General features: G+C 46.8%; 3 protein-coding genes and 1 long non-coding RNA gene across 4 annotated transcripts; 1 reads left to right on the top strand and 3 right to left on the bottom strand.

The window, feature by feature from the left end:
* The first annotated feature begins 2,341 nt into the window (after nt 1–2,341).
* On the top strand, nt 2,342–5,027 carry LOC124663159 (chorismate mutase 1, chloroplastic-like). Its single transcript, XM_047200889.1, has 6 exons — nt 2,342–2,499; nt 3,323–3,542; nt 3,625–3,711; nt 3,997–4,140; nt 4,357–4,449; nt 4,578–5,027. Exons 1-6 carry the CDS (start codon nt 2,342–2,344, stop codon nt 4,812–4,814), a joined length of 939 nt encoding a protein of 312 aa, XP_047056845.1. The 3' UTR covers nt 4,815–5,027.
* A 2,552-nt stretch (nt 5,028–7,579) lies between these two features.
* LOC124668691 (anthocyanin 3'-O-beta-glucosyltransferase-like) lies at nt 7,580–9,076 on the bottom strand. The gene has a single exon (XM_047205780.1). It carries the CDS (start codon nt 9,074–9,076, stop codon nt 7,580–7,582), a length of 1,497 nt encoding a protein of 498 aa, XP_047061736.1.
* A 7,342-nt stretch (nt 9,077–16,418) lies between these two features.
* Nucleotides 16,419–17,102, bottom strand: LOC124668492. Its single transcript, XR_006991717.1, has 2 exons — nt 16,944–17,102; nt 16,419–16,839 (listed from the first exon to the last, which is right to left on the bottom strand). It is a non-coding gene; the product is annotated as an uncharacterized LOC124668492 (long non-coding RNA).
* Nucleotides 17,103–22,451: 5,349 nt separating this feature from the next.
* Nucleotides 22,452–23,948, bottom strand: LOC124668491 (scopoletin glucosyltransferase-like). The gene has a single exon (XM_047205621.1). The coding sequence runs from the start codon at nt 23,946–23,948 to the stop codon at nt 22,452–22,454; it is 1,497 nt and encodes a 498-aa protein (XP_047061577.1).
* Nucleotides 23,949–57,227: the final 33,279 nt, after the last annotated feature.

The following is a 57,227-nucleotide window of genomic DNA, read 5'->3' as shown; positions in this document are numbered from 1 at the left end:
TTAGTTGAAAATAAAACTTGGCACTTAGTTCCATATAAAAAGGGCATAAATTTAATAGATTGTAAATGGGTGTATAGAATTAAAAGAAAAGCTGATGGAACCATTGATAGCTATAAAGCTAGACTAGTAGCAAAAGGTTTTAAACAACGCTATGACATAGATTATGAGGACACTTTTAGTACTGTTGTTAAAGCTGCTACCATAAGACTTGTTCTAGTTGTTTCAGTTTCAAAAGGTTGGAGCTTAAGGCAACTAGATGTGAAGAACGCGTTTCTCCATGGTGTTCTGGAAGAAGAAGTATACATGAGACAGCCACCTGGTTATGAAGATCCACATGCACCTTATCATGTGTGCAAATTGGATAAATCTCTATATGGACTCAAGCAAGCACCTAGAGCATGGTTTGCAAAGTTGAGCTCAAAACTCCAAGAACTTGATTTTTCACCTTCCAAAGCTGATACTTCACTGTTTATTTACAGTAAGTCAGGTATCACCATTTTTGCGCTAGTATATGTTGATGATATAATTGTCACTAGTTCATCAACCAAAGCTATTTCTGCATTGCTTCAAGATTTGAGGAAGGCTTTTGCACTTAAAGACTTAGGTGATCTGCATTACTTCTTGGGAATTGAAGTTAAAAAATTAAGAGATGGTATAACTTTAACTCAAGAAAAATATGCTATGGATTTGTTGACTAGAGTTGGTATGAAGGATTCCAAAACAACACCAACGCCCTTGTCATCCTCAGAAAAATTATCAGCTATGGAGGGAGATCCACTTGGTCCAGATGATAGTACAAGATACATGAGCATTGTTGGTGCTCTTCAATACTTAACTCTTACACGGCCAGACATTGCTTTTTCAGTAAGTAAGGTATGCCAGTATTTACATTCAGCTACCACTGCTCATTGGACTGCAGTGAAAAGAATACTCAGGTATATCAAAGGTATTGTAAGTCTTGGGTTAAGTTTTAAGAGATCCTTCTCTACATTAGTAAGTGCCTTCTCGTATGCCGATTGGGCAGGTCAGTGTTGATGATAGAAGATCAACATAAAGATTTGCGTATTTTTGGACCTAATCTAATTTCTTGGAGTGCTAGAAAACATGCAACAGTCTCAAGATCAAGTACTGAGGCTGCATACAAAGCATTAGCAAATGCTACTGCAGAGGTTATTTGGTTAGAATCATTATTGAAGGAACTTGGTGTTCATAGAGAGAAAGTTTCATGTTTATGGTGTGACAACATGGGAGCAACATATCTCTCGGCCAATCCTGTTTTTCATGCAAGAACAAAACATATAGAAATAGATTTTCATTTTGTAAGGGAGAGAGTAGCAAAGAAATTGCTCGAGATCAGATTCACCCCGTCTCAAGATCAGGTGGCAGATGGATTCACAAAAGCTCTACCAACACGGCAGTTTGAAGCTTTTAAATACAATCTCAACCTTAGGAAAGGTTGTGATCGAGGAGGGGTGTTAGAGATAGAATAGTTAGTTAAGATAGAACTAAGTTGTTTCTGTCTTTGTGTTCACGCCAAGCATCTGTTGATAAAGATCTTGTGCGGTTTCCCTCCTCTATCTCTTGTAACAACTCTGTAAATCTCTGCCGAGGTTGACCTATATAAACACGGAACCGAGCCGAATCCAAGACATCGTTAAACCAAGAACTTTCATACAAAGGGAGAGAAGAGTGGGAGTTCTAGACAATGGTTAGGGAGTAGTCCCTTTTTCTGTATTTTCTGAGGAAAATTTCTTAGTCTTCTATGTGCTATTATGGGATGACTAATCTTGTAAATATTGCTTTCTGTCTTCTATAAAATGTAAGATACGTGTTTACCATTGAACTCGTGCTTTTCAGTTCGTACGTTCATGGGCTCCGTTAGATGCTCTTAGCCCAAAATATTAGGCTGTCCTAAACTTTTTGGGGCAAAATATAGAGATGGGGCGCCGTTGAAGATGTGTTTTTTGTCCAAACGACCAACAAATGTGACAAGAAAACCACCCAATCACGTGCTGCAAAACAGATGGCCTTCACCAAACATGGGCGATGCGCAGCTATTGGCGACCAACCCCGCGCCATGTCAGCTCCGCCAAAACCCGAGGTGCCAACCCGACCCAACCCAACCTACCGCGCGCCGGAGGGGGCCGTCCCCTTCCTCACCTCACCTCCCGCCCTCCCTCTCCCCTTCCTACCGTCACCTTCTACCTACCACCTCCGCCCCCAACACCTCCTGCTCCTCTCCTCTCCTCTCCTTCCAGCCCGGCACGTCTTCTATTCTGAAATCCGAATCCGGAGATCCCAATTCCACTTTCTAGGTCGGTCATAGCGGGGGCGGCCAGCCATGGAGCTCAAGGCTGTATCCAGGACGGCGGCGCTGCCCGCGGCCCGGCCCGGCGCGCAGGGCCCCAGCGGCGTCGCCTTCGGGTCGGCCGGGAGGAAGGCGCCGCCGCGGCGGGCTCTGCTCGCCGCCACCAACAACTCCGTCACCCCCGTGGCCAGGTATGTGTGGCCTCCTCTGTTTTTTGTTGTCGCCTAGTTTGTGCTTTAGTTCATCGATTGGGATGTATTTCTTGGGCGGGGGTTGGTGATGTAGAGTTTGCCATATGTACTTCGAGGTGAGGTACTAATTGTATGCATGACTTTAGCTGTGGAATGTTCGAGCTTGATATGAAGTTGATGATTGAGTTGATCCCCTAGCTGCTTCGGAGTTCATCTGGTTTGACTCGAGATCTCCTAACAAGAGGGAGTTAATTATGCTCTGCCTTCTGACATTTGGCAGCCTCTTAACTTGATTTTTTGGTGGAAGACTGGATTGTAGCCTTTTGTTTTGTTTTGTTTTGTTTGAGATAGCTTATCACGTATACCACGCTATGGATTGTAGCCTTGTAAGGATTATTATATTTCTTCTCTTTTGTTGTTGTTGCAACCGGCACGGGAAGCGCTGCCTTTCCATTAAGAAGATTCTTGTTGACTTTTCAAACATGCTAAACCTGCAAATTGTTGCAGCCTCTTGCGGTACTCCCACCAAACTAGTATATCATGGAGCCTTAACCTGAGGTCTTCAGTGTTCACACTGAAACTCCAATAAATCTGGGTGAATTGCTTACTTTGACCAAATGTCTTAGTGGCTAAGGCTCACCTAACTCTGTTGAAACTTGCTACAAACGTATGTGCAACCCTGACCAGGGTGTTGACATTGACTTATAGCACTGCAAATGGATTAACCTGGTTAAGCTTCTATGGTGCTTCTGCACAATTTTTTCTTTTTCTTTGTTAGACCTTAAGGAACTGATTGCTTTTCTTACCCGTATACTTTTTCCAGGGCGGAGAAGCAGAGGGTAGATCAAAGTGAAATATTGACCTTGGACAGTATCAGAAACACTTTGATTAGACTAGAAGACAGCATCATTTTCGGTCTTCTGGAGAGAGCACAGTATTGTTACAATGCTGATACATATGATAGCGGTTCTTTCCATGTGGATGGATTCGGGGGCTCTTTGGTCGAATTCATGGTTACAGAAACTGAGAAGCTACATGCAAAGGTGGAGCACGGTTGCAATTAGAAATGTAACTGATCATGATATTCCAGAAAAAAAAAGGCATATGCTGATATTTTGTGTGTAGGTTGGGAGATACAAGAGCCCAGATGAGCACCCATTCTTCCCGGAAGATCTACCTGAGCCACTGTTGCCGCCTATCCAGTATCCAACGGTAATTCACATTTCAAGCTTTCTTGGATGTCAAATGCTTCACTTGTAGTCTTGTACTATGCTTCGGCTTTCCATTGTTAGCATTCATTTCAACTTCTTCGGATAATAGGAGCTCTGTAACTTCTATCAAGCTTGTTGATGTTTTTGACAATCCATCTGGAGCCGACATCTATTATATTGAATGTGGAATATAATCATCTACTGAAAGGATCACATCTCTAGTATGTCCTGTTCTTGTTGATACAATTTTGGATGGATTCTTATGTTGTCCTTCTCATTTGCATAGGTTCTGCATCCCATTGCTGATTCCATTAATATCAACAAAGAGATTTGGAAAATGTATTTTGATGAAGTTCTTCCAAGACTAGTGAAAGAAGGAAGTGACGGCAATTCTGGATCAAGTGCTCTTTGTGACACAACCTGCTTGCAGGTACTACACTAGATTAATACCTCAGTCAGATAATCATTGTAAATCACTTTTAATATGCCACAACTTTCATTCATTAAGAATAGGTCATGTCATTACCATGTTTTGCAAGATTTTTTGTTAGATGTCATTTTTTGTAGATTGGGTTGATGTAGTGGCTCCTGGCATTTCTGTGTATACACTTTTCTCATCCGTCTTTCCACCATTGTTCTTTTTCAGGCACTCTCTAAAAGAATCCACTATGGCAAGTTTGTGGCAGAGGCCAAGTTTCAAGAGTCCCCCGAAGATTACAGGCGTGCAATAATAGCTCAGGTCTGTGCTCTTATGCTTTGAGAGGGGTAACACTGTCATACATTTTTTGACGCTTACAGAGTTTCTGACAGACCATGACAATTTGATCCCATTGTGGGAACGACTAATTTGTGGGGTGGCCATTTCAGGACGGTGATCAGCTAATGCAGCTCCTCACCTATGAGACGGTTGAGCGTGCAATTGAACATAGGGTGGAAACCAAGGCCAAAATATTTGGGCAAGAGGTGAATATAGGAGCGGAAGCCAAGGGCTTGCCACCTGTCTACAAGATCAGACCCAGCTTGGTCGCTGGACTGTACAGCAACAGGATTATGCCGCTAACCAAGGACGTCCAGGTAGCATACCTGCTAAGGAGGTTGGACTGAGCGTTCACTACTTTGCACTGCCTACTCCGTTCGCTTTCCAGGCATCAATAACTAGGCACAAGACAGCCATAGGCATATTCATTTTGGGACTCGCTGGAAGAGCATATATTTATAATGTGTTAATTGTATCTCCATATTTTGTATCACAATAGCAAAAGGAATCATCATGTGGTGGTGTAATGGCATATGATTCAATTGCTTGGTGTTTGCACAGCTTAGAATCTCATGGCCTTAGGCAATATGTGCTGTTTCGCTAGCATGTTTCCAATATGTTGGTATCAAGCTGATACAGAGTACACCTGGCCTATGTAACAACACAATGTTAACATCTAATCAAGGCATTCAAAAATCAAAGAAGAGCAACAAAGGACATGGCATGATATGTCATGCCGAAACGAAATGTAGCCACAGGCAACATCTGCCACCATCAACACTCAGAGAAAGGTTTTCCAAAAGCAATGTCCAGACAATTAGGTGACGTGCAAAATGTGATGCTCTCTAGCCATGTGCACATTATGTGCCTCATATGAAGGAGGAATAGAATCTCTCTTCAAACTCTTTAACACAATGATATGTGTAGAATTGCGCCCTAGACTCAATTACACTGTAGACTCAATGTGCGACCACCAAACCCATCTCCTAGTCTTTCTTGCATCCACTCCGTCCTAGAGTTCTGGACCCGCCGACTATTCCTAACATGGCATTGACCCACATTTCTATGGATTTCATAGAAAGGTTGCCTAAGTCCAAAGGCAAACCGGTGATAATGGTAGTGGTGGACAAATTCACGTAATGTGCTATCTTATTCCTTTATCTCATCCTTACACAGTACTGGCAATTGCTCAAGTATTCATGCATGACATTGTAAAATTATATGGAGTTCCGTTGGTGATCATTTGTGACAAAGATATTTTTTTCAAGCAAAATTTTGGAAAAGATTATCCAAGTCACTGACTGTCGATCGCAGATACAACTCTTCTTATTACCCTCACTCCCTCAGGCCAAACAAATAGGGTGAATCAGTGTCTTCAACCCTATGTAAGGTGCATGGTCTTCACATATCCAAATAAATCGGTGAAGGGGTTCTCTTTACCTGAATGCAGTTACAATTCTATTTTTCACACTGTTGTGAAGATCCCCCTTTACAGGCATTATACATAGGGATTTGCTAGTTCTCAGACTAACTTCGTGCTCAGTCAAGTTTTACACAATTTGATTTGCATCTAGATTCGTGCTAGTCATGAGTTACGAAATGAGTTGCAACTAAAATTTATTGACATCATCTAACTGAGAACGAAATTAGTTCTCAACCGACTGAGAAATAGTCACACCCTTATACATACACCCGCCTCCTATATTTGAGTTGGCAATATCCGAGACTTTATGTAAGCAAAAAAAAAAAAAGCATGATGAAGCCTCCGAAACAAAATTAGGACAAGCATAACTAAGAATGAAGAAACATGCTGAGCAAAACAGAGTGAAATGATATGGTATACCTCAGAGTGCAACCTCATCGAATGGCAACTTTTGGTTTAATATACCCGCAATTTTTTTTTTGGTTTAATAGGTTTTCTCAAACTGCATAGCAAGTTTTATAAATGGCCCATTTAATGGTTTACAGAAAGTGGGCAATGCAGCTTGCAAAATTCAGTTAGCATATGAAGTTACTGCTCATCATTTTCTTTCATGTAAGCCAACTCAAGAACCCACCTAGGGCCTAAAGCAATTCCCATATCGGATCTACCTTTGGTTAGTCCTGATGGTATCATCAAGATAAGCCCATCACTGGTACTGGAAACCAGACAAATTCCTAGAAACAACTTACCTATGGTGCAGTGGCTCATTCAGTGGGAGAATGTAGCTCCAGAAGGGAGAACTGCTGACTTCATCAAGTTCACTATTCCAGATTTCCACGGCTCCACTACTGAAGCTTGGTTGAGGGGGCAATGCCAGGATCCTTACTGAAGAAATTCGAAGCAGAAACTAAATGCTTCAGATATTCAGCGGTTGTGATCATTTCTTTGACGGCTGTGAAACGATTTCGTTGCCGATACGTAGTGGGGATGTGGGATACTGGGATCTTGACTTCTAATAGGAGGAGACTCTCAGATCAAAAAAAAAAAAAAAAAAAAAAAAAAGGAGGAGACTCTCAAGTCTCACCGGGACGGGCTCTGCTAAATAGGGATCGAAGGAAGGACGACGTGACGCGAGCGAGGCGAGTCCTCCAACAAGTTGAACGCCGCCTACACCGCAGCCAAGGATCGGCATCCTTCAACATCCTTATGTGATGAGGACATGTGTATGTGAAGATAGCAAGGTGGAGCCTGTATGCGATATGTGCTACCCTCGCTTCGGTGTGATTCATCCAATCCAAGGAGGGTTCGCGTTGGGCTATAACACTAAACTTGAGCGTGACTTTTATCGCCCCAATCACTATTTTGATAGAAAACAATCTTGACAATTTATGACCCCTGACACTTAACCACGCATGCTTCTAAGTAGAACTGTAGTATGTGGTTTGCCGGTTTGAATGACTTATGTGTTATTTATGTCGCTGTGTGCATGGTTTATCAGGTCATCATTTTAGGGCAGTTAGTTTGAATTTGTGAACTTGGCTAACCATACATGTAGCTTATTGTGTATCAAATCTGCTGTCGAACTGAAGTCGGATAATACCAATAATTCGTGAAAAGGTAAATACTGTTTGCATGTGGGGAAATATATATGGTTGTACGATTATAGACGAGCCATCGGATCAGAATTTATCAGTTTGTGGAGATGTCTTCTCCAACCTTCACACGGCTTCGCCTAGCCATCAACTCATCCACGAGCCTTCCAACATCACTGTGGGAAGATCCGCCGTTCTCCACCGCTCTCCGCGCCTCCACACAGAGACCTTTAGCCCTCTTTTGTATCGTGTCGCCTTCCTCAGTGCCGCCCATCAGTCTCCCGATGGATTCAGCAATTACCTCACCGGCAATCACCTCGTGGACCTCCATAGCCGATGCGTAGTCCTTGGCGCCGACGCTGACTCCCACATTGAGCACCTCCACGACGAGCTTCTCGTTGTAGAACTGATCCGCGTAGCGTGGCCACGTGACCATCGGAACACCGGCGCTCACGGCCTCCAGAGTCGAGTTCCAACCGCAATGCGTGACAAACCCGCCGAGGGCCGGGTGGTTCAGTATGAGCATTTGCGGCGCCCAGCCTTGGATGATGAAGCCGCGGTCGCCGCGTGCTATCAGCTCGGCGAAGCCTTCAGGCATCCACTCTGAAGAGTTTGCTCCTGAGCGGGCAATCACCCACACGAAATTCTTGCCTGAGAGGCCGAGGCCGCGAGCAAGCTGGTGCAGCTCCGATGGTGCGAAACTGGTCATTGTGCCGAAGGAGACGTACACTACCGAGCCAGGCTGCTTGGTGTCCAGCCACCGGAGGCAGCTGTCTGCGTCCGGCGAGGTCGCGCTGGTTGTGCCTCTTACAGCCATGTCCTTGCCAGCGAGTGCGACCGGCCCGACGAGCCACGCGCGGCGTCCGAGCGTCCTCTGGTAGTGCTCGACGTAGTCTGGCTCCAGATCGCGGAAGCTATTAATCACCTCGCCGAAGCACTTCTGGTCCGCCGCGTCCAAGCTCTGGAACATTGCCCAGTGCTCCGGCCTCTTGGCCGGGTCCATCATTTGGCACCGCCTAAGCTCGACATGGTGCGGCAGGCCTGGCAGGGAAACCAGTGCATCGGGGTCGTCGGGGGCAGTCTCCGCCGGGTTGTTGCGCAGCATGCTGTCGCTGCAGGACCGCGCGAAGATGCTGCTGCCGAGGAACGCCAGGCGCGGGACACCGTGCTCCGCGGCGGCGTCCGTGGACCAATCGAAGAAACTGTCCGACACGACGGCGTCGTGGTGGGAGTCGGCCAAGAACCGATCGAAGGGCTCCCGGAGCTGTTTCACCGCTTGATAGAACTTGCCGCGGTCGCTCTGCGATTTAACGGCCATGGCGTTCTCGGCACCTGGCGGCAACCCGACCTCAGGGAAAGGCACGACGGAGATATCGATGGCGGGACAGCCGGTGCCACGGAGGAGAGCGTCGTTGGCACGATCGACGGCCGAGCGGATGATGGCAGCGTTGACGGGCGTGGTGAGTATGGTGCAGCTGACGCCGCGGGAGGCGAAGAGCGCGGCCATGTCGGCCATCGGAATGAGGTGGCCGGGGGCTAGGAACGGGAAGAAGAGGATGTGCAGCGGTGACTGCTGCTCATCTTTGGCAGCCATGGCTAGCTGCGGAGGAGGATCTGGAGCTGGAGAGTACAAACCGGATTCGCAACTTTCGAATTTATCAAGATAAAGAGAGCATATATAAGTCCGAAAGTTTGGGGCTCACGCTATCCTATCGAACCTTCCGGGAACACAGCAAGTGAAGTTGTTTCTGACTTTGTGATCTACGACTTGCCGTTCAAGATTTTTTGTTTTGTTTTGAAATGGCCGTTCAAGATTTTGATACCTTCACATATGTGCTACCATTGGTAAAGTCCCTGTCGGTTGATGTGCCAACAAATCATCGCAAAGATGACTGAGTGCGAAAATGATCATCCAATACATTTAGACCGTGTGTATCCATACGTCATCTTCACTGGTGTTCACCTCTGTTTGCGCGTGGCATAATCACTGAGTGAATAAGTCAACCTTATCTTGTAATGAAGAAGATCATCATTATTTCGTTTCTCGGTTTTATTCTTAAAACCAATGTTATCTCTCGGGTTGCATTATGTGCCTTTTATCTCTGATGTCTCAAAGTGCTTTCTCTCCTATATTCCATTTTTCCAGCCATCATCGGTAAAAGTGTATCTGAGTCCAATACTATTCTTGTACAAGTAGCATACAAAACAAAATATAGAATACTTGTTCATACTATATTCAAGCTAGTCATTTTCTTATGAAACCACACCAAATTGAAATGATGGTCTCTGGTTCCATTTTTTTCATTTGTAAAACATGTTCAAAAGGGTAGAGTGGGCCTTCAAAATATATGCTATTCAAATTACATCTTCATCATAACTGTGTTGGATAATTAGGCACAATTTTCATAATTAATTCTAAAATATTAAGCATGATGACAACAACTACTAACATGTAAAACTCAAACATACTAGATGCATTAATCGACATGAATAGTAGCCAAACAAACGGTACAACATTTATCGTTGAACATATTGAGATGTGTTGCACGTACCACTCTGGTGGAAGTTGTGTGAAGGTGTAGCAGTTATCGATGCAGCAGTAACGAAAAAGAGGATGTGCAGCGGTGACTGCTGCTCATCTTTGTCAGCCATGGCTAGCTGCTTGCCGACTGCCGACGCTGGTCAACTACGCCGCGGAGGAGGATCTGGAGCTGGAGAGTACAAACCAGATTCGCAACTTTCGGATTTATCAAGATAAAGAGAGCGCATATAATAAGTCCGAAAGTTTGCCTCAAGCTATCCTATCGAACCTTCAGGACGACAGCAGGTGAAGTTGTTTCTGACTTTGATCTCCCACTTGCCGTTCAAGATTTTGATACCTTCACAGCTTCACATACTTACAGAATTTCCGGCAGCGTCTCCCAAAGCGTTCACAAACGGCGTCGGATCGAGTGTTTATGGAATGTGTTTTGTTTGTCGCTCCCCAGTCGCATCTTCCAAACGCCGTCCCAAACTTTTCTTGTTTCTTTTTGTATTTTTATTTCAATAGAGAGAAGAAACATTCCACAAACTAATACATAATTCGGAACATGGTTTACACAAACTAAGACATAGTTTGGAACATGGTTTTCACAAACTAATACATAGTTTGAACCATGGTTAACATAAATTAAAACATTGGAAAATGAGGAAACCTAACTAGTGTTGGCATCGCAGATTTCGTGTGTTCGCTGTCAAGAAAGAACACCCCAGGCACTCCGAGTCACCCAAACTGGAAAATCCAGCTGGTGATGATAGCCTTGTTGGTCTTTTTGAGGAAGAACATCTAAAAACATGCGTGCCTATTTTCGCTGCGAAGAAATAACACTCAGTCGTCGTCCTCCTCGGCGATGTCGTTGTGGTAGTGCCGGCGGCAGCGCGTCTCGTTGACCACCTTGACGCTCATGTCGGCCTCGCCAAGGTAGGAGAACGTGAGCACGAAGCCGGCTTCGAGGTGGTGGTAGTGCGCGGACTTCTCCCAGCCGGGTGTGGAGGTACATCTTGCCACGCGCGTCGAAGATCACCTCCAAAATCCACCGGCAGCAGCTCCAGGCAGCCTCCCGTAGATGCAGCGAGGTCAGCTCGTTGCCGGCAACGAAGTCGGTGAACTTGTCCGGCAGCATCTGGATGCAGAGTGGGTCGCCCTTGAGGAGGACGACGAACTCGAACATCACTTCCCGCTCCTCCTCCTGCAGGTCCGACGATGAAGACGACGTCGAGCGTGCAGCTCTGCCGCGGCCACGACCACGACCACGACCTCGGCCTCCGCCTCTACCATAACGTCAACTCTTGAGATGGTGGCGGCTAGGGTTGGGGATAGAGGCGCTAGGGTTTGTGTGTGAGGGACGATGAGAGAGCGACCATTTTTATAGGCTGGAGGGAGGCGGGGGAGCGGTGACGCTCATTAACGCCGGCACGCAGGACTAGGTGCGACGAGACGCTTCGCTGCTGCGGGGGATTTTATAATTTGCCACACTTTTCTTTGCACTTCTATCATTTGCCATTTTATGTGTCACTGACAGGTGGTGGTCATGTGGCAAATAATAGACACTTTAGCTCCCCGTTGCGCCTCTGTAGGAACTGGACCGTCGATGTGCACCAATAACTTCCGTTGCGAGGTAGACGACGGTTAGATTAAACTTCAATGTGCCGCTGACGCTTCGGTCTTGCCACTACTCGCCTCGCTTTTTGTTGTGTTCGGCATGCCCGGAGCGTCCCCTGTGTAGCGGGGACGGGCTCGGGGTGCCGGACACCGTATTAGGCCGCGCCGGCCAAAAAGAGGCTTTGGGGTACGCGGCTGAAAACATTTTTTTGTCCGACGCGCCCCAAATCCCTTTGGGGGACGCTTTGGGGGACGCGGCTGGAGATGCTCTTAGTCTAATAAATAGACATTTAGCCTCAAACTTTATTCATAAATGACTGTACTTATATATTCTCAATGCATTCTAACGTAGTAAAATTATTTCTCTTTTATTACACGGAAATTAAATCCAATAACATTTAGCATATATTATCTTTATTTTCTACATGTGTTTAGCTCATTAAAGGTGAAAGAATTTGATTTCCGCATACAGTTATTATGTCAAAACATATCGAAACCATCAAGGATCTATAACTGAAATTGGACTAGGCAAATTAACAAACACCATACAGAATTCATAACCATCATTTAAAAAAATAACAAAGGGAAGGAGCGACTCGCATGTGATTTCCTCCCGCGGGTTGGCCTTCCATGTCCTGTACAGGGCAGGCTTGCCTACATACAGATTGTATACGTACCTGTACGCCGGCCGACGGAGCCGGAGAGAGCTAAAAGGTGCCAATCTGGATGTATAACAGATGTAGCGGTGACACTTTAGCTCAACCAAGCCCTCTGAGCTGACAGCAACAAGGTCTTTGAAGAACGAAGGAACGGTGTGCAAGGGAGAAAAAGAAAATAGAGGTGCAGTGAAATTGTGAGGTATGAGCGGCGAGAGATACAAGTGATAGGTTTGCAAGTTTACAACTGGACAGGGGCGTTGTGTGCGGAGCACAGGCCGCCGGCAACAACTCCTATTTTGAAATTAAAAACATTAAAAGCGCTACAGGTTGTGGAGTTGTCGGGAACGATCGAGAAGCTGCCAAAATATGTCCGCGGGAGAGTGAGCAGGGGCGAATCCATATGCTGACAACCGTCCAATGAGGTGAAGTGGATGGTTAAAAGGGACTCTGCCTTGCCTGGCGAGAGTGTAGAGTGGAAATGAAAATCAAATTCAAAACTAATGCATTATAGTAGTAGAGTTTACTTTTTTTTTTTGCGAGAAATCCACCGATCTATTAATAATCATCAACAGTAGTAGTACAAATAACCCAAAAAGTAAAGAAAATTACAAATTGGTACTTGGACCACCTAGCGACGACTACAAACACTAGCACGAGCCGAAGACGCGCCGCTGTTCTCGCCCCTCCATCGCTGGAGTCAGGCAAAGCTTGTCGTAGTAGAGCTTGCTGTAGTAGACAGACGGGAGTAAAGAGTTTTATGGCCAACGCTAAGCGTTCTAGCTGATCTTGGAGAAGGATCGGCCTCCTTAGCGGTCTAATTAGTGTGAAATATTGACCATTTGATTAATGTAATACATGCGTGAATCATTTTTAAAGAGCAACAATGGAACAAAAAGCTGCCGAATTGGCCTATTTCTTGAGCGTACCTATTGAAGTATTTTCAACTACAACAACGTATTTTTTGGGATCTTTAAAAACTTGTGAAAATATTATTACATTTTGAACATATCAATGTAGCCAACTACAAATACGTATTGCAACAAAATCTTATTTGTTTGCAGCAAAACAATGTTTGCAACAAAACAAATAACGCATTCCATATACATGCCCATCGAATACAACATTAAATAAACATATCTACAATATCGGAAAAACTGTTTGTAGCATACATCAAGAATTAGAAGGAAGAGGCAACCAAAACCCCAACGGGATTACGAACCGTTCCCCTCGCGTCGCCCCCTCTTCGCGACCGAGGGGGAGAAACCCTAGCGACCCCCGCCGCCGCTTCTCCCCTCCACCTCCCCCTCCTCGTCGCCCCCCTCCCCCCGAGATCGCTACGCCAGTGAAGGGGGCGGCGGGGATCTCGGGCTCTCGGCTCCCCGCGGTGAATAGGTGGAGGACCTTCGCGTTGGGCTCGCCGCTGCTGTGGCGGCTGCTTGGCGGTCTTCTCCGGCTCCGACGGCTGATCTCCGGAACGTCCTAGGTAAGGGAGGAGGTTGCTCGTCTCCTGCTCGGTGGGGGCTCCGGTATTCAGGGCGGTGGCCCTGGCTTGGTGGGCGACGTCGACTCTCTAGCGGGGTGGTGCTCGCATGGATGCTGGCCGCCATCCTCGGCTACGTGGGCAACAACTCAGCGGCAAGTCCTGGTCCGGTGTATCGACCTCTCCGGCGTCGTGCGTTAGACCTGAAGGCCGTTCTTCCTCTATCAGATCCGTGGCCCGCCTGGCGTCGGAACTTGGCTAGGTGGGTTGCAAGTGGGTTGGGGGGCTGGAGCCTCCGAAAGAAATCCTTGGCCAGTGGCCACGATGGCGGTGACGCCTGCGGGCATCACTCCCTCGCTGGAGGCGCTGTCGAGGATAGCCTCCCTCCGATCTTTCCCTGTAGTCCCGGGTGAAAACCGTATTCCCCGCAGAATGGGCGGCGACTACGCCTCCGGCGTGGTGTCCTTCTTGAAGGTGTCGTTTTGGGTAAGGGGCAGTGTGTGGTTGGTCAAATTCGGTTGGAAGTGGTGACTGATTTCTCTTGCGGCGCCTCCCTTCGGTTCTCTGGCGAGGGTGCCATTTCTCTGTGCTGCTGCTCCTTCGTGGCACCAGAAGCTTGCGTCTGACCTGGCGAGCCCTCGTGGTCGGCGGTGGAGTTGGTCTCGCGGTGCTCTTGACCATTCTTGGTGGTCAGGTGTGGTCTCTGCTCTTTGGTCGCAATGTCATTGTATTCCGTTCGAGCTCTAGGGTGAGCGACTCCGGCCGACGGTACAGCTTCGTTCGATCCAGGGCGAGGGAGCAGGGGTTTCCTTCGGCTTTGGAGACGGATCGTGGCCCTCTGGCCTTTGGAGTAAGAACTGGCTGGTTACCCCTCGACGGCGAGCTATCTTCGGGTGTCAACTTTCGCCACTTCTCGTGAGTGGTTTTGCCTTGGTGGATGAGGACTCCAACAATCCTAGTGTTAGTGTGTTGGTGTCTTGTAAGCTGATCTATCAGCATCTTGTAACCTTATCCGTTCGTGGCTTTATTAATTTAAAACTGCGTACTTGTGCCTTATGTTTAAAAAGAATTAGAAGGAAATGACACTCTTTACTGCGCATGCATAACAATCTAGCTTTTATACATCGAAAGATCCAAAGTAAACATCATATGATCTAAGATACCAACTAGAATTCTTGTTAAAAGATGAATGTGAAAAAGAAAGCGATCTCATGTTATATCCCCCCAAGAAGTTCACCCTCATCAAACTTCTTTTCTGAAATTATTGACAGTGGAACCATGCAAATCGCGTGGGCAAGTTGCAAGCTCATCCCCCCCCATCTCGCTCTCACCTCTCTACAGTACATGTCCTCCTCTTCCACCTCACCGGGCCACTCCTTCCTCCTCTCCGCCGGAATAGCCGGCCGGAGATGGAGAGGAGAGGGCGCCAGAGTAGATAGCTTTAGTAGGGTTTGCGGCGTTCTGCCGATTTTGGGCCTTCTTCCCTGTAGTTGGAGCAGAGCGCGTGATCTTCGGGCCAAGATCCCGCTCAGGCTGCTGCTCTTTTGCCTCCTCGTGGTGCTCCGGTGGGTGGAGCCGCTTGCGTCGGGCAGATCCACAGCCGATGTCTCCGAAAATAAGGCCTTCCCTAGGAGATCTCCTCTGAAGTTTGGGGGTGTTTCTGCGTCGCTTCTCTTGGCCGGCCATGGTGGAGAGGGAGAGAAGAGATGGGGAGGTGTGCGTCATGATGCTCTGCTTTTCCTGGTCGGCCGCGGCGGCGAGGAGGAAAAGCGGAGCAGGGCGACACCCTCGTCTTGGCTTTCTGCAGGTGGGTGCTGTACATGGCGCGTCGGAGTTCTCCCTCTTGCTCGATCTGGTCACTCTGGTGGTGATGGAGAAGGAGGGGTGGGTGATGCTCCATCGACGCGTCGGCCTCGTCTGGCTGCCGCAACTGCGATTCACAAGCGACGGCGTCTGTTGCCGCCGCTATCCGTGGCCTCTTGTGCCACCTGCTGCTCTGGTGCCGAGCTCACCATGAGCTCATCTTCTTCCGCTCCGCCAAGGCGCCGCTGTGTGCCAGCGCTCTTGTGGAAGTTATTCTCTAATCTCAGCTCGGGCTCCATAGTTGACACCACCCCAAGTGGCATGTTCCCCGGCGGTGGCGTCGATTCCCGGGCGGCGAGATCTCCTGATAGCGGTGGAGAAGACCAAGAACTTGATTGCTTTTTCATTTTTAGTCCTAGGGTCTTTTCTGTAAAAGTCATGGCCTTATCTGTTATCCCCCAATTTGTTAGGGGTCTCGATGTAAGTTGTAACCCACCGACCGCTAAATGAAGCAGCCTGGGACCTTCGGGTCCTCCTTTGTTCAAAAAAAAAAAGTAATATGGAGCAAAGGCTCCATTGATTGACACTGTTTACGGACCTAGATAGTATACGGGTAGTCTGTCACGTCTGCAGATTACTGATTCTTTTTCTCCACCAACTAACAGGTACGATCGTTCGTTTAATCAGAAGCGTGCTCGGCTGCTCGGTCACGAGACAACAAGACCTAAAACGTTTCGAACAGCTAGTACTCCACTTGTCCGGGGCATGAAGACTCCCGATCCGGGGATCTTCACCCTTTCTTCCAGGTTATCAAACATGTGGCCTCCACGGAGGATAAGTGCAACATTTCTACTGTACCTAAAGCCTTTCTTATTCTATATACTTCAGCAAAATTGCAAGTATGATGTATGTAGCTATGTACATATCAGAGGGTTCACAGGCAGATATGCACCACATATACATAAGGATCTTCTTTACATTCCCAGACATTAGAACCATTCACACTCAAGCGTAGGGAGGAAGTTGCAGCTTGCATGTTTAATATTTGCAATCATTCCTGGACTGCACAGTGCATATCACCCCAATCTGCAAGGTCAGATGCTACATGTAGCTTCTCTCCTTGCATGTTTCTGTGCACTCTTGCGATTCTGTGATAGCTCGGTCATCACTAAAATTTGCCCATTGCTATGTAGCTACCAGATCGTATCTATGTCATCCATCATTCTAAATCCTTGGTGGTGTGCATCAGGAATGGTCTACAAAACTCTTGTTACCTGATTGAAAATTAGATTAAGGTGGGAGTCTATTTTCCTGGCAAAAGGAACAGTTGAAGTGTATTTGAAAATAGTTGAACCCCACACTGTCAGTGCATCCTCACCGTTCAGCTATTTGTACTGCCATCGTCGTCATTTTCATCTCCAGAAGCTTCATATCGTGGCTGGTCGTACTTCTCACGGAGTTGCTTAACAGGAATAAAGTCCCGAGCTGTGTCCTCACCAAAAAATAGGAATTCGGTGTAGGGGTGTTCAAATCTTCCCTGTATTAGAAGACTCGAAACATCAACAATTCAATTTGAAAAAAAAAAAGATGAAACAACCGAGCAAACGAGGAACTCAAACCCACTTTCTCCGAGTGTTGGAATACAAGTCTTCGAATAAGACCCCAATCCAAAACCTTCCATGTGTAGGGAAACCTACCCAAGGTGGGATTCCCACCTCAAGTGGGACTCCCACCCTTCCATGAGGGGGGTGGCCGGCCACCCTTGGTGGAGTCCACCTGGGACTCCACCCCTCTAGGATTGGCCGGCCATGGGAGGTGGAGTCCCTTCGGGACTCCGCCTTCCAAAGTGATTTCTTCCGGACTTTTCTAGAACCTTCCATAAATGCACCGTATCATTTTCAAACTTATAAAATGACTTCCTATATATGAATCTTATTCTCCGGACCATTCCGGAACTCCTCGTGATGTCCGGGATCCCATCCGAGACTTCGAACAAACCTTCGAACTCCATTCCATATTCAAGTTCTACTAATACGACATCAAACTTTAAGTGTGTCACCCTACGGTTCACGAACTATGTAGACATGGTTGAGAACTCTCTCCGACCAATAACCAATAGCGGGATCTGGAGATCATGAAACAATGATCATCTATTAATCAACAAGCTAGTTAAGAGGCTTACTAGGGACTCATTGTTTGTTTACATAACACACATGTATCAATGTTTCGGTTAATACAATTATAGCATGGTATATAAACATTTATCCTAAACACAAAGATATATAATAACCACTTTTATTATTGCCTCTTGGGCATATCTCCAACAGTCTCCCACTTGCACTAGAGTCAACAATCTAGATTACATTGTAAGGTACCTAACACCCATGGCATTCTGGTGTTGGTCATGCTTTGCCCTAGGAAGAGCTTTAGTCAACGGATCTGCTGCATTCAGATCAGTGTGTACTTTGCAAATCTTTACTTCTCCATCTTCGATGTACTCGCGAATCGAATGATAACGCAACTTGATATGCTTCAGCCTCTTGTGTGATCTTGGTTCTTGTGCATTGGCGATGGCACCCATGTTCTCACAGTAGATGACTAGTGGGTCCAATGCACTAGGAACCACACCGAGCTCTACAATGAACCTCTTCATGCATACCGCTTCTGATGAAGCCTCTGAAGCCGCTATGTACTCCGATTCTGTTGAAGACTTCGCCACCGTGCACTGCTTCGAGCTTGCCCAGCTTACTGCAGCACCATTCAATATAAACACGTACCCAGACTGAGACTTAGAGTCATCAGGATCAGTGTTCCAACTTGCATCGGTGTAACTGGTTACAACGAGCTCTTGGTCACCTCCATAACAAAGAAACATATCCTTAGTTCTTTTCAAGTACTTCAGGATATTCTTGACCGCTGTCCAGTGTTCCATTCCTGGATCACTTTGATATCTGCTAGTCAAACTAACAGCATGTGCTATATCCGGTCTAGTACATAGCATGGCATACATGATAGAGCCTACTGCCGAGGCATAGGGGATCTGACTCATCCTTTCTCTTTCTTCTGCCGTAGCCGGTCCTTGAGTCTTACTCAAGACCTTGCCTGGTAACATAGGTAAGAACCCTTTCTTACTTTCGTCCATTCTAAACTTCTTTAGAATCTTGTCCAGATATGTACTTTGTGAAAGCCCTATTAGGCGTCTTGATCTCTCTCTATAAATCTTGATGCCTAATATGTACGATGCTTCACCAAGGTCTTTCATTGAAAAACTATTATTCAAATAACCTAGTTAAGAGGTTTACTAGGGACTCATTGTTTGTTTACATAACACACATGTATCAATGTTTCGGTTAATACAATTATAGCATGGTATATAAACATTTATCATAAACACAAAGATATATAATAACCACTTTTATTATTGCCTCTTGGGCATATCTCCAACATTCCACCTCGTCCCCGGGGCCATAAGGCTACCAAGGCCGATCGAGCCCGGGAGGCAGCAGCCCTTGCGTTCACGTAGACCTTGGAGAAGATGATGGCCGAGAATTAAGCCACCATGGATAAAAGAGACGAGAAGAAGCGTCTGAAAAAAGAGGCCGCAGCTACCATCTACCTCAACCTCACCAAAGAAGTCATTGAGGTCCAAAGGATTAACATCGAGGCCAGAAAGACAGACGCTGAGGTCAAATTGCGTGACGCCGAGGCTAGAAGGATGGACGCCGAGGCTAAAACCCGTGCGGAGGCACAAGGATCATGCTGGCCGACATGAGTAACATGGACGACGACACTAGGGCCTGGTTCATGAAGAAGCGTGCCAAAATCCGCGCGCGAGATGCCTGATGTGCGGGGCCATTGTCAAGCACCATGGCCTCCTTTTGGACTTGATTTGTTGTACTGGCCATGTTGTGCCTCTTTTGGACTCCATTTTACGCCGTACTATAGATACCTTAATTTAAGCCAATATGATAGCTATAATTTCGTGCAATTAGATTATTTAACCTGTTTTCGAAAATTTCTGAATAAAAAATGGCCCACGCCTGAAATGCGTCGGGCCGCTGGAGACCCAACGTAAATAGACCCATGACCATTTTCGTGTCCGTGGACTGACGCAACGGACGGACGCTCGGACATTGAAGAAATTCGAAGCACACACTAAATGCTTCAGGTATCCAACGGTTATGATCACTTTTCGTTGACGGCTGTGAAACGATTTCGTTGCCGATACATAGTGGGATCTGACTTCTAACATGACGAGCCTCTCACCGCGACGGGCTCGGAGTAGCGTCTTTGTACTACGAAACGCATCAGGTGCTTGTGCTAAATAGGGATCGAAGCGAGCGAGGCGAGTCCTCCACCACCACGGTGAACAAGATCGGCGCCGCCGGCACCGCAACCAAGGATCGGAGGACAAGATCGGAATCGCAGCGAAGGAGACTCGCCACCGCGTCGAACTCGGAGTAGCGCCGTACTTCCGGAATGGTGGGCGCCGCCGACGCCACAGCGAAGGCAGAAGAGACTCATGGCCTCATTGGAGGCAAACCGTTGAGTAGGTACCCCGACCCCGTGGTGCCGGTCGATGAGGATGAGGAGGAGATGGAGGCAAGGAGGTGGTGGGGGTGGCTGTGGCGCGCCCTCTCGCCTTTCCTCCGGCCGGATCATGAGCCCATCCGTGCCGGCGTACCGCTGACCTACCAACAGATGGAGAGGTGTCCGGACAGGTTCGAGTGACCAGTCCATCCAACAGTTCGACTTCGATTGATTGACACGCATAAATCCAATCTCTCATCGATCGGAATGGGATCGCATGACCGTGCAGTTCGCACCCTGTCTATTATATTCAACATTTGCGGGGTTCTTAATTGATCCGTGTGTATGTCTTTTGTTAGGCCAAAGGTGCTGGGCCGCTTGGAACGCTTAGATCGCGATCGCAAGATTGTGCAGAAATGCCTCGAGTGGTACAAGCATCCGGTGATTTGTTCTTCCTTACTGAACATTCCTGCCTACCAATTTAGTATTGCAGTTTGGGACTATTGTTTCACCGCTTTGAATTAGACTCCACTAGAACAATCTTTACTGCTTCCTGTTTTCACTTCCGATGGATGCTTCAGGCAGCGTGTCCATACTGCATATCTTCCTAATTCCTGAACGTACCAGAGGAGGCACCGACTAAGAAAATTCGGTCGTTTGGTGCTTTTTTTGTTGGGTGTGCCTATGTCTCAATTGACTGAGATTTTTTTAAGTCTCAGTCAACTCAGAAAAGTGCAACTATAGTTTAAAAAAAAAGTGCAACTCGGTTCAGTTGCACATTTTTGTCAGGAAAGTGCAATTGCACTTTTTTAACAGAAAAGTGCAACTCAAAGCACATTTTTGTAAGTGACTTAGACTTAAGAAAATCTCAGTTGACTAAAACATAGCAAAACCGTTTTTTGTTTTGTTTTGTTTTCCCTGCCCTGTGCCAATATCTTTTTTTTAGACCCAAAGTAATATATGTTCTATTTTTTCTGTTATGTTCTTTTACCTTGTTACTTGTGTCAAATTCCTTTTCGTTCATAATAAAAGAAAAGAAGTACGCTTTCCCCCTGAACTTTTTATGCTTGGCTCATATTTTTCCCTGAAATTGCGAATAATGGTCCATTTAGGGTTAAATGGACCACTATTTGTAGTTTAGGGGCGTTTAGTGAGCCAAATAAAATTTTGGGGGAAAACATGAGCCTAGTGAAAAGTTTGGGAAGAAAAAGGGACTTTGTTCTTGCAAAACAAACCAATTACTTTTCTCAGCTTATTACTACATGTACTAATTCCTTTTTCCTGATTGATTGGTTGATTAGGGTGATGAGTACGAACCTGCTCCTGGTGCGGTGACTGAAGGAAGCAGACTTAACAGGGGCATGTGCTGGAATCATGGAAACTTTGTGGCACGTCGGAAGTTCTCTGGCTGCTTCTCCTTCATGCCCGCTCCTCCTCTCTTCTTTTTTGAGCTCAATCATAGAGGAAAGAATGTCAATGAAGTCGTCACATGCACCCCTCTAGGTATGTATCTAATTGATCAGATCCTCTTTTGTTGTGCAAGACATCAAGAGTACGATCTTCAAAGGCACATATGATTCACACATATTGCTTCCCTCTCCCTCGTTAAGAAGTACTTTCAAGCTGAATTTTCCTCCATTGCTTTTTTCATTACTTAACTTGAGGAGCCGAGGGAACGACGGAGTTTTGTTTCCTGTGTATTCAGATGAACCAATTACTGAAGCCTACAATTTCCTTGGTTTCCATGTTGTGTGGGGTAGTCGTTGTCATGGTGGTTGTATGGCTCTCTCTCTCCCCCTCTCTTATATTCGTTACTTCATGTTGCATTCTTACATTAGTCTCTGACCTTGCTTCTCTGCGTATTTGTTCTTCAGCGGATTGCATTTGCAAGACATGCTACCGTCAACATCCTTATGTGATGAGGATATGTGTATGTGAAGATAGCAAGGTGGAGCCTGTATGCGACATGTGCTACCCTCGCTTCGGTGTGATTCATCCAATCCAAGGAGCGTTCGCGTCACTAAACTTGAGCGTGACTTTTATCGCCCCAATCACTGTTTTGATAGAAAACAATCTTGTATGACCCCTGACGCTTAACCACGCATGCTTCTAAGTAGAACTGTAGTATGTGGTTTGCCCGTTTGAATGACTACATGATTCATTAGGTCATCATTTCAGGGCAGTTAGTTTGAATTCAAGAACTTGTCTAACCATACGTGTAGCTTATTGTGTATCAAGTCTGCTGTCAAACTAAAGTTAGATAATACCAATAATTCGTGAAAAGGTGAACACTGCTGGCATGTGGGGAAATATATATGGTTGTACGATTATAGACGAGTCATCAGATCAGAATTTATTAGTTTGTGGAGATGTCTTCTCCAACCTTCACACGGCTTCGCCTAGCCATCAACTCGTCCACGAGCCTTCCAACATCACTGTGGGAAGATCCGCCGTTCTCCACCGCTCTCCGCGCCTCCACACAGAGACCTTTAGCCCTCATTTGTATCGTGTCGCCTTCCTCACTGCCGCCCATCAGTCTCCCGATGGATTCAGCAATTACCTCACCGGCAATCACCTCGTGGGCCTCCATAGCCGATGCGTAGTCCTTGGCGCCGACGCTGACTCCCACATTGAGCACCTCCACGACGAGCTTCTCGTTGTAGAACTGATCCGCGTAACGTGGCCACGTGACCATCGGAACACCGGCGCTCACGGCCTCCAGAGTCGAGTTCCAACCACAATGCGTGACAAACCCGCCGAGGGCCGGGTGGTTGAGGATGAGCATCTGCGGTGCCCAGCCTCGGATGATGAAGCCGCAGTCGCCGCGCGCCATCAGCTCGGCGAAGCCTTCAGGCATCCACTCTGAAGAGTCTGGGCCTGAGCGGGCAATCACCCACACGAAATTCTTGCCTGAGAGGCCGAGGCCGCGAGCAAGCTGGTGCAGCTCCGATGGTGCGAAACTGGTCATTGTGCCGAAGGAGACGTACACCACCGAGCCAGGCTGCTTGGTGTCGAGCCACCGGAGGCAGCTTTCTGCGTCTGGCGAGGGCGCGCTGGTGTTGCCTCTTACAGCCATGTCCTTGCCGGCGAGTGCGACCGGCCCAACGAGCCACGCGCGGCGACCGAGCGTCCTCTGATAGTGCTCGACGTATTCTGGCTCCAGACCGCGGAAACTATTAATCACCTCGCCGAAGCTCCTCTGGTCCGCGGCGTCCAAGCTCTGGAACATTGCCCAGTGCTCCGGCCTCTTGGCTGGGTCCATCATTTGGCACCGCCTCAGCTCGACATGGTGCGGCAGCCCTGGCAGGGAAACGAGGGCGTCGGGGTCGTCGGGGGCACTCTCCGCCGGGTTGTTGCGCAGCATGCTGTCGCTGCAGGACCGCGCGAAGATGCTGCTGCCGAGGAACGCCAGGCGCGGGACACCGTGCTCCGTTGCGGCGTCCGTGGACCAATCGAAGAAACTGTCCGACACGACCGCGTCGGGGCGGGAGTCGGCCAAGAACCGATCGAAGGGCTCCCGGAGCTGTTTCACCGCTTGATAGAACTTGCCGCGCTCGCTCTGCGATGTAACGGCCATGGCGTTCTCGGCACCTGGCGGCAGCCCGACGTCAGGGAAAGGCACGACGGAGATGTCGATGGCCGGGCAGCCGGTGCCACGGAGGAGAGCGTCGTTGGCACGGTCGACGGCCGAGCGGATGATGGCAGCGTTGATGGGCGTGGTGAGTATGGTGCATCTGACGCCGCGGGAGGCGAAGAGCGCGGCCATGTCGGCCATCGGAATGAGATGGCCGGGGGCTAGGAACGGGAAGAAGAGGATGTGCAGCGGTGACTGCTGCTCATCTTTGGCAGCCATGCATGGCTAGCTGCGGAGGAGGATCGATCTGGAGCTGGAGAGTACAAACCGGATTCGCAACTTTCGAATTTATCAAGATAAAGAGAGCATATAAGTCCGAAAGTTTGGGGCTCACGCTATCCTATCGAACCTTCCAGGAACACAGCAAGTGAAGTTGTTTCTGACTTTCTGATCTACGACTTGCCGTTCAAGATTTTTTTTTCTTTCAAATGGCCGTTCAAGATTTTGATACCTTCACATATGTGCTACCATTGGTAAAGCCCCTGTCGGTTGATCTGCCAACAAATCATCGCAAAGATGACTGAGTGAGAAAATGATCATCCAGTACATTTAGACCGTGTATAGATGGTATTTTCTCAGTTAAATCTTTATACAATGCGATTCTTTATTCTGATATACCAGTTAATAATAATAAGAAAATTTAGAAGATGAAGATATCATTAAAAATTAAATTTTTTGGATGGTATCTTCGTCGAGGAGTTATTCTTACCAAAGACAATCTTGTCAAGCGGAATTGGCATGGAAGTTCACGGTGTGTTTTCTGTAATCAGGACGAAACCATTAAACACCTATTTTTCAGTGCTAATTTGCGAGATCTATATGGTCAGTCATCCAAGTAGCGTCTACCCTATATCCCCCCGACTAGTGTGGCCAATATCTTTGGCAATTGGCTTCATGGTATCGATTCAAGATTCAAGTTGCTTCTTAGGGTGAGGGCGCTAGCAGTTATTGTTGGATAATTAGGCACAATTTCCATGATTAATTTCAGAATATTAAGCATGACGACAGTATCTACTAACATGTGAAACTCGAACATACTAGATGCAGTGATCAACATGAACAGTAGCAGAGCAAACAGTACAACATCCATCGCTAAATAGATCGAGATATGTCACACGTACCGATCTGGTGGAGGTGGCGGTGAAGGTGTAGCAGACGATGTCGCAGCAGTAACGTTGTTGATGATAACGTTGTTGACGACGGGGACGATGGGTCGAAGTAGACGGCGTTGAAGACGACGGTAGGCAGCACCGCCCGACTTGGACGGAAGGCGACCCGTGATGAAGAACTTGAGCAGTCGCGCAGAGCGCTTCCCAAAAACCTAATTCGCCCTCTCCCGTACAGGATCGCAAGGACGAGCGGTTCCGGAGACTTGCTCTCCCGTTCGCCGATGCACGTCGGCGCGCGGGATGGAGTAGGCTACAATGGCGGCGCAAGCAGAGAGAAGTGGCAAAACCCTAACTCGTGTATTAGATGTGTTTCTGCGGTAGCCGGGCAGGAGATTATATAGGCTCAGGAAACCCTAGGCAACGTGGGCCACGCCACGTCGCACGCACGTTTCGAGTCGGTTATAGATAGCCCACGGTCCGGGAGCGACCCGAATCGACTAACTGCGACGCATCCGTCTAGGACTCTATTCGTTTTCCTGAGCTGCAAAAAGTAAGGAAAGTCTCCGCTCGAGGCTCAATCCACTCACCACAAGCGCGGCGCGCGTCGTGACGTGTCGTGTCGAGTCGAGTCGAGACGAGACGAGCGAGCGAGGAGGAGGAGGAGCGCGCGTGAACCACTCCTATTCTTACTCACTTACTAGTGGTGGAACAACCCACCTTATAAGGTGGTCTAACTTCCTCCCAACTTTCCATGGACTAAACTTTCCACCTCTTGCCACTCCCTAGTGAGCTGCCACCAACTTGGGCTCAAACTCACAAGGCTGTCACTATGTGGGCTTTGAGATTTATAGGAAAATCTGAAATCTAGTATGGGCCACTAAGTGCAGGCTCAATATTTCAACAATCCCCCACCAGATCTCAAATCCCCATTTAGAGATTTACCAATACTCGCTGCTTGTTTATATACCAGTGTTTCAGCGGAGACTGTTAAGTTGAACTTCCGCCTAGAACCTTAAGCTACATCCATTCACACTTGAACAATGGAATAAGCCTCGAATTGCAAGTTTTGCGTGAACAAGGTTTCACTCAAAGTCATAACCAGTACATGGCTTCCAGTAGCCTACCCCGCGGGTGAAGCATATGCGTCATACTTCGTGGTCTCTTCATGAGTTTACTAGAGATCACCCAAATCTCATAGATTGCGACGTTTAACAATCGAACTCATATAGGTGTGTTATTTCAAGAATGCTCTGTAGGACAGCATCTTTGCTAAAATAGCCAACATAAACACATTAAGGCTTGTTACCAACCTGCCTTACAGCAATTGAGAGTTGTGCATCTTCACATAGAGAGGGTCACATAATACTCTCCTCAATTAAACCACTAGTTTGTTCTTCCCAGGTCCTCATTCACGGGATCTCCGATCACAAAGGTTGGGTTACAACTATGGTGTAACATCAACGGGTCTCAAACCCATCTCCCTCAATGCACTTTCTATCACATTACGTGATAGTCCCTTTGTAAAGGGATCTGCTAAGTTTTTATCTGTTTGAATATATGTAACAGTTATTACTCCGGAGTTTCGCAATTTCCTGACAGACTTCAAACGTCTCTTGACGTGTCTTGATGACTTCGCGTTATCTTTAGAAATTTTCACTTTGACAATTACAGTTTGATTGTCACAGTTCAAAAAGATTGCCGGTACAGGTTTTTCAACCACATGCAAGTCCATCAAGAGCTCATGCAACCATTCTGATTCAACAGTGGTTGTGTCCAAAGCAGTAAGTTCTGCTTCCATAGTTGACCTCGTCAATATGGTTTGCTTGCAAGATCTCCATGACACTGCGCCACCTCCAAAGGTAAATACATACCCGCTAGTGGCGTAGAGATCAGCTACATTAGAGATCCAATTTGAATCACTATATCCTTCAAGCACAGCTGGGTGCCCTGAATAGTGAATCTCATAACTCATTGTACCACATAGATAGCGCATGACCCTATCAAGTGCATGCCAATGATCAGTACCCGGGTTTGACATGAACCTACTCAACTTGCTAACAGCAAAAGAGATGTCAGGTCTAGTCGCGCTTGCTAAGTACATGAGTGAGCCAACGATCTGAGAATATCTCAATTGATCTACGGCAATCCTCCAGTTCTTGCGCAATGTCACACTAGGATCATAAGGTGTTGGAGAAGACTTGCTATCAATATAGCCGAACCGGCTCAAGATCTTCTCAACATAATGGGATTGCGTTAGAGTAATCCCACTCTCGTTCTTAATAAGCTTGATGTTCAGAATCACATCAGCTTCTCCCAGGTCTTTCATATCAAAGCACTTTGACAAGAAATACTTGACCTCGTGTATTACTTTCATGTTTGTACCAAATATCACAATATCATCCACATACAAACACAGTATAACTCCTTCGCCCCCACCATGGCGATAGTAAACGCACTTGTCAGCCTCATTGACAACAAAGCCTATAGAAGTTAAAGTTCTGTCAAACTTCTCATGCCATTGCTTAGGTGCTTGTTTCAGGCCATACAAAGATTTCAGCAACTTGCACACCTTAATTTCTTCACCTTTTACTGCAAACCCATCAGGATGATCCATATAGATTTCCTCTTCCAACTCTCCATTAAGAAAAGTTGTCTTTACGTTCATTTGATGAACGATAAGACCATACAAGGCAGCCATGGATAGTAGTACTCGAATGGTGGTAAGTCTAGCGACATGTGAATAGGTGTCGAAGTAATCTTCGCCTTCTCTCTGTGTGTAGCCTTTAGCTACAAGCCGCGCCTTGTACTTCTCAAGATTACCACCAGGTCTTAGCTTCTTCTTGAACACCCATTTGCAGCCCACAGGCTTGCATCCATGGGGTCATTCTGATAGCTCCCAAGTTCCATTAGAAAGAATCGAGTCCATCTCATTATGAACAGCTTCTTTCCAGTCATCTGCATCTGGAGATGCATATGCCTCTACAATGGACGTGGGAGTATCATCCACAAGGTATACAATGAAATCATCACCAAAGGATTTTTCAATCCTCCGTCTCTTGCTCCGTTTAGGAGCTTCATTGTCATCCTTCTCAGTAATATTCTCATGTGATTGTTCAAAATACTCATTAGATGAACTAGACTCAGGAATTATCTCGGTAGAAATTCTAGCAATGCTATGCATATCTTTCATAGGAAACATATTCTCAAAATATGTTGCATCACGAGATTCCATATAGTATCAACATGCATATCAGGTACCTCGGATTGAACTACTAAAAAACTATAGCCTATACTCCGCGGAGCATAACCTAGAAAGATACAATCACTGTCTTTGGTCCGAGTTTGCGCTTCTTAGTAATTGGAATATTGACTTTCGCCAAACATCCCCACGTGCGCAAATACGAAAGTGATGGTTTTCTCCCAGCCCACTCCTCGTAAGGGGTTTTATCTTTATTCTTGTTAGGAAGTCTATTCAGGACATGACATGAAGTCAACAAAGTCTCCCCCCACCATGCCTTTGATAAACCAGCAATGGCTAACATGGAATTCACCAAGTCAGTCAGTGTGCGGTTTTTTCTCTCGGCAATCCCGTTTGATTGGGGCGAATAGGGAGGCGTCCTCTCATGAATAATGCCATGTTACTCACAGAATTCATCAAAGATTTTAGGAAAATATTCACCACCACGATCCGACCTAAGACACTTGATATTTCTCTCTAGGTTATTTTCAACTTCGGCCTTATAAATTTTAAAGTAGTCTAAAGCTTCATCTTTAGTTCGCAACAAATAAACATAGCAAAATCTAGTCGCATCATCAATCAATGTCATGAAATATCTCTTTCCACCTTTTGTCAACACACCATTCATCTCGCATAGATCAGAATGTATGAGTTCTAGAGGTGCCAAGTTTCTCTCCTCGGCCGCCTTGTGGGGCTTCCGAGGTTGCTTTGATTGCACACAACTATGACACTTAGAACCTTTGGCAATGGTGAAATTCGGAATTAAACTCAAACTGGATAGCCTAGACATTAAACCAAAATTAATGTGACATAAACAAGAATGCCAAACACTGGTATCATCACAAACATTGCCACAAATATGATTCACATACTTATTACTGAAATCAGAAAGCGAAAAGCGGAACAAGCCTCCGCACTCATAGCCTTTACCAATAAATTGTCCAAACTTAGAAACAACTACTTTATTCGACTCTAAAATAACCTTAAACCCATCTCTGCATAGAAGGGAGCCGCTAACGAGATTCTTGTTCATAGTAGGGACATGCTGCACGTTCCTCAGCTGCACGATCTTCCCCGAAGTGAACTTCAGATCTACCGTGCCAACACCACGAACAGAAGCATGTGACCCATTCCCCATCAAGACGGAAGAATCCCGGGCGACCTGGTAAGAAGTGAACATGGATATGTTAGCACACACATGAACATTAACACCTGTATCAATCCACCAACATGGAGATTGAAATACCGAAAATACAGTAAAGAGATTACCGTACCCATCAGCATTGCTAGCGGTCACCGTGTTGACTTGCCTTGCCTTCTTCTTGCGGTCTGCCCTCTCTGGACAGTCCTTAGAAAAGTGGCCAGCCTCTCCACAGGTAAAGCAGCTCAGATCTGCTTTATTTATCATCTTCTTCTTCATGAAGGTTGTAGTCTTCATAGGCTTGTTGAAGGAGGGCTTGTTATTCCCTTTATTCTTGTTGTAGGGTTTCTTCTGCACCATGTTGGCGCTAGACTGACCCTCTCGTTTCTCAGTAGTATCCTTAGCCCGAGCTTTTTCCTCAACATCAAGAGACGCTATTAGATTTTCAACTGATATCTCCTGTCTCTTGTGTTTGAGAGTTGTGGCAAAGTTCCTCCATGAAGGGGGCAACTTAGCGATGATGCATCCAACCACAATGCACTGTTTCTCATGAGCTTGTTCGACTACAGAACGGTTGTATCTCATGAGCTTGTTCGACTACAGAATGGTTGTTCACCATCCTGATGTCATGGAAGCTCTCCATGATGTACAGTTCACTGCCTGCATCGGTTGTACCGAATTTAGCATTCAGTGCATCCCAGAGCTCTTTACCATCTGTTATGTGCATGTACACATCACACAGACGACCAGCAAGAATACTCAGAACGCATCCGATAAAGAGAGTATTGTTTTCCTTGAACTTGTTCTGATCTTGCTCAGATATAGTTCCTTCAGGTAAACCATTACTAACTTCAAATACTTTCAGATGAGTAAGCCAGAGCGTGGCCTTAACCTGCCACCTCTTAAAGTGCACACCGGTAAACTTATCCGGCCTTAGTGCATCAGCAAAACCAGCCATTGTTAACTCAGGAAATTGCCTACAATTAGGTTTTTGGATTGTTGGATAATTAGGCACAATTTCCATGATTAATTCCAGAATATTAAGCATGACGAAAGTAACTACTAACATGTGAAACTCGAACATACTAGATGCAGTGATCAACATGAACAGTAGCAGAGCAAACAGTACAATATCCATCGCTAAACAGATCGAGATATGTCACACGTACCGATCTGGTGGAGGTGGCGGTGAAGGTGTAGCAGACGATGTCGCAGCAGTAACGTTGTTGATGACAACGTTGTTGACGACGGGGACGATGGGTCGAAGTAGACAGTGTTGAAGACGACGGTAGGCAACACCGCCCGACTTGGACGGAAGGCGACCCGTGATGAAGAACTTGAGCAGTCGCGCAGAGCGCTTCCCAAAAACCTAATTAGCCCTCCCCCGTACAGGATCGCAAGGACGAGCGGTTCCGGAGACCTGCTCTCCCGTTCACCGATGCACGTCGGCGCGCGGGATGGAGTAGGCTACAATGGCGGCGCAAGCAGAGAGAAGTGGCAAAACCCTAACTCGTGTATTAGATGTGTTTCTGCGGTAGCCGGGCATGAGATTATATAGGCTCAGGAAACCCTAGGCAACGTGGGCCACGCCACGTCGCACGCACGTTTGGAGACTAACTGCAAAAAGTAAGGAAAGTCTCGGCTTGAGGCTCAATCCACTCACCACGAGCGCGGCGCGCGTCGTGACGTAACGTGTCGAGTCGACTCGAGACGAGACGAGCGAGCGAGGAGGAGGAGGAGCGCGCGTGAACCACTCCTATTCTTACTCACTTACTAGTGGTGGAACAACCCACCTTATAAGGTGGTCTAACTTCCTCCCAACTTTCCATGTGGGACTAAATTTCCCACCTCTTGTCACTCCCTAGTGAGCTGCCACCAACTTGGGCTCAAACTCACAAGACTGCCACTATGTGGGCTTTGAGATTTATAGGAAAATCTGAACTCTAGTATGGGCCACTAAGTGCAGGCCTAATATTTCAACAGTTATCTGGGCGCTTTGGCTAAGTAGAAATGACAAGATTTTTAACGATAAAAATTGTTCTTTGTTGCAGGTCATCTACAGATGTACAGGTATTCTCCGTTCGTGGTTACCTCTTCAGCGAGTGGAGAACCGAGACCTATTTACGGAGTTCTGTACACGGTTGGAGGCTACGACGAGGGATACTTTTTCCCTACATGGGTGGCAGCATAGTCTACGGATTGAAGCCCCACCCTTACCTTAGGCGTTATATGATTCATCGTTTCGATATGTATTTCGCCTAGTTTTTATCTCTTTTGACTTCAGACTCTTAAACGGCTGTGTGCATCCTGGTTATGCAGATGCTGGATGTAATTGCTTCCCAAAAATAATAAAGCATCCTTTATCGAAAAAAAATCCATACGTCATCTTCACTGGTGTTCACTTTTGTTTGCGCGTGGCATAATCACAACATGTCCTTTAAAGCTTTCTCTTTTGTACTCCCCCCCGTCCAACAAAGGATGTCTGAACTTTTTCTAAATTTGCATGTATTTAGCCATATTTTAGTGTGTAGATGCTCACGATGGCAATTTTATCCACGGATCCGGGTATCCACGGATATTCGACCCACCGGGCACGGGTATGGAGGGTTGGTTATGTCCACGGATTTCATGGGGCGGATATCCGATAATTCATGGAGCGGGCACGGGCAGAGCTTTTGCTCCATAGATATTCGATGGATATCCAACTAACATGTGGGACCCACATGTCAATGACACATGCGATTTTACCTACGATTGGCTGTCCTTTTTAGGCCTAAATCACCAAACCCTTAATTTAAGCCTTAATGATTTTATACTCCAAAAAATCACGGAACCGCCTTGTGCTGTTAGGGCTTCCGCCAGCCGCATTGACTGTGGATCTTCGTTGATTGCTCTGCCTCCTCGGTAATGTGATATATTGTTGCTCCTATGAATTGTCGACATAATTACGGCTGAAATGCTACTCAAATAATGTCGAAATGCTGCCAAAATATTCATGTTAGCTTATTATTAATGAAATGCAAGTGAAATATTGCTGATATGGTACTCAAATTTTATGGGCATGGATATCCATGGATATCCAGGTATCCACCGGATTTGGATTTGGGGCGACATCCATGCCCATGGATACTTTCGTGGGCGGGCAGAGCGAGGCTGATGGATTTGGGCATGGATCTGGTTTTTCTATATCCGTCCAAATCCGCTCCATTGCCATCCTTAGTAGATGCATGCAAATTTAGACAATGTTGAGACATCCTTTGATGGACGGAGGGAGTATCTTTAAAAAAAAAACGGGCAAAAAAGCTTTTGCCTTATATTGATATAGGAAAAGCAAACAGGGATATGGCAAGAGCCATGAAAAACAAAAAAGGAAAACGGGGAAGAGAGCCTCCCCCGACCAAGAGAAAAAAGGATTAGCCAATAAGCTCCGCCATGTTTGTTGCTCCGACGAGGATCCAATCCTTCCCCTCCTCTCTTGTCCTATGCATGACCACCGATAGCAAGGAGGACTTATTGTTGAAAACCCGCTCGTTCATCTCTTTCTCTTTTGTATCAATTGACCATCATAAGCTTAACCACTGATTTTCTTTCTATAGCCACGCCTTGACTAATAAGTAAAGCTTCAATTACATTCTTCAATGTTAAGTGATAAAGCGGTAGTGCTTATTACATTGCCTCCTCGATTTATCAACATAATGCAATCAAAAGGCTAAATGTGAAATGTTACTAGACTCATGGCTAAAATTGCATAGGGCTCACCACCAGGTTCTTCAAATATTTTCTTTCTACTTTCTATGGCATGACATCGAATAATTTGCATTTGCATATTTGTCCTAGTTAAGTGCAACTACCAGGATCATTGGTAAACTCTTCATTTTCATCATGTACAGATAATGCATGCAAATATACCTGATACATGTGAGTGAATAAGTCAACCTTATCTTGTAATGAAGAAGATCATCATTATTTCGTTTCTCGGTTTTATTCTTAAAACCAATGTTATCTCTCTCGGGTTGCATTATGTGCCTTTTATCTCAGATGTCTCAAAGTGATTTCTCTCCTATATTCCATTTTTCCAGCCATCATCGGTAAAAGTGTATCTGAGTCCAACACTATTCTTGTACAAGTAGCATACAAAGCAAAATATAGAATACTTACTGGGAGTGGTGTTTTGGAACATGGGTGCATATGCTCCCTATATTTTGAAATGCATCTTGTGTACATTTTAAATTTCAAAAAATTGAAACAAAAAATTTGTACGTACAACTTCACGTGCTACGCGCTCACAAAGTCGTTTCATAAAAAATCGACTTATCATGTGACGTGTGTAAAAAAGACAAAATTCAGTGCTAAAAATAATGCTTTTCACAAGATAAAATTTCTCCTTTTTACATAGACCACAAAAAATATTAGTTTTTCGTGAAACTTAGCAAATGCACATACATTATGGAGATGTACACGTAGAATTTTTGATCTAAATTTTTTGACATTTCGAAATATGTTTTTTTGGTAGAGGGAGCATACGCACTCGAGAGCCGAATTGAATTTTCGAGCTAGTCATTTTTTATGAAACCACACCACATTGAAATGACGGTCTCTTGTTCCATTTTTTTCAAAAACATGTTCAAAAGGGTAGAGTGGGCCTTCAAAATATATGCTATTCAAATTACATCTTCATCATTAACTGTGTTGGATAATTAGGCACAATTTTCATAATTAATTCCAGAATATTAAGCATGATGACAACAACTACTAACAAGTAAAACTCAAACATATTAGATGCATTAATCAACATGAATAGTATCAAAACAAACGGTATAATATCTATCACTAAATAGATCGAGATGTGTTGCATGTACCGCTCTGTGAAGGTTATGGTGAAGGTCTAGCAGTCATCGAGGCAGCAGTAACGAAGAAGAGGATGTGCAGCGGTGACTGCTGCTCATCTTTGGCAGCCATGGCTAGCTGCGTGCCGACTACCGACGCAGGTCAACTACGCCGCGGAGGAGGATCTGGAGCTGGAGAGTACAGACCAGATTCGCAACTTTCGGATTTATCAAGATAAAGAGAGCGCATATAATAAGTCCGAAAGTTTGCCTCAAGCTATCCTATAGAACCTTCAGTACGACATCAGGTGAAGTTATTTCTGACTTTGATCTCCCACTTGCCGTTCAAGATTTTGGTACCTTCACAGCTTCATGTACTTAGAGAATTTCTAGCCGCGTTCCCCAAAGCATTTTCAAATGGCGTCGGATCAAACATTTGTGGGACGTGTTTTGTTCGTCGCTTCCCAGCCGCGTCCCCTAAACGCCGCCCTAAACTTTTTTTAACATTAAAATATTACTTTTTTGTTTTTTTGCATTTTTATTTCAATAGAGAGAAGAAATATTCCACAAACTAATACATAATTTAGAACATGGTTTACACAAACTAAGACATAGTTTGGAACATGGTTTCCACAAAGTAATACATAGTTTAAACCATGGTTGACACAAATTAAAACATTGGAAAATGAGGAAACCCAACTAGTGTTTGCATCGCAGATTTCGTGTGTTCGCTGTCAAGAAAGAACACTCCCAGGCACTCCGAGTCACTCAAACTGGAAAATCCAGCTGGTGATGATAGCCTTGTTGGTCTTTTCGAGGAAGAACATCCAAAAATATGCGTGCCTGTTTTCGCTGCGAAGAAATAACACTCAGTCGTCGTCCTCCTCGGTGCTGTCGTTGTGGTAGTGCTGGCAGCAGCGCGTCTCGTCGAACACCTTGACGCTCATGTCGGCCTCACCAAGGTAGGAGAACGTGAGCACGCAGCCGGCTTCGAGGTGGTGGTAGCGCGCGAACTTCTCCTAGCCGGTATGGAGGTACATCTTGCCACGCGCGTCGAAGATCACCTCCACAATCCACCGGCAGCAGCTGCAGGCAGCCTCCCGCAGATGCAGTGAGACTGGCACGTTGCCGGCGACGAAGTCGGCGAACTTGTTCGGCAGCCTCTGGATGCCGAGTGGGGCGCCCTTGAGGACAACGACGAACTCGAACAGCACTTCCTTCTCCTCCTCCTGTAGGTCCGACTATGAAGACGACATTGAGCGTGCAGCTCTGCCGCGGCCACGACCATGACCACGGCCGCGACCTCGGCCTCCGCCTCTACCAGCCATAGCGTCAACTCTTGAGATGGTGGCGGCTAGGGTTGGGGAGAGAGGCGCTAGGATTTGTGTGTGAGGAACGATGAGAGAGCGACCCTTTTTATAGGCCGAAGGGAGATGGGGGAGCGGTGGCGCTCATTAACGCGGGCATGCAGAGCTAGGTGCGACGAGACGTTTCGCTGCGCCTCTGCGGGAACTGCACCGTCGATGTGCGCCAATAACTTCCGTTGCGAGGTAGGCGACGGTTAGGTTAAACTTCAATGTGCCGCTGATGCGTCGATCCTACCACTACTCGCCTCGCTTTTCGTTGTGTTCGGTGTGCCCGGAGCGTCCCCTGTGTAGCGGGGACGGGCTCGGGGCGCCGAACACCATATTAGGCCGCGCCGGATAAAAAGAGGCATTGGGGCACGCGGCTGAAAATGTTTTTTGTCCGGCGCACCCCAAATTCCTTTGGGGGACGATTTGGAGAGCGCGGCTGGAGATGCTCTTAGTCAAATAAATAAACATTTAGGCCTCAAACTTTGTTCATAATGACTGTACTTATATATTCTCAATGCATTCTAACGTAGTAAAATTATTTCGGAATTAAATTCAATAACATTTAGCATATATTATCTTTATTTTGTACATGTGTTTAGCTCATTAAAGGTGAAAGAATTTGATTTCCGCATACAGTTATTATGTCAAAACATATCGAAACCATTAAGGATCTATAACTGAAATTGGACTAGGAAAATTGACAAACACCATACAGAATTCATAACCATCATTTTTAAAAAAATTAACAAAGAGAAGGAGCGACTCGCATGTGATTTCCTCCCGCGAGTTGGCCTTCCACACAACGTGTCCTGTACAGGGCAGGTTTGCCTACATACAGATCGTATACACCGGCCGACGGAGCCGAAGAGAGCTAAAAGGTGCCAATCTGGACGTATAACAGATGTAGCGGTGACACTTTAGCTCAACCAAACCCTCTGAGCTGACAGCAACAAGGTCTTTGAAGAACGAACACTAGTGGAGAAAAGACCTTTGGTCCCAAGCCCCTGGGAGCAAATGTCCCCGTTCTGAACCAAACCGGGACCAATGGGGGGCATTGGTCCCGGTTCGTTTCGCGGTGGGCGACCCCACTCGGTGGCGTCTGTCCGATAGCGGCCTTTAGTCCCGGTTTGTACTACAAACCCGGACTAGAGGGTCGGCGGCAGGGTGGCGCAGGCCGTGTCAGGCCTCGGAAACCTTTAGTCCCGGTTTGTAGTACAAACCGGGACCAAAGGCCCACCCTTTGGACCCGGTTTGTATTACAAACTGGGACAAAGTCCCCAATCTGCCTATATATTCTTGCCCCTGCCCAAGTGTGAGCTACACTTAGCCATTTTTTCACTTTCTTCACAAGAGGGGTGTATTGCTTTGCTCTCTTCTTCACATGCACAAGAGGTGTTCGATGAAATGCTTAAGAGGATTTACCAGTTGAGTTTACACAAATCAAGCCACACTTAACTTGCTTTTTTCTTCTCCATCGAGGTTAACAACTTTATCCTTTTCATTTGTAATTGATAAAATGCATGTGTATATATACATCGTGATGTTCTGTAATGGTTTTTGATCAGCTTAATTATATCATGCAGATGAATCGGCAATGGATGTACATTGACCGACGCTTTGACGAGTTCACTTCGGGCCTGAGTAATTTTATGGCCGTGGCTGAGGCAAACAAACATGGTGGCTTCATGTATTATCCATGTGTTGATCTGCAAGAATACCGTAAATTACGCTCACTCGAGTACCATTCACGGCCACCTTACTGCGATCCGGTTTCATGCCCAGTTACTATTGTTGGACCAAGCACGGAGAAAGAGGGGTTATGATGGAAGAGAATGAAGAAGAGGAAGAGGATGATGACGGTTATCCCAATTTCCCTGAATACGGTGATACTGCAGAAGGCAATGAAGACAATGAAGCAGAAGATCAAGAGGCACCAGATGAGCCTGCTGATGATGATCTTGGTCGGGCCATTGCTGATGCAAGGAGAGAATGTGAAACTGAAAAGGAAAGGTTGGCCTTCGACAAGATGATAGAAGATCACAACAAATTGTTATACCCAACTTGCGAAGATGGCCATAAAAAGCTAGGCAACACACTGGAATTGTTGCAATGGAAGGCGAGAGAACGGTGTCACTGACTCAGGATTTGGAAAGTTGCTGACAATAATTAAGAGGAAGCTTCCAAGGGGTAACGAATTGCCCGCCAGTACGTACGAAGCGAAGAAGATTGTCTGCCCTCTAGGATTAGATGTGAAAAAGATATATGCATGCATTAATGACTGCATCCTCTACCGCGGTGAGTACGAGAATTCGGATGCATGTCCGGTGTGCACTGCATTGCGGTATAAGATCAGACGAGATGACCCTGGTGATGTTGAGGGTGAGCGCCCCATGAAGAGGGTTCCTGCCAAGGTTATGTGGTATGCTCCTATAATACCACGGCTGAAACGCTTGTTCAGGAATAAAGAGCACGCTAGGTTGTTGCGATGGCACAAAGAAGACCGTAAGAAAGACGTGATGTTGAGGCACCCTGCTGATGGATCCCAATGGAGAAAAATCGATAAAGAGTTCCCAAACTTTGCACGGGATGCAAGGAACTTAAGGTTTGGTCTAAGTACGGATGGCATGAATCCTTTTGGAGAGCGGAGCTGCAACCATAGCACACTGGCTCTGTGACTCTTTGTATATATAACCTTCCTCCTTGGTTGTGCATGAAGCGGAAGTTCATTATGATGCCGGTGCTCATACAAGGCCCGAAGCAACCCGGGAACGACATTGATGTGTACCTGAAGCCATTAGTCGAAGAACTTCTACAGCTGTGGTCCATAGGTGTACATGTGTGGGACGAGCACAAGCAGGAGGAATTTGACCTACGAGCGCTGCTTTTCGTAACCATCAATGACTGGCCTGCTCTTGGTAACATTTCGGGACGAGTCAAACAAGGGATACAATGCATGCACACACTTGTTTACATGAGCTCGAAGGTGGTTATTTGGAAAAATGTAAGAAGGTCGTGTACACAGGGCATCGTCGATTTCTTAGGCATACCCATCCCGTAAGAAAGAAAGGCAAGCATTACAACGGTGAGGCTGATCACCGGAGGAAGCCTCCCCATCGTGATGGTGTTGATATATTTGGTATGGTCAAGGATCTAGATGTAATATTTGGAAAGGGTCTCGGCGGACGGTGCTGGTTCCGAATGACGCTGCCGGACACGCGCCCATGTGGAAGAAGAAATCTATATTTTGGGATCTACCCTATTGGGAAGTCTTAGAGGTCCGCTCTTCAATCGATGTGATGGACGTGAAGAAGAATCTTTGCGTGAACCTGCTAGGCTTTCTGGGCGTTACGGGAAGACAAAAGATACACCAGAAGCACGGAAGGACCAGCAACGTAGGAAAGACCCCAACAAACTGCATGAGACAGATAAAGGACGTCATTACTCCAGCTACGCTCTTACAAAAGCAGAGAAGGAAATATTTTTTGAATATCTGAGCAGTATCAAGGTCCCGTCTGGCTTCTCCTCCAATATAAAGGGAATAATAAATATGGAGAAGAAAACATTCCAGAACCTGAAGTCTCATGACGGTCACGTGATAATGACACAATTGCTTCCAATTGCATTGAGGGGGCTTCTACCGGAAAATGTTCGACTGCCCATTGTGAAGCTATGTGCATTCCTCAATGCAATTTCTCAGAAGGTAATAAATCCAGAAATTCTACCGAGGTTGCAGAATGATGTGGTCCAATGTCTCGTTAGTTTTGAGCTGGTGTTCCCACCATCCTTCTTCAACATTATGACACATCTCCTCGTTCACACTGGTCGATGAGATTTCCATTCTCGGTCCTGTGTTTCTACACAATATGTTCCCCTTCGAGAGGTTCATGGGAGTCTTAAAGAAATATGTTCATAACCGTGCTAGGCCGGAAGGAAGCATCTCCAAGGGCTATGGAACGAGAGGAGGTCATTGAGTTACTGTGTTGACTTTATTCCTGACCTTAAGCCGATTGGTGTTCCTGAATCGCGGCTTGAAGGGAGACTAAGTGGAAAAGGCACGATAGGAAGGAAATCAATGATATGTAGGGATGGGATTTCTTTGACTCAAGCACACTACACAGTTCTACAAAGTTCCACCTTGGTGGCTCCGTATATCGGTGACCACAAGAACATTGTACGCTCCCAGAACCCGGGGCAGTCGAACGATTGGATTAGACGTGAACACATGTCGACTTTCGGCGGTTGGTTGCAAAAACATCTCCTGAATAACATCAATATTGAAGATCAGCTGTACTTGCTGGCCCAGACACCATCTTCGCCTGTAGTGACTTTCCAAGGGTACGAGATAAATGGGAATACATTTTACACGATCGCCCAAGATAAAAAGAGCACCAACCAAAACAGTGGTGTCCGATTTGATGCAATAATGAATGAAGGCCCAAATGACACATATTATGGTTACATAGAGGATATATGGGAACTTGACTATGGACCTTCTTTTAAGGTCCCTTTGTTTAGGTGCAAATGGGTCAACAAAACAGGAGGCGGGGTTCAGGTAGACAAGTTGTATGGAATGACAACAGTGGATCTCACAATCTTGGGTATAGAGACGAACCATTCGTCCTAGCCAAGGATGTGGCCCAGGTTTTCTATGTGAAGGATATGTCTACCAAACCAAGAAAAAGGAAACATAAGGAAACAAATACATCAAACGATGAGCCAAAGCGCCACATAGTTCTTTTACGGAAAAGAAACATCGTGGGAGTGGAGGACAAGACGGACATGTCAGAAGATTATAATAAGTTTGATGAAATTCCACCCTTGAGTGAACATTGATCCAAGCATCAAGTTAAATGATGAAGATGCTCCATGGTTACGGCCGAAGAAGGTTAAATGATGAAGATGCTCCATCATCAAGTTAACTGAAGAATGTTCATGGCACAAATGAGTATCTCAACATGGCAATCAATTTCCCATTTATTTTTGTGTAATCATGTAACTGTATGTAAGATATTAAAAGTGGAGATGCGCCACGGGAGATTTCCCAACCCTTTCCCCAACACTCGTTAGAGGAGATGTAGTCGTTCACGGGCTTGCGGGGAAAAAATTCCAAGGCGCGGTTTCCGAAGATGCCGTAGGGCGTGTGCACCAACGACATCTTCGAGCAGCGCCACGGGAGATTTCCCAACCCTTTCCCCAACACTGTTAGAGGAGCTGTAGTCGTTCAGGGGCTTGCAGGGAAAAAATTCCAAGGCGCAGTTCCCGAAGATGCCGTAGGGTGTGTGCACCAACGACATCTTCGAGAAACTGCGCCACGGGAGATTTCCCAACCCTTTCCCCAACACTGTTAGAGGAGATGTAGTCGTTCAGGGGCTTGCGGGAAAAAATTCCGAGGAGCAGCTTCCGAAGATGCCGTAGGGCGTGTGCACCAACGACATCTTCGAGAAGCTGCGCCACGGAGATTTCCCAACCCTTTCCTTCATCCATGGGAATGAAACTCTGCTTGGCTTGTTGATCTGCTTGGCAAGGCGTATCGATGCTCCTTTTATAGGCACGGCACCTCTTCTACTTTGTCTTGTTCCTTCGACAGGGCGTCGTGTGCTACATGCTTTATCTCATCGAGCAGCATCCACCCATGCGTTCTTATCCTGCCGACATCTTTAGTCCCGGTTGTACCTACCAGCCGGGACTAAAGGTTACCCACACGTCCTTATCCCACCAACAGTTTTGTTAGATGACAAAAAAAAGGATCTTTCGTCCCGGTTGTACCCACCAGCCGGGACTAAAGGTTACCCACACTTCCTTATCCCACCGACAGTTTTGTTAGATGACAAAAAAAGGATCTTTAGTCCCGGTTGTACCCACCAGCCGGGACTAATGTTTGCCTGACTAATCCTCCCCAGATAATGCAGAAACCAGATAAGCCTCCCCCAGATAAGTTTTCGGCGCCACTGCGTTCCCGCCTATTTTTCTTCCCGCGCTTTCCACTTCTTCCCGCCTCCGTCCTCCCGCCATTTTTTCACTATATATATGTAGGCTTGGCCTCCATTTACATATCACATCTAGACTCATATCTGCAAACCTCATCACTCTGTCCCATGGCTTCCATCTTATCTCTAACCCTCCGGGAGGCGGAGGCGCTTTGCGCATCGAACTACCCCTGCCCGCCGGGCTACCGCGTCCCGACCGGCTGGTAGCTGAGCGTCGGAGGCGTACCGGTCCCTCCTGTCCCTCTAGGTGTGGCGCGCGAGATGGCCATCACGAACCACTACTACTTCGAGCTCACGCCAGAGCAGCGGAGGAATCCCCAGTGGCATCCCGACTACAGCCCGACTTGGGAAAGCTTCTTCATCAACCGGCGTGAGAGGGCGCTTGCCAGGCACGAGGAGGGTGGCCCGCCTCCTTCGAACTTCAACAAGGCCGGCCGTCGGCTGTGGTGGCGCGGCCGGACTCTCCAGGGCGTCATGGCCTACTGTGGCCCCCGCCTGTGCTACCCTCAGTCCCAGCCCACGCGTGCTCTCCCGCCGAGGTTCGACTACCGCGACCCCGATGCTAGCGACGATGATGACGGCGACTACGACGACTTCAGTGACGAGTACTATAGGGCTAGGCACGAGTATGACTGAATGACTCGAACAGTCGAATCTGGCCATGTATCTTAATTTTCAGTTGACCTCTGTACTTCAATTCCAGTTCAATCGTAATAATTTTTTTATTCCGCCCATTGTTTCCCGCCCTTTTGCTCCCGTGCGCCGTCGTGGCGGGAAACTTTTCTCATCATCAGCGTCTGCCACAACGACTTTATTGAAAATACAATTAAAATAGATAAACAACTAGTCTAGTCGATCTAATCGTCGTCGGAGGTTGTCTCGGTCCAAATGTCGTCCCACCGAGGGTCGTTGTCGGCGCGAGGAACTCCACCTCCTCTAGCGATTCGACGTCTGGGAAGTTCATGTCGCGCCGTGGTCGCCGAAATCGCCATGCGGCCGCGTCGTAAGCGCGCGCCGCCAGCTCCGGGGTGTTGTACGTGCCGAGGGTGAGCTGGAAGCCACCGGCGCGCATCTCGGCGTAGAACCTACCGTTCGGACGCGCTCGGACGCCACGGAAGCCGGACAAGCCGCGACAGCGCGGCGGCATCCCGGCGACGAATGAGCGGAGACGAGGACGACGTGTGGTTGCGCGCGCACGCGGCGCTTTATAGCACACGAAGCGACGCGGCAAGTTTGGCGACAGGTGGCGCGAGGAAGCAGCGGCGACACGTGGCACGGGGAAGCGGCATCTACACGTCGCACGCCGGCGGCGGCGGGGCGAGGCACGTGGAAGCGGCGGCGACACGTGGCACGGGGAAGCGGCGGGGCGTGGCACGTGGAAGCGGCATCTACACGTCGCACGATGGCGGCGGCGGGGCGAGGCACGTGGAAGCGGCGGCGACACGTGGCACGGGGAAGGGACACGTCTGGCACGGCGGCGGCGGTGGCCAGTACATGGCGGTGGCGGTGGTGGCCAGTACACGGCGGTGGCGGCGGTGGCCAGTACATGGCGGTGGCGACGGTGGCCAGTACACGGCGGTGGCGGTGGCGGCGGTGGCCAGTACACGGCGGTGGCGGTGGCGGCGGCGGCGGCGGCGGCGGTGGACACGTGTGGCACGGCGGTGGCCAGTACGTGGCCTTTTTTTGATTTGAAATAAGGCGGGAACGAATTTTTTTTTAAAATTGGCCTTTGGTCCCGGTTTGTATTACAAACCGGGACTAAAGACCTATTTTGCGCGCGCAGCGAAAATCGCAGCAAAATAGGCCTTTAGTCCCGGTTTGTAATACAAACCGGGACCAAAGGGGGTATCCCCTATAACTTCTCATCTCCTTCCTCGCGCAAATCAATCGCGCGAGGAGGAGAACCAGAGCGCCGCCAGGCTGCCCGTTCGCCCCTTGTCGCCACCGACGCCGTCCTCCGCCGCCCGAGCCGCCGCCGCCGTCCTCCGCCGCCTCCTCGCCCGCGCCTGCGCGCCGCCCGTGCCGCCCGCGACGCCCGCCGCCGTCACCCGCCGCCGTCGCCTCTTCTCCAACAAGTCGCCGCCCTCCGCGCGACCGCCTCCTCCTCGACCGTCGGCCGCCGCCCGAGCCGCCGGCAAGGTGAGCCCGCGCCGGCCACCTCTCTTTTTTCAAGTTTTTTTGTTAGATTAATTGTTAGTTAGATTAATTAGTGTAGTTAGATTAATTAGTGTAAAATAGTTAGCAAAAATGGTTAGGGTCGGCGCCCCCTTACGCGGTAGTGCCGGCGCTCTTGCCGGCGCCCCCCAAATGGAGGATGTTGTGTCGGCGCCCCTTACGGGGTAGTGCCGGTGCTCTTGCCGGTGCCCCAAATAGAGGATGTTGTGCCGGCGCCCCCTTACGCGGTAGTGTCGGCGCTCTTGCCGGCGCCCCCTTAAGCGGTGGTGCCGGTGCTCTTGCCGGCGCCCCCCAAATAGAGGATGTTGTGCCGGCGCCCCCTTAAGCGGTAGTGCCGGCGCCCCCAAATAGAGGATGTTGTGCCGGCGCCCCCTTACGCGGTACTGCCGGCGCTTTTGCCCCTTCGTCTCTACGGAGATCAATCCCGCGGAGACGAAGCCGGGACTAAAGGTAGTTTCCCTATAACAGTTACCCCTTCGTCTCTACGGAGATCAATCCCGCAGAGACAAAGCGCAGATAACAGTTACCCCTAGTGAAGTTACCCCTTAGTAAAGTTATTTTATTTAGCATAATATTATGATTTTTTTATTTATGTTGGTACATATATATATATATATATATATATATATATATATATATATATGATTTGGTTTCGTAGCTACGATGCCGCGACAGCCGCCGCGCCGTGGTGTGACTATTCTAGAGGAGATGCAGCAGATGGGGGAGGTCCGGGACCGAGCTCCGCCGGGTGGCACCGGGAGGTCTTAGCTTCCGGGGCGCGCACCTTAGTGCGGAATCCGGGTCCCGTCGTCGACCCGGATATTCTCTGGTGGAGGTCTTATGGGCCACGATCGTTTCAGAGGGAGCCGGGCCCACCGGAGGAGGTAGCTCAGCGCATTGCAGCGGAGGACGAGCACGTTCGCCGTTACATGTACGCGTTAGACACCATGTATAGGACCGGATGGTCAGTTATGTAGGGATCTCATGTTAGCTATGCTCCCGTGACTGTTCCGTGGCTTTGGGGGTTCACCCGGCGCGGCTCAGGACCCGGTCGGCGCGTTATAGGTCCCGGTCGGCGCGGTTGAGAGGTTGTAGTAGTGATTGATGTATTAGGGTTAAATAAATATGAACCCGATCTATGTATGCATGTAACTGCACTATCTGCTTTCAGCACTATATTATCGATCCTTAGTTAAGAACTACATATGTAACTCCATTTTCAGTTTTCTGCATTATCCTTAATTTGATCATATGATGGTTCCTATATATAACTTGCAAGCCGTTGTAGAAAGCATGGTGGGACACAGAGATGAAGCTTCAGAAAAATTCATGGCCGACCTCATAGCCAACGGTACTCTGGATGATCGCGATGACGACGTTATTCCAGATGATGGCGGTGACGATGTCACCGCAACTTTTTTGAATGACTCCGGTGAGGGAGCGGAGAATATTGAGCGAAGGGAAGATGGCTACGATGAGGATGAAGATCCTAATGGCTCCGGTGAGGAAGAAGATCATCATAATGGCTCCGGAACCGTAGTTATCACCCAGGTATATAAATTAAGCCGCTGCTGATCGACTAGATGCATTAACTAATTAAATTGTACTGACTATGAATTATTTCTTTTTTAGCCCTCCGGATCGAGCACTTCTTCGTAAAGTCGAAGAAGCGAGGCCCGGCCAAAAGTTGGACGACGGTGTTAGGCACGACATCACCCATATCGCTAAGGATGGTAAACCGATTGCTCCAGAGAAAAATGCAAAGTCATTTATAGCTCAATGCGGAGTGCTTGTTAGGACCACGTCCCGATCACCGTTCGAGAATGGAACAAGCCGAAGGGACTAGTGCTGTCTGCAGAGGAAGAAGCTCAAGGTCTTTATATCGATGATGTAGCCAAAGACAAGCATTCCGACCAAGCTCATGGCACATTTCAACATAGTACCTCTAGAGGGGGATGCCGCTGAAAAGGCAAAGATGGAGCAGGCCCTCCGCGACTTTGCCAAGAAGAACATGGCCGAACTATTCAAGAACCACAAGAAAAGATTGCGCGGCTTTATCAAGAAAGACAAGACTCCGAACAGTGAGAAGGTAAAACATCACTGGGACGAATTCGTGAAGTACAGCACGGAGTCAGAAGAATTTAAGAAAAGGTCGGAAACAAATAAGGCAAATGCTGCGTTGAAGAAATATCACCAAATTCCGGGGCCAGGTGGATACGGAGCTAACCGTCCTAAGTGGCGAGCACCGAGGCGGAACCGGCCAGAAAGGGATCGGATTAGGGACACACGGTTGGACCGAACGGTCGAAGGAGTGGTTCTACGGGATTGGGGGAAAGTTGCATCCGAAACAGGGAAGTGCATCTATAAGAAAGCTCATCTGAAGTTTCCCATTGAAGCCCTGGAACAAGCACATAAGGACGTGGAGGAGGGGAGGTTCCAGCCCGAAAGAGAGAACGATGAGCTGACACACGCCCTTGGGAACAAAGAACACGGCGGACGAACACGAGGCACAGAAGGCTCCATTCCATGGAAGTATGGCTTTCCTGAGGAAAGGAAGACATTTCCTGATAAAAGCCATGAGAGAAGAAAGGCAAGGGAAACAGACCGCATAGCGTCCTTAGAGGATTCTATGAGCACCATGAAAGCCCAATTAACCATAGTAACCCAAGTACTTACATCCCAGATGGCTCAGGGGCAGGCTGTAGATCCTGCATTGCTCAATGTTATCGTCCCGCTGCAATCTCAACAACACCGGAAAAGCAGGGTGGCTTCCACTCGGCAGGTGGATGATGATGATGATGACCAGGTGGTCGAGCCTCCTCGCTACCCCCCGTGGATGATCTCACTGAGAGCCGTCCTTGTGAGCTGCATGTTAAAGTTTTTAACCTATCCTTCAAGGCGGTGGTCGGCATCCTCTTACCTACAAGGTCTTACCATTGTCGTCCGGTCCAAGACGACTTTTGTTGTTGTGATGGTGGATGAAGTGTTGAGAGATTATGAGGGGTTGGTGCTTGAGCACCCTGGCAGGTGAAGATGGGGAAATCAAAGAACTCGGGAGAAGCCCCTGATGCGTGTAGATTGACACGTCCGTTGGGAACCCCAAGAGGAAGGTGTGATGCGTCACAAAGTGCGACGCAAGTTTCCCTCGGTTAGAAACCAAGGTTTAATCAAACCAGAGAGGAGTCAAGAAGCACGTTGAAGGTTGATGGCGGCGGGATGTAGTGCGGCGCAACACCGGGGATTCCGGCGCCAACGTGGAACCTCGCACAACACAACCAAAGTACTTTGCCCCAACGAAACAGAGGAGGTTGTCAATCTCACCGGCTTGCTGTAACAAAGGGTTAACCGTATTGTGTGGAAGATGATTGTTTGCAGAGAAAACAAGTAAAACAAGTATTGCAGACAGATTTGTATTTCAGTATAAAAGAATGGACCGGGGTCCACAGTTCACTAGAGGTGTCTCTCCCATAAGATAAAAGCATGTTGGGTGAAAAAATTACAGTCGGGCAATTGACAAATAGAGAGGGCATAACAATGCACATACATGTCATGATAAGTATAGTGAGATTTAATTGGGCATTACGACAAAGTACATAGACCGCCATCCAACCGCATCTATGCCTAAAAAGTCCACCTTCAGGTTATCATCCGAACCCCTTCCAAGTATTAAGTTGCAAAGCAACAGTACAATCGCATTAAGTATGGTGCGTAATGTAATCAACAACTACATCCTTAGACATAGCATCAATGTTTTATCCCTAGTGGCAACAACACAACACAACCTTAGAACTTTCTCGTCATCGTCCTAGTATCAATAAAGGCATGAACCCACTATCGAGCATAAATACTCCCTCTTGGAGTTAAGAGCAAAAACTTGGCCGAGCCTCTACTAATAACGGAGAGCATGCAAGATCATAAACAACACATAGGTAATAACTTGATAATTAACATAACATGGTATTCTCTATCCATCGGATCCCGACAAACACAACATATAGTATTACAGATAGATGATCTTGATCATGTTAGGCAGCTCACAAGATCCAACAATGAAGCACAATGAGGAGAAGACAACCATCTAGCTACCGCTATGGACCCATAGTCCGAGGGTGAACTACTCACTCATCACTCCGGAGGCGACCATGGCGGTGTAGAGTCCTCCGGGAGATGAATCCCCTCTCCGGCAGGGTGCCGGAGGAGATCTCCGTAATCCCCCGAGATGGGATTGGCGGCGGTGGCGTCTCTGGAAGGTTTTCCGTATCGTGGTTTTTCGCATCAGGGGTTTCGCGACGGAGGCTTTAAGTAGGCGGAAGGGCAACGTGGGGGGCCACACGAGGGCCCCACACCATAGGTCGGCGCGGCCAAGGCCTGGGCCGCGCCACCCTATGGTGGCGGCCCCTCGTGGCCCCACTTCGACTCCTCTTCGGTCTTCTGGAAGCTTCGTGGCAAAATAGGACCCTGGGTTTTGATTTCGTCCAATTCCGAGAATATTTCGTTACTAGGATTTCTGAAACCAAAAACAGCGAGAAAACAAAGAATCGGCTCTTCGGCATCTTGTTAATAGGTTAGTTCCAGAAAATGCACGAATATGACATAAAGTGTGCATAAAACATGTAGATATCATCAATAATGTGGCATGGAACATAAGAAATTATCGATACGTCGGAGGCGTATCAGCATCCCCAAGCTTAGTTCTGCTCGTCCCGAGCGGTGTAAAACGATAACAAAGATAATTTCTGAAGTGACATGCCATCATAACCTTGATCATACTATTTGTAAACATATGTAATGAATGCAGCGATCAAAACAATGGTAATGACATGAGTAAACAAGTGAATCATAAAGCAAAGACTTTTCATGAATAGTACTTCAAGACAAGCATCAATAAGTCTTGCATAAGAGTTAACTCATAAAGCAATAAATCAAAGTAAAGGTATTGAAGCAACACAAAGGAAGATTAAGTTTCAGCGGTTGCTTTCAACTTGTAACATGTATATCCCATGGATAATTGTCAACATAGAGTAATATAATAAGTGCAATATGCAAGTATGTAGGAATCAATGCACAGTTCACACAAGTGTTTGCTTCTTGAGGTGGAGAGAGATAGGTGAACTGACTCAACATAAAGGTAAAAAGAATGGTCCTTCAAAGAGGAAAGCATCGATTGCTATATTTGTGCTAGAGCTTTTATTTTGAAAACATGAAACAATTTTGTCAACGGTAGTAATAAAGCATATGAGTTATGAAAATTATATCTTACAAGTTGCAAGCCTCATGCATAGTATACTAATAGTGCCCGCACCTTGTCCTAATTAGCTTGGACTATCGGATCATCGCAATACACATGTTTTAACCAAGTGTCACAATGGGGTACCTCCATGCCGCCTGGTACAAAGGTCTAAGGAGAAAGCTCGCATTTTGGATTTCTCGCTTTTGATTATTCTCAACTTAGACATCCATACCGGGACAACATGGACAACAGATAATGGACTCCTCTTAAATGCATAAGCATGTGGCAACAATTATTATTCTCATATGAGATTGAGGATATATGTCCAAAACTGAAACTTCCACCATGAATCATGGCTTTAGTTAGCGGCCCAATGTTCTTCTCTAACAATATGTATGCTCCAACCATAAAGGTGGTAGATCTCTCTTACTTCGGACAAGACGGACATGCATAGCAACTCACATGATATTCAACAAAGAATAGTTGATGGCGTCCCCGTAAGCATGGTTATCGCACAACAAGCAACTTAATAAGAGATAAAGTGCATAAGTACATATTCAATACCACAATAGTTTTTAAGCTATTTGTCCCATGAGCTATATATTGTAAAGGTGAATGATGGAATTTTAAAGGTAGCACTCAAGCAATTTACTTTGGAATGGCGGATAAATACCATGTAGTAGGTAGGTATGGTGGACACAAATGGCATAGTGGTTGGCTCAAGTATTTTGGATGCATGAGAAGTATTCCCTCTCGATACAAGGTTTAGGCTAGCAAGGTTATTTGAAACAAACACAAGGATGAACGGTGCAGCAAAACTCACAAAAAAGACATATTGTAAACATTATAAGACTCTACACCGTCTTCCTTGTTGTTCAAAACTCAATACTAGATATTATCTAGACTCTAGAGAAACCAAATATGCAAACCAAATTAGCAAGCTCTAAGTGTTTCTTCATTAATGGGTGCAAAGTATATGATGCAAGAGCTTAAACATGAGCACAACAATTGCCAAGTATCAAATTATCCAAGACATTTTAGAGTTACTACATGTAGCATTTTCCAATTCCAACCATATAACAATTTAACGAAGAAGAAACTTCGCCATGAATACTATGAGTAGAGCCTAAGGACATACTTGTCCATATGCTACAGCGGAGCGTGTCTCTCTCTCCCACAAAGTGAATGCTAGGATCCATTTTATTCAAACAAAACAAAAACAAAAACAAACCGACGCTCCAAGCAAAGTGCATAAGATGTGACGGAATAAAAATATAGTTTCAGGGGAGGAACTCGATAATGTTGTCGATGAAGAAGGGGATGCCTTGGGCATCCCCAAGCTTAGACGCTTGAGTCTTCTTAGAATATGCAGGGGTGAACCACCGGGGCATCCCCAAGCTTAGAGCTTTCACTCTCCTTGATCATATTGTATCATACTCCTCTCTTGATCCTTGAAAACTTCCTCCACACCAAACTCGAAACAACTCATTAGAGGGTTAGTGCACAATAAAAATTAACATGTTCAGAGGTGACACAATCATTCTTAACACTTCTGGACATTGCATAAAGCTACTGGACATTAATGGATCAAAGAAATTCATCCAACATAGCAAAAGAGGCAATGCGAAATAAAAGGCAGAATCTGTCAAAACAGAACAGTCCGTAAAGATGGATTTTATTAGGGCACCAGACTTGCTCAAATGAAAATGCCCAAATTGAATGAAAGTTGGGAACATATCTGAGGATCACTCACGTAAATTGGCTTAATTTTCTGAGTTACCTACAGAGAATTAGACCCAGATTCGTGACAGCAAAGAAATCTGTTTCTGCGCAGTAATCCAAATCTAGTATTTACTTTACTATCAAAGACTTTACTTGGCACAACAAAACTCAAAACTAAGATAAGGAGAGGTTGCTACAGTAGTAAACAACTTCCAAGACTCAAATATAAAACAAAAATACTGTAGTAAAAACATGGGTTGTCTCCCATAAGCGCTTTCTTTAACGCATTTCAGCTAGGCGCAGAAAGTGTATCTCAAGTGTTATCAAAGGGTGGTGCATCTACAGCGGGGTTTGGAGTTTTCTCAACCATGCATAGTATATTGGATACATAAGTTTCAGCGTCTCCCTTTTCATTAGTCTTGAGCTTGCTACTCTCATCGAACAAATTTTCAGGAACAAGCCAAGCATAGTTATTTTCTAGTGCATCATTCATAGCTAGGAGTTTACATGGTATTGGTGCTTTGATCTCCCCACCATCATTAGTATTATTAGTGTACCTTATTCTATCCATGTCCATTTTTTCAAGAAGACCAACAAAATTAGTATGAGAACCAAGCATATTAAATTTAGCAAAGACCTTTCTAGCCTCTCTTGCTAGACCACCAAATTCTCTAAGAAGGGTTTCTAAAACAAAATCTTTCTTTTCCCCTCTTCCATATCACGGAGTGTAAGAAACATGTGTTGGATTATAGGATTGAGATTAACAAATTTAGTTTCCAACATGCGAACTAAAGCAAGCAGCAGCAATTTCATAAGTAGGAGCAAGTTCTACCAAGTGTCTATCTTCAAAATCTTCAACGGTACTAACATGAGTCGAAAAATTATTCTATATTGTTTCTCCCAATTATAGACCCGCGTCCTACCGGTATGTCTTTTGTGGTAAAATTAAAAGGAAACATGATGAATCAAGTAAAGTAAATGCAAGTAACTAATTTTTTTGTGTTTTTGATATAACAAACAAGACAGTAAATAAGGTAAAGCTAGCAACTAATTTTTTTGTGTTTTGATATAATGCAGCAAACAAAGTAGTAAATAAAATAAAGCAATACAAAAACAAAGTAAAGAGATTGAGAAGTGGAGACTCCCCTTGCAGCGTGTCTTGATCTCCCCGGCAACGGCGCCAGAAATTTGCTGGCGTGTAGTTGACGTGGGAGTTAGAAATCTTTGTGGTGTAGCTTTTCTTCAGTTCCCCGACAACGGCGCCAGAAATTTGCTTGATGCGTGTAATTGACACGTCCGTTGGGAACCCCAAGAGGAAGGTGTGATGCGCACAGCGGCAAGTTTCCCTCAGTTAGAAATCAAGGTTTAATTGAACCAGTAGGAGTCAAGAAGCACGTTGAAGGTTGATGGTGGCGGGATGTAGTGCGGCGCAACACCAGGGATTCCGGCGCCAACGTGGATCCTGCACAACACAACCAAAGTACTTTGCCCCAACGAAACAGTGAGGTTGTCAATCTCACCGGTTTGCTGTAACAAAGGGTTAACCGTATTGTGTGGAAGATGATTGTTTGCAAGAAAACGAGTAAAACAAGTATTGCAGCAGATTTGTATTTCAGTATAAAAGAATGGACCGGGGTCCACAGTTCACTAGAGGTGTCTCTCCCATAAGATAAAAGCATGTTGGGTGAACAAATTACGGTCGGGCAATTGACAAATAGAGAGGGCATAACAAGGCACATACATGTCATGATAAGTATAGTGATATTTAATTGGGCATGACGACAAAGTACATAGACCGCCATCCAAGCTGCATCTATGCCTAAAAAGTCCACCTTCGGGTTATCATCCGAACCCCTTCCAGTATTAAGTTGCAAAGCAACGAGACAATTGCATTAAGTATGGTGCGTAATGTAATCAACAACTACATCCTTAGACATAGCATCAATGTTTTATCCCTAGTGGCAACAAGCACAACACAACCTTAGAACTTTCCGTCACTTGTCCCGGGTATCAATGCGGGCATGAACCCACTATCGAGCATAAATACTCCCTCTTGGAGTTAAGAGCAAAAACTTGGCCAGAGCCTCTACTAATAACGGAGAGCATGCAAGATCATAAACAACACATAGGTAATAACTTGATAATTAACATTACATGGTATTCTCTATCCATCGGATCCCGACAAACACAACATATAGTATTACAGATAGATGATCTTGATCATGTTAGGCAGCTCACAAGATCCAACAATGAAGCACAATGAGGAGAAGACAACCATCTAGCTACTGCTATGGACCCATAGTCCAGGGGTGAACTACTCACTCATCACTCCGGAGGCGACCATGGCGGTGTAGAGTCCTCCGGGAGATGAATCCCCTCTCCGGCGGGGTGCCGGAGGAGATCTCCGAGAATCCCCCGAGATGGGATTGGCGGTGGCGGCGTCTCCGGAAGGTTTTCCGTATCGTGGTTTTTTGCATCGGGGGTTTCGCGACGGAGGCTTTAAGTAGGCGGAAGGGCAACGTGGGGGGCCACACGAGGGCCCCACACCACAGGTCGGCGCGGCCAAGGCCTGGGCCGCGCCGCCCTATGGTGGCGGCCCCTCGTGGCCCCACTTCGACTCCTCTTCGGTCTTTCGGAAGCTTCGTGGCAAAATAGGACCCCGGGTTTTGATTTCGTCCAATTCCGAGAATATTTCGTTACTAGGATTTCCGAAACAAAAAACAGCAGAAAACAGACAAGCGGCTCTTCGGCATCTTGTTAATAGGTTAGTTCCAGAAAATGCACGAATATGACATAAAGTGTGCATAAAACATGTAGATATCATCAATAATGTGGCATGGAACATAAGAAATTATCGATACGTCGGAGGCGTATCAAAGCCCGTAGAACCACCGTGCAATGGCGGAAGGAGAACATTGTGTTTCCAGGTGAGAAGCCACCAAGCAGGCCACCTCGTCCGCCTCCTCCGCCACCTGCGCAGTCTCCTCCGCGTGATGATTCTCCTCTGCGCGATGACGATTCCCCTGTGCATGAGAAGTCTCCTTCGCATGACAATACTCCGCCGCCTCCTCCTCCTCGTCAGGAGACTCCGCCGCCTCCACCTAAGCAAAAGAGGAAGCTAACCGCGGCACCTCCTACAGCTCCGAAGAGATCATCAACTCCGATGAGGGCACAGACTCCAGAGTTGTTACCACATGAGCAGACTGAAGAGCAAAAGGCGTTTCTTGCGCCGAAGAAGACGTTTATTGCACCGCATACAATGAAGCACTTTGCCGAGACGAGAATAAAGAGAGCTGAGCCGAGAAGTGATCATGACCGCTCTCTTGGATAGTCCTATAGAGCGGGCAAAGCAAAAAATGTCGCCCAGCTTGGACAACAGGACATTCAGTCCATACCCCACTTCGTCGTGCAGTCCTATGATGATCCAGAGACGGCATCGATCATCGAACGGGCGACTAGAGCTCAGGGAGCATCAGTTGAGTACGAAGATTACTATCCAACGGCTCAAGTCGTAAACAAGTATAGATACGGATCTGATCTCATCAAACCTGGCGAGCTCGCGCGTCTAGGGACTCAGATGCGAAGGTTGCATGAATGGTACCTGAAAGCCTGGTCGAAGAGGTGATCGCTACCTCACGGTGTATCTTAGAGATGAGCATTACTTCCGGGGGACGAGGAGATAAACCTTGAGTTAGAAGAACTTTTCAGTTATTCAATCAAGACGCCCTCGACAAAGCTGTCATCGGTTGCTACTGCACCGTAAGTGATTTATTTATGTAATTAAGTCTGTAGCTCAGCTCATTCATTTGCACTAACAATTATCCTCACTATATTCTTTGTGTACGCTATATATTTAATTATGCAGAATGAAGATGCTCGAATGCAAAAGAGGCAAGCTCTACGAGCTGGGGTTCATTGACCCAGACACAGTTCATGAAGTTACGGTTCGACAGTACCCCAAGGACACAGAGGACAACATGCTAATGTTTTTAGTGAAGCAAGCAAACAAAGAGGATATATTCTTTCCCTACAACTTCCAGTGAGTGTTATATATAACATACATTATGCTTGTGCAGCTTCCACTTTATTCTCGTAATCATTGAGCTATGCTTGTGCAGATTCCACTTTATTCTCCTAATCATTGATCTTCACAAAGGAGTCGTAAATGTCATGGACTCAAAACGTAAAGAACATGCGGAATGGGCGGACATGGCTGCCATCCTCCAGAGGTAATTTTAATCAATTTCGTATTGGCATCTTCATCTGTTCTAATTCGACGATATCATCAACTAATCAATAACTCATTTACTCATTATTTTTTGCCGGGCAGGGCTTGGAAACGGTTCATCAATACTGTTCCGGGTAAATGGAAATCGGTGATTACATTTAAAGATTACCCTGTAAGTAGTACTATATATATAGCTATGTCCGTGAAACTCTATGATATTTACTTTCAATACGATGCTTGATTATTAGTTTGATCGAACTATTTTTTCGTAAAGTGTATGAGGCAGGAACCCGGGAATAACTTATGTGGATACTACGTCCGCAGCTTCATTCGTGACATGGCCTGTCACAAGGGTGGGGATGCCGCTATACTCCAGACTCGTGTACGATAACAATATTTCACAATTAATCTTAGTACCATCAATTGTATTGAGTTCCATTCATATATATATATTGATCTCCTTCTTTAAATATAGATGATACGCCTGCGGGACACTCTCATAACGGAGGATCGCATACGAGCAATTCAAGAGGAAATCGCGGGATTCTTTCTTACCGAGGTCATTGCCCCAGGTGAAGAGCACCATGCGAAGGTCGTAGCTATATGTTGAACAACTTCGTAAAGGCAAATAGATTTAGTAAAGGGATCCGAATTTATATTGTAAATATGCATGCATTACGTGTACTGTTGACGATGTCTATATATATTCACGACGATATTTTGTGGTTTCTTGAATGATATATGCATTGCTGAAACTCTACCGCAAAGAAACGCCTTGTTTCTCTGCCGCGGCAAAGAAACGCTGCTCCACCCTAAACCTGTGCCGCGGCAGAGAAACGGCAATTTTCTGCCGCGGCAGAGACCCTCCAGTCCCGGTTCGTACCACGAACCGGGACCAAAGGTCCTCCACTGCGAGCCCCCTAGCCGCACCACGTGGCGACGTCTTTAGGCCCGATGCAACTTTGAACCAGGACTAAAGGGGGACCCTTTAGTCCCGCCTCGTTGGTCCCGGTTTGAAAACCGGGACTGAAGGCCCAAATGAACCGGGCCTATAGCCCCGTTTTCCACTAGTGGAAGGAACGGTGTGCAAGGGAGAAAAACAAAATAGAGGTGCAGTGAGATTGTGAGGTATGAGCGGCGAGAGTGATAGGTTTGCAAGTTTGCAACTGGACAGGGGCGTTGTGTGCGGAGCACAGGCCGCCGGTAACAACTCCTATTTTGAAATTAAAAACATTAGAAGCGCTACAGGTTGTGGAGTTGTCGGGAACGATCGAGAAGCTGCCAAAATACGTCCGCGGGAGAGTGGGCAAGGGCGAATCCATCTGCTGACAACCGTCCGATGAGGTGAAGTGGATGGTTAAAAGGGACTCTGCCTTGCCTGGCGAGAGTCTAGAGTGGAAATAAAAATCAAATTCAAAACTGATGCATTATAGTAGTAGAGTTTACTTGCTTCTACAGTAAAGAGTTTTATGGCCAACGCTAAGCGTCTTCTAGCTGATCTTGGGGAAGGATCGGCCTCCTTAGCGGTCTAATTAGTGTGAAATATTGAGCATTTGATTAATGTAATACATGCGTGAAGCATTTTTGAAGAGCAACAATGTAGCCAACTACAACAACCTATTTTTTGGAATCTTTAAAAACTTGTGAAAATATTATTACATTTTGAACATATCAATGTAGCCAACTACAAATACGTATTGCAACAAAATCTTATTTGTTTGCAGCAAAACAATGTTGGCAACAGAACAAATAACGCATTCCATATACATGCCCATCGAATACAACATTAAATAAACATATCTACAATATTGGAAAAACTGTTTGTAGCATACATCAAGAATTAGAAGGAAGAGGCAACCAAAACCCCAGCGGGATTACGAACCGTTCCCCTCGCGTCGCCCCCTCTAGGCGACCGAGGGGGAGAAACCCTAGCGACCCTCGCCGCCGCTTCTCCCCTCCACCTCCCTCCTCGTCGCCCCTCCCCCCGAGATCGCAGCGCCAGTGAAGGGGGCGGCGGGGATCTGGGGCTCTCGGCTCCCCGCGGTGAATAGGTGGAGGACCTTCGCGTTGGGCTCGCTGCTGCTGTGGTAGCTGCTTGGCAGTCTTCTCCGGCTCCGACGACTGATCTCCGGAACGTCCTAGGTAAGGGAGGAGGCTGCTCGTCTCCTGCTCGGTGGGGGCTCCAGTATTCAGGACGGTGGTCCTTCCTTGGTGGGCGACGTCGACTCTCTAGCGGGGTGGCGCTCGCATGGATGTTGGCCGCCATCCTCGGCTACGTGGGCAGCGACTCAGCGGCAAGTCCTGGTCCGGTGTATCGACCTCTCCGGCGTCGTGCGTCAGACCTGAAGGCCGTTCTTCCTCTGACAGATCAGTGGCCCACCTGGCATCGAAACTTGGCTAGGTGGGTTGCAAGTGGGTTGGGGGGCTGGGGCCTCTGGAAGAAATCCTTGTCTAGTGGCCACGATGGCGGTGACGCCTGCGGGGGTC

The sequence above is a fragment of the Lolium rigidum genome, chromosome 6, assembly GCF_022539505.1.
Source record: "Lolium rigidum isolate FL_2022 chromosome 6, APGP_CSIRO_Lrig_0.1, whole genome shotgun sequence".
Taxonomy (NCBI): domain Eukaryota; kingdom Viridiplantae; phylum Streptophyta; class Magnoliopsida; order Poales; family Poaceae; genus Lolium; species Lolium rigidum.
Note: the sequence above shows the minus strand (reverse complement) of the source record. Positions and strands in the feature narration are given on the sequence as shown.

Bases quoted from the DNA above. Each gene is read 5' to 3' on its own strand.
- LOC124663159 (XM_047200889.1), top strand. From the start codon at position 2,342: ATGGAGCTCAAGGCTGTATCCAGGACGGCGGCGCTGCCCGCGGCCCGG. The intron at 2,500-3,322 runs GTATGTGTGGCC...TACTTTTTCCAG, and splicing joins TCCGTCACCCCCGTGGCCAG to GGCGGAGAAGCAGAGGGTAG. The intron at 3,712-3,996 runs GTAATTCACATT...TCATTTGCATAG, and splicing joins CGCCTATCCAGTATCCAACG to GTTCTGCATCCCATTGCTGA.
- LOC124668691 (XM_047205780.1), bottom strand. From the start codon at position 9,076: ATGGCTGCCAAAGATGAGCAGCAGTCACCGCTGCACATCCTCTTCTTC.
- LOC124668491 (XM_047205621.1), bottom strand. From the start codon at position 23,948: ATGGCTGCCAAAGATGAGCAGCAGTCACCGCTGCACATCCTCTTCTTC.